We start from the raw sequence: 72,089 nt of genomic DNA on the forward strand, positions 1-72,089 counted from the left end.
ACAGAAACCTAGCTTTGCAACCAGTGTTAACTCACTTTATACTGGTTTAAAATAACTCTCCCTATAGATAAACAATGTACATATTTATCAATATATAATGCTCTGATAAGAGATTTCTGAAATAAAATACCTTCTTAAGTCTAGAAGCTTCCTGTGGGGATTAAAGGTACAAGGTCCTGGTTCTCTGACTTTAGTTTCCATTGTGTGGAGAGTGTTTATCCAACTGCAGCCTCTCAAAGGACCAGCTACAGCTCCCCAGTGCCTGTCCTTGTCTCTGTAAGTAAAAGCGGCATTCATCCCTTGGGCTCTATTTGTGGGCTAGGCCATCAGCATTCCTTCCTAAAAAAAAACTACATGGTAAAAGATCACAGCACACAGTCTCATGTTAAAATGAGAACTTTAATTGTAAAAATTTCTTTTGTAAATATAGTTATTATCAACCTCTGCACATAACTTGGTTCAGATATACACAGATATGATATACACAGGTGTTAACTTGTACCACAGAAAGAATCAATTCAAGAAACATTTACACTTAGCCTTGGGGTTAAGCCCAACTTCCTTCAGGTCTGTAAATAATACTCCGTTGAGGACACAGAAAGGATACATCGGTTTGCAGTAGTACCCAGAGCAAAACTTACCAATTATCCTTCTGACTCTGTCATGAGGTAAAGACTTGAAACAAAAATAGATTCGGTTTCTTTTATTGCTATACCTTTTAGAATGGGGTTATTTCTCAAAATAGTTTTTTATATTTAAGGCAACAGGGACACTATGTTTAAAAAAAAAAACTAGGAAAACATATTTCCTTGATTACCATGATTTCTTTTTTTTTCAGGAAGGATTATATTCCAGACTTATTGCAAAAATTTATCCAAGTTTTTGGGCAAATAAAGGAAGTTGATTTTGTTTACCCCGACCCAAAGCCTGGCAGCCACTTATGCGGGCAGTTCAAGAGGACAGAATTCCCCATTGCTCATGGCTGACATGCTCATGGCATTTCTGGTGGGCAAGGAAAATGAACTTTGGGTTTGCCTGATATATATATGTATATATATATATCCTTGCTTAATTTACCCAGATACAATGTCAATTACACCTATTTTCTTTTTATGGGTTTCACTTTGCAGCTCCATCTATGCACAGTTTATAAGGCCCTGCCCTGTCCCAGTGAGCCCAGCGTCATTAGGAAGCAAGGTAAACTCGGCAAACCAAACAGGCGCCGGCTGCAAATGAAAGCAAACCCCTGCTGTAGAGCTGTCAGAATCAAGTCAGCATGGTTCTGGGAGGCAGCGCCGTGCGGACATTCTAGAGTAAGCTCTAAAGGCTTTATTGATCCCATTCTCATTTCTCTATATAGCACCAAAAAAGTCCTATTCCTTTTCTAAATTTACAATATCATCCAACTTCCAGCCACTAAAATGAATTAAAGTGCCAGGTAGCAGACTACCGCCCATTCCCCTCTCTCTCCCTTGATCAAGAAGGAATAGTCATTGAAAGGCTATTTGCGCACTTCTGTTCCACAGATTTACCCAAGGTCACTGTCCCTCTCGTCTTGTCTGGCCAGTTGACTTTCTCTCCTGTAATGCTGCTGAAATAATACAGCAGAGTGTGTGCTCATGCTTCAAAACACTGTCACAGACAGTGACATGTCTAAGGCCTCCACTGCAATTAAACTACAAAAGCTGCCCATTGCTTTTTAGATGATAACTTTGCAATTCTTTTCCATTTCAACGCTTCAGTACTTAATTCACCATTCAGTAACACTGGTATAAAAATAAACTTCCATTTCTCATAGGAAAAGCATTACCTTAATTCACTGTCTTTTCCCCACCTTCTGTAGCTCCTGGGAACAGAGGTATATTAGCTATAAAGTGGCATAGTCAAAGCCTGTGACTTGGGTATAAAAGGAGTCCTTAACTCCTCCCCTTCCCCTACCTGACTGAAAGGGTTTTCCTAAAATGAGAAGGGATGAAACTGGGCTTGCTGAGGTAAGCTATGGACCTTCAGGAGCCTCACCATGGGTAGAACTATGCACTATGAGGGAGAGATGGGCTGCTGGACAGCTCTCAGAATCATAGCCGATTAGCCTGGAAACCTAAGGGGAAGACGTCCTATGGATGATGCTCTTGTCAGTTTTCAAACTCGTCTCATAATAAGGCATGATCACTGTGTGACCCGGCGTTATCTTACAGCTCTGTTCACCCATACCCCATATCCCTTCTTTACCTCTGCAAGGACTATCACACTGGACTTGGAGAAAGCATCTCAATCCACTCTCTGGCTGTGCAGTTTAGGGGAAAAGACAGTTCCCAAGTCTCTGCGTCTCTAGGAAGCTGACTTCTGCCACCGGGTAATTCACTAGCACTCTTAGAGAAGTCTCCCCAAAAGCTTCAGTGGAAGGATAAGTCCATCTTACCTTTCTGCACTGATATGCTTTCAGTGTCTCAAGACAGGAGGTTCTTCCCCCTTGCCTCCAGAGTGAAGGCAGCAATTAGCCACGGTTTAATTTACCTTTATCATCTAGCTAAAATATATTAGGTAATTGTGTAAGCGAACCTTCCCATGAAGCATCTGGCACTATTGTATCTGAGCGTCACTCTCACCTTTCCGTGGTTTCCAGCAAGGTAAGTTATAGTTTCAGGTTCTTATCCTAACTTCTATCCCAGCAATGAAACCAGATCATCTCCAGAAGCCAGAGTGGGTGTGAGGTGTGGGAGGCAAACGCCTCCTGTCACACTGTACTCCTAACTGATTGAACCATATGGGCCCCAGGTAGGACACCAACATTGGCCTGGATCCGCGCCCAGCACAGGGAAGGCTTCATGTTTAAAGCCAACACTAATACCAGGCAATGACTTGGCCTTCCTTTATAGACTGGTAGGAGATAAGCTCTGCTATTTTTACTGCTTCTGAGGAAAGAGACCTGAGCCAGGCAACAACTAGCTGGGTATTACCATCTGCTGACAAAAACATCCACTTTAAGAGGCTCTTGTTATACTCAGTATGTTGTACTTAACATGACTGTCTACATACCCCAAACCCCAATGTCAGGCCCCCTGAAGATTGTTACCATTGGAAATTTCTTCTACTTAAAAATGACTGAATAGCCAGCAATGCAAGTCAGCAAATGCTTCCAGGTTAACACATGGTTCCCAGCATGGTACAGGAGGGGATTAGTGCTACCCAGAAGGGCTCTGCCAGCTCAGAGCCACTAGCAGAATGGCAGGACCCACATCTGAGATTTTAACCTTCTTCCTAGAGGTCAGTGTTACGAAAAAAATGCCTGTCTCTGCCAATGGTCAGAAAGCTATGAAGGATGTGAACTAACTTCTTCCAAATAAAGCCAGATGGTTTTTCAGAAAGTATTTCAAGAGTGAAGGCAAGCACATCCTGTGGCTACTAGCTTCTGCCGTCACTATAAAGAGATTCCTATATAGTTCATACAAACTACTTCCCTTTATAGGAAACTCACAGCATATTATGCAGACTTGCATCTGCTCACTGCCATGGGGGGAGCAGTCTGGTATGACTTCATAGTGATGTGGACTGGGCTCACGTCTCAAGGCTCACTCTACAGATGATAAAAGGGAGCAAAGGGTACAAATGGCGTTGACATACACACTGTCAGCCACACAGACACCTGTGCCATGTGCTGGCCCTATGAAGAAACTGGCAAGGTAGGGAAGGACTGAAGGAGATGGTGAACAACAAGTTCTGCTCTGGGGGCTAGCAAGCCCAGAGCCTAAGACCTAACACAGCTGCTCAGTTAAAAAGAACCCATAAAGCCCAAGTTCACAACAGACAGCCTTTCTCACCTTTGCTACCTTTTCATCTGCAGTTCTCAGCTTGCTGCCTCAGCAGCACAGCAAACAGTGCTGGCCTACAGAAGGCTCTAGGGAGGTTCTCAGAAACGGGGTCTTCATTTGCATGAAGTCCAAAATATCCCAGCCCCAAAGAAGAAACAAATGCAGTCCCATCACAGACCAAAAGAGGCAAGCATGGTTGTTAGTCTGGGATTCCCAGCTATTCTCTTGGATGGGAGGCACTGTTATAGTTTCCCTGTCAAATCTGTTAGGTCCGTGGATCCAATTGTCTAGCCTCTCTTCAATGAATTCTGAAGAGAGTCTTCCAGTCCCTCAGAAGCTCTTATCTCTGGCTACCTACCCCTGACTTTGAGCTTTAGAGACCAAAGGAAGTGTTGCTCCGTCAGCATCGGGTGGTTCCCCCCTGCTCAGCCCTGGAGCAAGAGGGGAAGGTAGCCCTAAGGACAAAGCAGGAGAAACTTCAGCCACTGAGCACAGCTGTGTTTTCTTGTAAACATTGTGTTACTGGAATGATAGCTAAACCCACACTGCAGAGGAGAAAAATCAATTAGTTGGAACAGTTTATGTCAGTGCCTAAACTTATTTATATATTTACAGAAAAGATGTTACCCTGACTCATCAGTGTCTGTTGGCATTTTCACACACACCAACCTCTTCACTCTTGGACTTTTTAATCAAGGAGCTACAGTGAAAATACTTGAGCTAAGCAATAAGCCTCAAGAACCCAGAACGGATTTAAGAGGCATGGGCCCTCCCTTTGAAGTTCTCTGCTGTGGGCATCAACCTGACTGCTCTTTAGCTACAGACGTGGCTGTTTGATGGCTGGCTAGCTAGCTATTCACATGGCTTTCTGAATATGGTTAACAGTTGCCCTCCCAACATAGTGCATGAGTACAAAGTATCCCAGCCCCAAAGAACAAAGTGACCGCAGCTCCATCGCAGACAGAAAGAAGCAGGCATGGTTGTTAGTCTGGGATTTCCAGCTATTTGATGGGAGGCACTGTTATATTTTCCCTGTCAAATCTGTTAGGTTCGTTGCTTAGCCTAAGGAATGTTGTCTCTGCTTCAGAGATGTCTGTGGGAGTTTCAGATTGGTAAAGAGACCTGTTAACATCACATCGCAACCTGAGTTAACCAGCTTGGGCCCTGGCTGTATTTCAGAATTCATCAGAAGTATCTGCTGTAGGACTGTGTACCATCCCTCCACAGAGCTCTTAAAGAAACTGGAAATTTCTTCCCTTACCTATTTGAACCTGTTAGTTAGTTCAAGAGGATATTCAGCGCTTATGAGTCTATAAGCTCGGGGCCAGTACCAAGCACTGACCAAGAGGACCGGGATGTGGTGGGGAGGGTGGGTGGATGGGTGGATGCTCATCGCTTACTTTAGGAAGGATTTCAAGAATTCTTTCCCTGTCATTCTATTTTTCTCCTTCTTCGTGTTCTCTCCACTCCATCGAACAGAGGACATTCAGACTTGCCCTCTCACGACTAGGTGACCCTAACTTTACTCCTTGAACTTGGTGGAAAGGTCATCTGATTAGTTTCTGTCTTTAGGCAGATGAACATCTAAGGCCATACGGGGCCACATGGTTATCTTACTCTCATATGCAACAAAGGCAAACGAAGACATACAGGTTTTCTGAACAGTTCATCCCAGAGTTTGACTCCGACTCACAGAATTCCTAAGACTAAACCCAAAGAAGCAGCAGTGGAAGACAGTAGATTCCCATGTCCAACCAAAGGCCACGAGCCCAGGCAGCCTCACCCCAGCCCCAGGGCTGAGGCACAGAAAGAAAATGGCAAAAATTTCATGTGTTGGAAAGTATAAAGAGTCCTTTGTGTCAACTTAATTAAAACTGAAGCTGCTGAGGGCCTCGGGTGCACTCCAGGCTCCTGTCACCCCACACGAGAGTCTCACCACCAATCCTATCACGTTTCCTAAGGACAACAGGGGTTGTCAATGACCAGCATGACGTCGATGCCGTAGGCCTCCAGCAGGTCCATGAGAAAGCTCCTGTCTCCCTGGGGATCCAGTCCCATGCCTCGGGCATGCTCCGCTGTTAGAGTTTTATCTTGGCTGGCTGACACCTCCAACAGAGTCTGAAAAATCCGGTTGTTCTGCTCTAGGAAAAACCTGCATTTCCAAGACAGGAAAGGAAGACAAGATAAGAAGCTCATCTAGATAACCCAAACAAGCAGAGCCCCATCTGCGCCTTGGTAGTGTACTTTTACAAGCCTTCCAAACCTGTAACAATTTTTACAGAGGGTAAGAACTGCTATTAGTGTGGATGAGGTCAGCAAGGAAGACACACAGCAAGAACTGCAGTGTCTCTATGGATGAGGGCCCGACTGCTGTCTTCCTGTTTTAAACATAGCCCCTTGGAGAGGTTCCATAGACAATTTCGCTCCCTCTGAGTAACCTTCAGGAAAGTGAGTGAAGACACAGAACCTGATGATGCACTTGTGAGACTGACTTCCAGACCGAGACTAAATATGCACATTTTCCAAAGCCCTGACTGGACCACAGCAACTGACAGCCAACAAGCCTCACTGGAGAGCGCAGGGTTCTGCACCGACCTTGCAGCCATAGTCACTGATGCTGTACCTAGAAAGGGAGAACTCAGAGGGGCTGGAGCAGGCACAGCAGTTCTGAAGCCAGCAGTGTGGAAAGGGGAGGCAAGCCACACTGACTGAGAAGGGCACAGCTTACACGCTCTTCATGTTTGCTCTACTTGGGAGGGGCATCTGGAGGAAGAGGATACATAAAACAGGGTTCAGAGTCACAGCTTAGAAAGACATTAGTTCAGCCATGCTATCTGGGGGACCAAAGTGGCTTAACTAGACTGCGCGTCTGCCCATTCACACTGTGCATGCATTAGAAAGGAGCCTCAAGAACAGGATAAACCTCTGTAGAGATGCCCTCATCAAAACTAGGGCCTCTCCAGATTTGTTTCTACTTCAATTACAGTTCCGCTCTAATTCTGAAACAGTACTTCCAGTGGCCACTTGAGTATAACGTGTACTGGAAGGAGCTGGCCCTTTCCGTGGCCACCAGATCTGGGGAAGAGAGATTGCACTGCATGCAAAAGTTGGACTTTCAGATGATCTCATATTACTCAGCACAAAGAACTGGTCTTTTCAGAGGAGGCAGTGAGAGAGAGGGTGGAGAGATGGACAGCTATGTGGTGACATTCTGCATTTCTCCAGGGCCTGCCCTGTCTCTTCAGACACTCTGGTTTCATCCTGATGGCTTTGCAGGACTCAGGTTACCTCTAAGGACAGAGCACTGAGAGCCCGAGGATGATGACAGTCACCCACTGCAGTGGGATGCATGGGAGGGATGCAAGTTGTTTGCAGAAGTTGGTACTGAAAGCATTCCCAGAGCCCCACCGCTGACACCCAGGCTGACTCACAGCACAAAGAGGTCCTCTTCACATGGGCTGTAGTCTCCTTCAACTTCCTGGGAGTACAGCAGCATCTGCCTGTTGGAAGGGGGAACACCATCAGGTGGACACTACATCCAATTATGTAATTGGCAGCAACAAGCACCAACGATGGCTGTATCTCTCAGGAAGCAGCACCACACAGAGTTGTGCCAGGCCTGAAGTTGAGTAAACAAGGAATAGAACCTGGACTCAAACCCAGGATCTATGGCCATTTTGCTAATAGTCCCCCGCCCTGCCCCCATTAGTCATGGGACTGTTTTGTCCACTGCACTGACTGGGTATTATATGCTAACCCTTCACTTTGTAGGATAAACAGTTGAGAGTTACATGGAACAATGTACATACACAAGCTTCCTAATGGGTCCACACAGCGTAGATGCTCAGTAAATGGGTATTCCAAATGTACAGGCAAATCTAAGGTCTTTCGGGTGTTTCTGAAAGGTAGTGTGACTGGCTCCTTCACCAGAGTTTAGATTCTCAAGCCCATCAGGAACCCCTCATGTGTGTCTGCTACCCTGCAGTGAGGGCAAGATGGAGGAATGCCAGCCTCCTAAAGCACAGGAGATTAGGAAAGCCCAATGAAAGTGGTGGTAGAGTGGGCTTTTCGCAGATTCGCGGGACCATCCTGCTTATGGTGCTGCTGAGACTGGCCTGCAAGTCCCTTCTAGCACAGCACTGGCCTGGGCTGCACCCACTAGCACACAGGGCACGCATCTGGCAGATGAGCTGTCTCACCTCTGCTCGTTGAGCCGGCGGTACTTCTCCCTGTCTGCACTGTTGATCTTCAGCAGGGGTTGCAGGTGGTCATGGTGTGTCTTTACATTCTGGTTGTCCACGTACACATCGTACAGCTCACGCTTCTCTTCAAATATCTTCTCTGTGGTACCTTTGGAGCCCAGGATAAATGAGGTAAGAACCCCAAGGGAACACACACACACACACACACACACACACACACACACACACACACACACAAGCCAGTCCAATCTCACTACAGAATTAATCAAGAGTCTCTTTCTGAGAGAATGATCTGGACACAGGGAGAGGTGGGGAGGTCCCCATACTCACAGGCTACATAGGACACCTCAACTTCCAGGCTCTCAATGTCAGCCACGTTCACATAGAAGAAAGGCTTGGACTCAGGGATGGTGCCCCCAATGCCAGGCAGGGACACATTGGCCAGACAACAGCAACAGTACACTGTAAGATGGGGGCACGAGAGTGAGGACATTTCCCTCCTGTTCCCTCTCCTCCACCCAACACCGAGCAGGTCGATACCTCAGAACAGTTGTCACCCAACACCAAGCAGGTCGATACCTCAGAACAGTTGTCCTACATGAAGCTGCTATAAGTCTGTTGTTTGTTCTTGCCAAACCCCATATTGAGGCTTGGTCGCCAGTGTAATAATATTGGGAGGTTAGGGTCCCTAAGATGGAATTAGGTCACAGAGCTACTACCCTTATGAAAAGTTTAAGGTAGTCTGGAGACACTGAGTCAGTTATCTCGAAAGTGTTATAAAGTGAGTCTGCTCCCTCCCCAGTGCCCTCTTCCCTATATGATCTCTTCCACCATGAGGCCTCAAAAGCTGACCAAAGCCCAAAGCCAGGATCATTCTCTTGGACTCTGAGAGCCATGAGCCCAACAAACTTTTTATGACTACTCAGCCTTGAGGGTTTGGCTAGGCCAATGGGAAGTTGTCTCAGAAGCCAGGAAGGGCTCTGTTTGTGCTACCTATCATGTAACTGGGTAGTCTTGGAAAATCTTCAGGGTCCCACTGCAGAACCTGGTATCTTTTTTTATTATTAGATATTTTCTTTATTTACATTTCAAATGTTATCCCCTTTCCTAGTTTCCCCTCCGAAAATCCCCTATCCCCTCCCCCTGCTCCCCAACCCACCCACTCCCATTCCTGGTTCTGGCATTCCCCTCTTTTGGGGCGTAGAGCCTTCACAGGACCAAGGGCCTCTCTTCCCATTGATGACCAGCTAGGCCATCCTCTGCTACAAATATAGCTAGAGCCACAAGTTCCACCATGTGTTTTCTTTGATTGGTGGTATAGTTCCGAGGAGCTCTGAGGGTACTGGTTAGTTCATATTGATGTTCCTTCTATGGGGCTTCAGTCCCCTTCAGCTTCCTGGGTATTTCTCTGGCTACTTCATTGGGGACCTTGTGCACTGTCCAATGGACGACTGTGAGCATCCACTTCTCTATTTGCCAGGCACCGGCAAAGGCCCTCAGGAGACAGTTATATCATAACCTGATATATTAAAATTTTCATTGGTAATTTATCACCAAATAGATGCTGAATTTCTCTCACTGACCTGACTGGCCTTCTCCCTCCTCAAGGCTCTGGCTCACTAGAACCTTCCATCCTCTGAGCCTCCTTCTGATCCTCAGTCTCCTGCCCTTGGGCCACTATCGGCCAAACTCTTACACCTGGCACCTTCATTCTTCACTCTCCCCAGGTGATGTTGTCATTCCAAGGTTATTAGATGGGCTTATGTCACTCTCAACCCCAGCTACTCCCCAGAGATTCTAACCCAATCACACAAGTGCCTGATGTACATCTCCCTGGAAATGTCTCAAGTAGTGAACACCAATCATGTCCCAAGTTAGCCCACCACCGAACAACTCATTACTCCTTGTTCCCTCTGTTGGTATTCTGTCTAAACTCCATCCCCACAGTTCCTGACAGCAGCCAGATATGCTCCTCCTCACAGTTAACCTGGCAACAGCCAGGTAGGCATGGCACTATGAAAGGGGCTGCTTGGCCCCTCCTCTCCCTCGTATGCTCTTGCCTCTCTCTTACCTCTTGCCCCCTTGCTCCCCATTCCCTTCCCCCTTCTCTCCATGAAGCCATGGGCAGCCCCTACTTCTCTACTGCCTTTCTCTGCCTCTGCTACCCTCTTAACTCCCCTTCCCATGCCCTAAATTCTATTCTATACTATACTGGTGTGTGTCTGGTCCCTCAGGGGGAAGGGATGCCTTAGCATGGGCCTGCTGAGGCACCCTCTTCCCCCACACTGTACCAGAACATATTCTTACAGCTCTTTCTCTTTTTATGATCACAACACCCCCACTTTCGGTGCCTTCATGATCCTTATCATCCTAGACTCTTCTTCAACCATACCCCTGTATACTTCAGCTAACCTGATTCAGTTTAACTCTTACCCACAATCCACCATTCCAGCTTCAACCCAGAAACTTATTATCTCTTCCCAGATACTAAGGTAAGCCCCTCCCCATCCACCTTCATTGCCTCCAGACTCTACGCTCTAAATCCAATCAGAAGCCTTGATCCCATTGAAATGGCCCAAACTCTTCTAAAGTTGGTCAACAACTAAAGGATGAGGGCATATGTACTGGGCATTTAGGAAGAGGCCCTCACTTGGGCTACTGGTTACCTCTATAGCACACGACACCCACAGGTGGGGGAGAAAATATCAGAATGCGCTTTCGAAGTAAGGCAAACTTCCAAAGAATGAGGATCTGTTCTCCGAAGAACTTAATAAACTGAGACATACAGCCAGCAGGGTGTGTGATCTGGAAACATACAAGGACAGGTGGACAGCTTGTTAGAGGTTACCACTGTGAAACAGCCTGCTGTGAAAACTCCAAAGCACCAGCAAGCATGAAGAGATAGTTGCTTCCACACAAAACAGTCATCTCATGCTTTAATTTTTTTTTAAACTGGATTTCTCTAATGCATCAGCTCCCCTGACAGAATGAAGTTTGAAATTTAAGGACTATAAACACTTTACTCTGGATAGAAATGCAGAGGAAACAGCTGAATTTTATTAATTAAGCTGGGGGCACCCACTCAGAGGAGAAGAAGGGGGTTGGGGGGAGGATTGTAGGAGGAGGTGGGCAGTGAGCAGGATATAAAGTGGAAAAATATATATATATAAAAAATATAAAATATATGTGTGTGTATATATATATATATATATATATATATATATGTATATGACAACTAAACCAAAAAAAAAAAAAAAAGATAGCTTAAGTGATTCAGTGTACTTACTGTACAATCATGAAAACATGAGTTCAGATTACAGCACCCATGCAACAGGCATCCCACAAACACCCGCAGCTCCTGACCCAGGGGATCCAAGCTTGTGTGTCAAAGACACAGGTGCATAGATACATATAAACTACTCTTGAAGTTACAGTGGGCCTTCAATACAAAAACACTGAGTATTGTACATGATACAGCAATGAGTGAACAGTTTGAAGTTGGGTTTCAAAGTATGCAGGGACCAGGGGACTACCTTGCACAGCAAGGTATCTGCAGCAGTTACAGCCAGGGAGGGTACAAGGGCCCCAAGACTCCCTCTGGTAAACTTCACTCTAACCAACTTCTTTGGAATGATAACTTCAGGGAGGCCCCCTTCCTGAGGGCTACGTTCTGGAAGGACGGTGCCAGGGACTTAGAGTGTAAGCTCAAGTAATTGCACTTTGCCTCTGAAATCTGCTGCCAGGGAAGCCTGGGGAAGTGACCCGATGGTTCCAGTCTGCTTTCTTAGTCTGTGTAATGAGAGCAGACCATGGGTTACCTCACCCAGCTTAAGGACAGCCTGAGCCAAGACATGAGTGACTTCTTACAGCTAGAACAGCCAACGCATAGAAAACACCAGTGTCACTGGCAGAATAGAGGCTTCAAATCAGAGGCCTGTGAGTACTTCAGAAAGCGACTTTGATGCTTAGCTGTTGGCATTAAGAGTGTTCATCTGCCATAAGAAGGGGGGGGCAGCCAAGTTCTGAAGGCAGGCAGCTCTCTAAAGTACACACTGAGTTTAATAGGCTGAGAGATGTGTGGAGCACTCAAGTACTAAGCCAGCCCTGGGGCAGCCCCTGCACTCTGCCTCCACTGGCTGTCCTCCATCTCCAAAGCTTCGACTAGACTACTTGGTGGAGGAATTTTCTTTCCAAAGCAACCTCCACCCTCTATCCTGACACCTGATTCACCAGACCCATGATGCATACACAGCCACCCTCCCCCTCCCAAGCATGTCCACTGTGACTCTTGGCCTATTTCTTCTATATGTCATTCAGTCACCAGGAGAGAAGACCCAAGTTGAGCAAGACTAGTGAGACAAACAGCAGACAGACAAGAAGGCGGCCAGAGCACAACCTGCTCCTCCCTACTTCTGCCATCTTTGGGCCTTTGGAATTCATCAGGCACAGGTCTGATGGGGCTTGGGCAAGTGTATCCAAGAATAAATTATTTATCCCAAACTCTCATCCATGTTCATCGATACACATATCCATTAACAAGAACTATCTCCTAAGTGAATACTTTGTGCCAAAGCACTATGTATTCTAGTTTCAACAGTGAATAAAGACACTCAGGCCCTGACTTCCGCAGTTAACTGGAGGGCAGCGCAAGTCAAAAAGCAACTAGAATATAGCCTGGGGAGACAGCGTGGTGGGGAAGGACAGCAGCCATTGGGGGCAAATGAGAGAGCTTGATTGCATTCTGGAAGATGGTGAAGGCTTCCTGAAGGAAGTGACATCTAAGCATCAACATGATGAGTCGGGAGGGCACAGTCTTGGCAGAAGGAAGTGTGTATATAACTTTGCCTGGAGATGAGGGAATGCTAGTGCCTCATGACCCATATGTAAGCCTGTGCCAAGAAGTGCTGGGATAGCCACAACAGGGTGTCCTCCTCTCTCCTGAAGATTAGTCACAGATCTCATACCCTCTGCACCGTATCCTGCTCAGAGCACGGTGAGACCAGTGTTTCACTTTGTTTACATGTCTCTATTTTCTGAGCCTGTTTTTCTCGGGCTTTTACAAAGAACAATAAAAATTTCCCACTGTGAACATGTACATGATCTTCCATAAAAAGCAAATGCACTCATGTCCTATGTGCTCCGTCTCCATGGAGGCCTGCTTCCTAAGACCCACTCCCCAGACACCAAAACCTGTGGATACTTGGTCTCTTGTATAAAATGATAAGAGTACTAGCATGTAACATGCACAGTTCTTCCCGTATACTTTAAATCACCTCTAGATTATTAATATACCTAACTCTATAAATGCTAAGTAAATCACTGTGTAGCACTTTTAGCAGAATAATGAGAACAAAGCCTGTTTGTGTTCAGTGCAGATGTGTTGTTTGACTCTGTGGATACAGAATTATGAATACAGGGATGGCCATATACAACTTCTAGTGTTGTCATTTTTGCCCAAGCCCGTCCTGCATTACACACAGAAGCAATGCCCTCCCCACTCCCCATGCTTCACCTCGCCCTTCGGCCATACATGCATTAAGGACTACATGTTCACTCATATTGTTCTGTCTTCACAGATGATATGTGTATGTATATTCATAGAAAATACTAGCATGTAATGCTACAGCTCTTCCCATATACTTTAAATCACCTCTAGGTTACTGATATATCTAATATCTTATAAATGCTACGTGATTCAGTGTAAGCACTGTTTGTAGAATAATGAGAAAAAAAATCCTGTATGGATTCAGGACAGATATGTTGCCTGTAGTTGGATCTCTGAGTGAAGTACTGTGCCTCCTAGAAAATACATAATATGTATATTATGGTTTTGCTGGAGACGGTGATGGTTCAACAAAGTGTGGTTATAGTAGGTATAGTTTTCTGCCCTTGCTAAAAACCAGACCTAGTAGGACTTTTCTATTGTTGTCTTATGCTCGATTTATTATTCATAATGGCTGTTTACTATATGAATATTCTGGTTCTCTACTGCTTGAACACTTCGAAATTCTATACACTCACACACACACACACACACAATTCTGGTGTTTTCAAATCTAAATTAGTGCGGCTGCTGAAACAAAAGAAGCATTTATTTTTAATTTTAATTGCTGGCATGCTGTTTTCTGATAAAGGCTGTGGCACTGTGGCACATTTGTCTCTTTAGCCTATATAAGTATCTTTCTCCCACATCTGTGAGTCTGACAGGTCTGTTAATAAGTTGTCTTTAATTGGGGCAAAGCCAAGTACAGGTATCTTTTCTCTTTTTTTCCCCTTTGCCGATGGGATGAGGAAGCTAGGAACATTCAGGTCAAATGTTGGCCACCGTCCCCTGGATTTGGTGGTAACAGCGTAACTTCATTCAGAAGAAAAGGGGCTGACGGTGTCCCAATCAATACATTCTCCAAATCCTTCTGATCAGTGTATGCCCCTTGCCTCTCATCCCCATCACAGGAGCAGGAAGTCTGCACGCTCCATCCCCTGGACTCCCAGGCCACCTAGGCTCTTGTTAAGTTCTGCATATGGGGAGCCATGAATTCAGGCTGAAGACGGGAGGAAAGGCAGACGTCCTTCATTTTACAGCTTCTGTTAGTACTTCTCCAGCAGCAGGAAGCACTTCTCACACTAGCTGCCAGCCTCTCTCAGCACAAGTCGGACCATATATTTAAAAAGTACCAGCTCAGTGGCACAGAGCGTCCCTCTGAGATCCAAGCACAGACAACGCAAGGCCCTCCTTCCTGCTCCTGGGCTCGGAGCCTGATGTCACTCCTCCTTGTGCCCTGGCCCTAAATATGGCAAGCAGCATCCAAGGTAGGCCTGTGGCCCTGGTATTTACAGCCTTGTGCAATCCCCTCTTCCTCTTGAGGAACTTGCTTCTAACAAAGAGACCTTTCACTTCTACGATTAGGTTACAGAGTTCTGACTTTATTGTGCTAGCACTCTCTTTTTGCCGACTTGATGAAGTAAACTGCCAAGCTAGAGAGTCAACATGGTTGAGAGCTGAGGGCAAACACTAACAGAGGCCTTCACGAATAGCATCCCTTAAGAAACTTGCTCCTGTAGGTGCTCATACGAGCTTAGAAAAACAGGTTCTTGCTCAGTTGGACCTTGTGCAGAGACGCCAACCCTGGCTGGAGCCCTGAAATCTCTCACAGCAGACCCAAAATTTTGGATTCAGATAAGCCACGACTGGAGTCCTCTCCACAGAAACTATGGGATCATACGCATGCACTTCTAGAAGCTTTTAATCTTGGGTGATCTGGTAGGCAGCAATAGCTTGCCAATGCAGGGTAGCATCTATTGTCTGAGATTCCTAATGCATAGGGTTTCTCTGTTCTCTGACTGTTCCTTTAGCCTCTTGAATTAGTTTTAAATACCTAACATACTCTTGTTTTGCTGATAAAATCTTACTATTACTTCTTTTTTTCTTTATGGCCAAATGACATAAAAAAAAAAAAATCAGTCTCATTTAAGTAATTTGCTCTTGACCCATGAGCATGTCTGTGTCCTCTTGTCCACATCTTAAGTAGGACAGGGAGTGAATACTGGCTTTGCCACAGTCCTGGGTTTAGATTCTGCCTGTCTCCCAAAGCAAGTCACTAAACCATTTATTGATAAGCTTCAATTGCTTTAACTAGAAAACAAAGATTAACAAAACAACCTTCTCTTGTTAATCTTACTTTAAAAGAGTGTTGCAACAGGTATTGATACATTAGCATAATGTCTAACTCATAGGCTATGCTAAGAAAGCAGGATCATGCCCCACCTCCAGGCAACAGGTCTGGAATTAGCACCCCTTCTTTTCTACATAGCCAAATGCTTTAGTGACCATCTCCTGTCCTGGGACAGTTTGAATGAAAACAATCGCCACAGGCAATATTGGAAGCCTTGATGGATGAAGTTTCACTGAGGTGGGCTTTGAGGTTTCAGACGCTCAAGTGTCTCTTCAGGTCCAGTGTCTCTCGATCTTCCAGATGCCTGCTGATCCAGATGTAGAATTCTTGGCTCTTTCTCCAGCACCATGGCTGCCTGTGCGCTGCCTTACTTCCTGCCATGATGATAATGGACTAAACCTCTGAACTCTAAGTCAGCCCCAATTAAATGTTTCCTTTTATAAGGAAACTGTGGTCATGGTGTCTCTTCACTGCAATAAAACCCTAAGAAAGGTCCCAAGGCACCTTCTTCTATAGACTCATGCACTATTTCTTTACAAAGGGAGCCCTAAGCTTCACTGAAATATCTTGTGCCCAGCCACAGAACAGGGAAAAGGAAGAAAAAGTAGATTCGTATTCTTAAACCCTTTTATATCTTCTGACTACCTACTGTGTGGCCAGATTTCTTGTTGATACTAAACAGACATGCTAGTATAAATGCAAAGGATGCTATAAAAATTCCAAATAAAACGTCCGAAATGACATAGCTAAGAAATACCACGTCTATTCTTCAAACTCTGCATCTCTATGCTTGGCTTTACATTAGCAGAAGCAAGCAACACAGTGAAAAGCATCCTGCTTCCTCAGAGTCCAGCGTGAGCGGCCCCACATATGTGGCTCTGCGCCATGGCTACAGAAGGCATAGTCTTTAAGATCATTTACCTTATGTTTTAAATGAACCCAAAATGCTTATATTAAACCCGATTCTATCAAAGGCAGACTTCTACATGAGGCTGAAGCATAATTTCTTTATCATTTAAAAAGGAACCCATTATGACCGTTCCCAGACACATGAGAGAATAGCCAGCCTCACCTTCATCTCAGGATACATATAGCGGTGAATGGAAGGCAGCCAGTAGACGGGTGGCAAGCTGCCACCCCTCCCGGGGCCAGCGTGGAGCACCCCTTTCTTGTCTTCATAGAATGCAGCCAGATGAGAGTAATGTCCCGGCATCTCCAGCTGGTGTCTGTGTAACACACATGCACAGTGAGCAGCTCTGCCCAGCATAACTACGTAGCTCTACCAAAAGGGCTAAAGGCCCGGATGCACTCAGAACACCTGCACCTGGAGGTGACCTTCAAGTCCCCATTACTGTTAGAGAACATCTTTATGCAAAGCTCAAGCTCAAGGCCTGAAATTCAACAGCACCATGTGATACACATTTAGAAGGAACAGGCCATGTCTACTGTCAAATTCTTGAGCAATCTATGCTGCAGATCACATGTAACGTCTCAAAGCACTGTTTATATTGTGAGAAGAGGTAACTCAGAAGACCACACACTCCATGCTGACAGTTGCTTTGCTTTATGTAGAATGCGAGCATACATGTTCTGTTACAAAAGAACAGAGAGAACCTAAGTCCTCAATGACCCAAAGGGAAGAGAGGGGCAGTTATGACTGAAGGCCACTGAGGGCTCATACTTCCACATCAGCTAAATGAATCTGAATCTCCTCTCTCAGGCCCCACCCCTGTCTCAGCCTCTGCTCAGGTTGAAATTCTTGTCAACCAACCCTCAGATCAAGACAATGACACTGAGGTCTCCTAGGCCACTTGGACGATGCAGAATGATGCCTCCAGGTCAACGCTTTATGTTGAATGGGAATATTAGAGGTTGATTTTGTTCCTTCCCCAAAGATGCTGGAATCTTGGTACCAAAGAAGATGGCTTTATTTGGATGGATCTTAGGACTCGCGATTAGGTTAAAGAAAGGTCTTTTGAAGGAACCTGGATTCTATGTGACTTGAAAAGGGAAAATTACACATGCACACACAAAGGCGTGGGGTAGACACATGAGGATGACTGCAGACACTGAGATGATGCAGAGGCCAGGAGCCCAGAGATAGCCAGCAAAGCAGAGCCAGCAGAGATGGGGGAAGCGGCCCTGCTGACACTGACATCTTAAGTCTCTAGAACTATGAGACAGTAAGTTTCTTTTGTCTAAATAGAGACACTGCTACCCAGACCCAGCAGGGTAATATAAGGATGAATAAAAAACTCCAATCTTCAAGTATAGCTTTCAGGAAATTGTATAAAAGAAAAAGAAGGTGAACAAGAAAGACAGACAAAAACAAACAAGGGAGCTAACTAATGATGGACAATAGAACAATAGAATAGGGCTGGTGAGATGGCTCAGCGGGTAAGAGCACCGACTGCTCTTCCAAAGGTCCCGAGTTCAAATCCCAGCAACCATATGGTGGCTCACAACCATCCGTAACAAGATCTGATGCCCTCTTCTGGAGTGTCTGAAGTCAGCTACAGTGTACTTACATATAATAAATAAATAAATCTTTAAAAAAAAAAAAGAACAATAGAATAGGTTTCCTCTTATTTTTTTCCCAATTTTTTATTAGGTATTTACTTCATTTACATTTCAAAAGCTATCCCGAAAGCTATACTCGAAAGTGTAGCTTTCACTTCTCATGGAAAAAGAAGTAGGGGAGAAAAAGTCCTGTTCGAGGACAAACATCTGGATGAGAATATAAGAAAAATCAGAGAACCCAGAGCACTGATAAAATGCCTAGCCTAGATCCAGGCCTAGTTCTCCTACTCCGATGGGCTCCCAACTCTGGGTCCTTTCCCATTCAAAGGAGAGATATCAGCCTGTTCCAATAAAATATTTTTACTTTTGCTCTCTAAAAAATAAAAATAAAAATAAAAAGCTCCAATCCCTTCGGAACCCTGTTGTATTTTTCTCAGAGCCTTCCAGTGACCACCAAACAATGAAAAAGAAGCTTCGGAGGGAAAGAGGACATCCGTAACTGTGGCTGAAACAACACTGATAAGTAATACCCCCGTTCCTCCCTTCCACCAACAGGCCATGAATCCTACTCCAAGTTGGAACGCAAGCTGCTCAGAGTCAGGATTTCCACTGAAAAGGTAGTGGTGGCTGTTTCCAGTCGCTGCCAGCCCAGAGTGGCTTCCAGCACCCACAACAGGATGATGGCAAGAGACTATGCGGACAAATATGTATTAAAAGCTGAAACACAACATCATCACTGTACTTAAAAAGATATTATCAGCTGTGTGTATGTGACAGTGCACACCTATAATCCAAGCACTTGGGAGGCTGAGGCAGGAGAATCATAAAGTCAAGGTCAGCATGGACTACACATGGGACGCTGCCTCTACCCCAAGAAAACTCCAGAAAATAACTACTAAAAATAAGTGCCTCTATCTAATTTTAGGGGTCTGAAAAGATCTGATTCAGGAGGCATGTGTTGGTACTGATAAACAAGCCTTCAAGTGCTTAGAGCAACTGCCGGTACTCTCAGAAATGCTGCTGGGCTGGACAAAAAGCCTGGTGGCTATGGTCTGGCTGGCTGTTCTGAGAAGGCAGTGGGTTGCAGGTACTCTTGAGAGAAATGTGTCAAGCTCGATACATAGGTGAAGTTCAAAGGTGTCTGAGTTAGGATCCATTTCCCCTTAAAAGCCCACTGAGAATTTCTACATCGTCTTTAAAAAGGTAACTTAAATAACCCACCTTCATTTTCTGTTTGCTGATCTATTCAGTTGGGGGCCTTTACTTTTTGACTACACTCAACACCATATCTGGATGAAGATTCTACATAAAAAGTCAGTACTATGAGTCTTTTAGACAAAAAGCTAGAGACAGAGCTGGCTTTTCCACTGACAACCCGAGTTTGATCCCTGATCCCACTCCCACTCACAGAGGATAAATATGTGATATAAAAAGAAAACAACTAATTCAGAACTCTGTGCTTTGAGTCACTGCTTGATAGGACAGAATGACAGTAACACAGTGCAGAAGAGAACATGAACTCGGAGGCATAAATAGAAATTCACAGTTCAGCCATGACTGTTACCCAACTGTTGAGGGAGCCTGGGTTTAAACACATGGTAGATTTTGTAACAGATGAAGCCACACCACCAAGAAAAACCAAAGGGTCTGAGGGCAACAGAAGACAAGATGTTTTTCAGAGATGGCTATGATGAGGTTATCAGTAAGGGTGAGTAAATTCAAACACCACTCCACTAACGTGCTTCGCAAGCCACCCATGTCAACTGAGCAATGGTCCAGTGGGGATAAATGACTCAGTGAATGCTGCAGATGTGAAGCCTTCACTGTGTGAGCCAGCCCAGGATGTCTCCTGTGGGGCCAGCCACTCTGGGGTTCTCTTGAAGCCCACAGCCCCCTGCACTGATCTGCCTACAGAATGTGTGCAGAAGTAATGTGTTTAAGTTGAGGTTTCCACTTTCATCTCTCTCCTTACTGGTTGCAATGTCATATGATGGAGGTGAGTCACCGTCCACCATCATGCTGGGTGATGGGTGACAAGGAGGGCCCTTGCTCCAGTTACCACCCACACTGGAACGCTTCTCTCCATCTGGTCTCAAACCCTGTGCTAGAAAGCTGGAGTTCTGACCTGTTCCAACCTCTGTACTTTGGGGTCTCATCTCTGTTACAGGAACTTAGCTTCTAGTTTAGCTAAAGCAGACACTGGTATCCAGAAAATGAGTTACTGTGGAATCAAAAACCACAGTGTTGAGGTGTTGGCTTAGAAGCTGAAAAAAATAAAAGACTAAGGAAAATGAAAAGTGGGGGGGGGGGGGAACTAGTCATTTCTGTTACAATCCACTAATTTAGATCTCACGAGGCTGGGAAAGCTAACTTCTCTCTACCCAAAAGCAGTTAAGACCCTTGCTCACTCCAAAGTATTCTTGGGTAGACAGGGAGTCAAAATGTATGAGTAAAATGTAAGATACAGAGAGTTACCCTGAGAATGAAGGAAAGAAGGATGGGCAAAGGCTATGGACCAGATTAGATCCCATCAGCTTAAACCAGGTGGCTAGAGAGGTGGCTCGGTACTTAAGAGGAATCACTGTACAATCAATCACGAGGACTGCAGCCTACATCCCATTAGCCACATAAAAAATTTGGCATCCACACAATTGCAAATTAAAAGGCAAGTCTGGGCTACAAAGCAAGACAGTAACTCAAAATGAATGAATGAATGAATGAATGATGCATAGGATTTATATATAGTATCAGTGCCAAGTACCTACACACACATACACACACACACACACACACACACTTATATATGTTGTATGTGTGACATATAAGGTCTTACTATATTGCTACTAATATAAGCTAAAAGCTTTTCATTTCCTGGGCTAAAGCACCACCATGCCCAGTTGTCAAGGATATTTTATCAAAACACACAAATATATGTATCAGAAAACAGACTAAAATTTTAACAGTGCTTCCAGGACTAGAGAAAAAAATTCCTCAACACGGTTTGAAAGTTTAATTAGGTTATCTGCATAATGCAATATATATGTAAATATAAAAAGTAACAATTTTTCTACTTCTATTACATATTCTCCCACTACTCCAAAAATAAATGATATGAATAAAACAATTTTTAAAGTCTGCCTGCCTACCTGGGGGGGAGGGGAGAACATAAGGATAGCAGCCAGCTGAGTGCAAACAAAGATGTTCATGTCTGATTAAAATGTATTTGATTAAAAATTGATGAGAGTATTAATAAAAACTGAAAGTAAATATCTTCCCCAGCCTTCATTATAGGATGAAGAACTATTTGCTGAAAGAAAGGAGGGTCACCTGAGGCTTGACCCAGAGCCACCGATGCTGTGGCCCTGGCCCACAGTCCCCATCTCCAGGGACTCACAGCACAGGCACCAGGTAACAAATTCCGCTGCTGCCTGCAACATATAGAAGCCACTCACAGACGCCACTTACCGAACCTGATTCTCCAAAAAGTGCATGTAGCGGTAGAGCAGGGTGTAGGACGGAGAGAGGATGCCCACAGACTTCATCCGAGCGCCTCGCTCCAGCTCGCTCTCCACAGGCATGTTGGCAAAGCAGGCCAGGCCAAAGAAGGGACCCTTCCGAAAATAGCTGAAATAGACCAAATATGCACTGTGGCTCTAATTTAGGGAAGACAACTTCTTTTGCTTTTTTCCTTTGCAATGTAATCTCATCCCAAACAACTATGTTCAGAGCTCCAAATAAAGCTGGGCCGTAAGAAGCCGTTCAGTTTCCCAAGGTGTGGCTCCAAGACTCTAGAACTTGCCATCCCAGAGGGAAAGGGCAGAGTTAGCCTAAGGTCTCTACCGCTCAAATGCCTACATCCAGAGACCGTGGCATCCTCTCTGGCACAGCTAACAGCTTCAATGGGAGAACCAGAACCAGGGTTGACCTTCTGGCTCCTTTGGGACTCAGTCTGTTTTCTCTCACAAACCCTGATTCTCTCAGTTCCTTGGCTTCTGACAGCTCCAATGCAGCTGACATTTCACTTCCTTCCCCCTTTCACGCTTCAATCAGCCATGGTTTCAGCCCAATGCAGAGATTAAAGCTACAAATTATTCTCAAAGCATGTCCATTGGCTTCTTACAAAATTCAGCACACACCATTTACAGGTCACTAAAACTGGCCTGTTTAAAGCTAGTATTTAACCCACACTAAGACCAAACCTCCCTGAGGGTCACACATTTGCTCAGTAATAGCTCAGTTATATGAGCATGGAGGAATATTGGGACCCCACTGAGAACTCCAGAGCTGGAGCCCTTCTTGCTGGGAAGCTGGATAAACACACAGAAGATTTACATATACTATCTGAAGACACCTCTTGATAACATGCTCTGGAGAACACAGGAGAGATGGGATTGAGTAGCACAAGATAGGTTCAGAAGTACTCACATGAAATCAGACTGAACTTTATGGGACCCGCTGGCCATAGACTTGAACTCAACACCTTCAAGGTCAATATCTTGAGGTAAGCACCATTCTACCATGTTTCCTGTAGGAACAGGGAGGTCAAGTTAACAGAAACAAAAACCACTCAGAGAGAAGAGCGCAGCACAGCATACATCAGTACTCAGAGATACGCTGCTTCCTCACACTGATCCAGAACCAGAGATGCTCAGATGAACTACACCCAGAGTACCAGGAGGAGGGAGTAAAGGGACCGCATCCCAGCTTCAGATTGAGTATCCTTTGAGCAGCTCCCTTCTGGTCACCCCCAAATCTTCCTCTCATGGTTTCATCTAAGTATAGGTAGATTTATTTATTTATTTATTTATTTATTAAAACCTTAGGCTCCCATTTCTTCATCCTATATTGTTACCTCAATCTCATGAGATTCTATTTTTAATCTTACCATCCAAATAGCCACTGTCTGACCATATATATAGATAGATAGATAGATAGATAGAGATATAGATATATAGATATAGATATATTTTCTCTTTTTCCTCATTCTCACTGACCTCTTTCTGTTGTTTGCTAATTCCTCAAAATTCCTCTTTCCCTTGATTTCCTTGAGAGCCAATTCTGGCTCTTCTCCTACTTCTCTGAGCAGTGTAGCCCATCCTTCATCCCTTCTCATCTCTCCCCACATGTGGCCATCTTCAAGAACCAACTATCAGTCTTTACCTCAGGACTTCTGGGACTCATTCCCCCCTAACTGATTTCTGGGTTTCTAAACTTGGTGTTGGAAACATGACCAGAGGGAGATGAGTCTAAAGCTAACAGGGTGACAGAGATGAAGACCAGCAGTTGCAGCTCAGTAAGGTGACTGCTATGACAGAAGGTAGGAGAGGCTATAGAACCATCAACAATGAGCATGCCTGAGACTGAGGGGAGGAGAGCAGTGCACAGTTAGCTATAGGTGGGCCCAATATCATAGAAATCTTTTCTGTTTTGTGCAGATCCAAATGTTTCCAAAGTGAAAGACTACGTAACTTGTAAGATTTCATTTTTGAGCAAATTTATTAGCACACCAAGTCTCAGTTTTCTAGGCATTAAAACCATCAACAACTATCTTAGCCACCACCACTTTCAAATCATTGATTGGGTCACCAGAGAAAACATGGTCCAGTCTTATGTCACTGCAGACAGTGAAGAGGATCACCCGGTCCCACACTCAACAACCTAAGGCTTTCAAGTAATCTATTTTGGAGAAAAAAAAGAATCACAAATCTAACTAACTAATGAATTCACTGAAACAAACAAAAAACATGAAAAGAAATTAAAAGTTCCATAAAACAAAAAGGCTAAAATGACATTTTGTTACTTTGGTTAAAGATAAGAAAACATGTTCACAAAGAGTGTGAGAGTAAACTAAGTTTCCTATACATCAAATCCCCCATTCCTACATTTTCTCCCTTGATATGCATGTACATCCATCTAAAATTCAAGGGATCTAACCTATAGGCTGGTGCACACTAGACACAGCTGAGCTACATCCATCCTAGGCTCTATCCCCCACTCCTTATGCATTCACCTAACTCTAACTCCTAGCCACTTATACCTTGAGGAAATTTAACTTACCCAAACTTCGTACTGAAGCCTAGCATTAAGTATAAATTATACAACACAGTCAGTTTTCCCAGAGAGCATTCCTGTATAGGAAGCAAAGGAAGGTCAAGAGGCAGAACCTATATTACACACACATACGAGAACCTCCTGAGAGACCCATAAACTCATCCTCTGATGAGTAATTGTGGCCCTGAAGAAGTTTGGTCTTTTTGACATTTTATAAAAGCAAGGCTGTCTCTGCTTATTATTATGTGTATGGTTCACCTACAGTGTTAATGATGGGTCCGTGTGTCACTTCTATCATTTAGATGTAGCACGATATCTACTTTGTTACTGGTGACCATTTAGATCAGTGCTCACTAAAAGCTATGGCAACTAGCATTGCGGTAAGCAATTTGTTATCCGTCATCTGGTAAGTGTCTGGGCTGAGTTTTGATAGCCCTTCCCTGAGTAGGCTGAACTGCACTGCTCAGAATTCCCTTCCATGCATGTTTCCAATCAAAAGCTGAAGGTGGCTGTGAAGGGATAACATCTGGAAGGTTGGTGTTGGAGCATCAGGCACTGTTGCTATCCTCACCTTCTGAGATGAGAACAGCAGCCCAGCCTTTCATCACAATTGCATTGAGCTTTGTAAGTTAGGTGTTTTCTCTTCCATAAAAAACATCAACTTCTCTTATGGGACACCCACACCACCAACACTGGAGACCAACTGACCAAGTATGGTGGGTGGTCCATGCCTTTTAACTTAGCACTTGGGAGCCAAAGGCAGGCAAGTTTGAGTTTGAGGCCAAGCTTCAGGCCAAGCAGGGCTACATAGTGAGACACACCATCTCAGAAGAAAACAACAAAACAAACCTGGGAACAGTCACACTCACCCAGGTCCCTATCCACTCCCAGGAGTCCCCTCTGCCTCCTTCTTCCCAAGATCACTGTTCCCCCTTTACATCCATCTACCCATGGATTCCAAGCTCCATGGACTGGCTAAGTAGTCCTCACAGCACGTTACATAAGTTCTATATAGTGTAATATATACATATATACATATACATACACACACACACACACACACACACACATTGTAGGACTTCACGGAGCCTTTAGTATGCCACATTACAATAATGAATCTCAGGTAGATCAATAGTGTTTTCCAATCATTTTGACACTGCCTCTGGGTTTTGTTGTTGTCTGTTTGGGGGACTGTGATACAGGGTCTTATACTCTAGCTTAAGCTGACCAGACACTCACTGCCCAATCCTTCCCTACCTCGGCCCAAGAGCTGGAGTTACAGGAATGGGTCACTATGCCTGGTGCAGTAGTTCTATTTTTGAGGAGCATTTTCACAGAGCAGTTTTGGAGAAAGCCTCATTAGTGTTTTTAGACACAATGGTATAACAGATACTGCAAGCTGCCCCTCAATATCCATTCCTAAAACCTGCTCTTTTTAGCTTGGTACATGAACTCCCAATGACGGCTGTTTCTCCATCCTTCCTGCATGTAGGTGTGAGATCCAGACAGACATGAGGCACATAGCTTCCAAAATGGACCTGAAAGGGACACACTGCATTTTTCTCCGTCATGCTGCCTAACACTGGACGGGGGTGATGTCATGATCTGAGGAACAACGACGCTATAAACCAACATGACCCCAGGTCTCTGATGGCCCCACTGATCTGAGCTCATATTTGTCTTTGGCAAGCTATTGCACACAAGAAAAGGGAAGGGCTTCTATCTTGATTATACTGTAGCTACTGGATACCTGGTGTTTATGACCAAGTTCATGGTCTACTTACTACAGCTGAAATAGAGGATAAAGTCCCCATTCCTCAGCCTGGTTCTCAAAACCCTCCTCACTGTAGCTCTGTGCCTCGCCAATGCTCATCGCTCATAAGGACACTGAAAGAAGGAGAGGGCATCCTGTCTGCTGCACCCTTTCCTTTTAGGAGGCAAGCCCTTCTGGGTTCAGAGCAAGGCACCTCAGAGCAGGTGGGTGAGTCATAGACAGGACTGGGGCTTCAGAACACCCTGCGGGGTGAAGTTCATTTTCTGCTGACACCCTCCTTGGAGAAAAGCCAGGCATAGGCTCCACAGACTATCATGCTTTAGGTGCCTGCCCCCCACCCCCAGGACTCTGTAAGTCTCTGAACAATGGGAGAGGGGGACTTTTGCTTGATTTTTTTTTCTCACGTCCCAAAACAGCTTGGTGCCTAGGACAAGAGAGGAAGGGCAATAAAACCAGAACAAACTGGACAATCGTTTTTATTAGGAACAAGCATGTCTTTATTCAGCTAATTGATGAATCAGTGGTAGTTACCCGAGGAGTGGTAATGACATTGGGCTTATACAGGAAAGCTGCCTTACTCTGAGGAAGCACATTCTTAATTATTTAGGAGTGAGATTCAAACATCATTGCAACTTATTTTCAAATAGTTCAGGGGGGCTTGGCGGGGGGAGAGGTATATCTAAATCCATATGAAATCAACGCCATTTACAATGTCTGTTTAGTGAGGGCCAAGGCAGCTGATTAGGTAACAGTCTAGACATGGATATTTGTATATTTTCTATTACAGATTCAATGAAATCCCAATTTTTAAAAAAACAACCCAGCTTGTCATTTAATAAATAATGGCAAATTAATTCTAAAGTTGGGAAGACCAGGATGGCTCAGTGGATAAAGGGGCTTAACCCACATCTCTGAAACTATGAATGAAGTCCAATCTCACTTAAGTTGCGTGTGCCAGATATTTTACTATGGTGATCAAAAGTACCGAGTAACTTGATTATCAGAGAATTTCACATCAATTTTCACATAATGTCGACCATGAGAAATGCCAGACAATGCAGAACCTTCGGAACTCAAGCCATGAAGAAATATAGTGTTCATTCTTCAGCCTCCGTCTCTTGTGTGGAGCTGCCGCTGGCCCCTGCCGCTATTACAACTTCCCCTCAGATCTCATGTAGTTCTTGGCCTAGTTCACCAGAGCCCACCAGCTCAGACCACCACCACTTACCTCCTTAGGCAACCTGCGAGGAGGGTGACATCCTTACTTAGCATTTCTGTATTTCTTACCCACCTCACAGCCTGACGACTGTCCTGCTCTTCCTGCTGGCCTCTTCCCTCCTTCCCTCCCCCCTCTCTCACTGTGTTGCTGACATTTCTGAGGGGTGTGTCCACCTCTCACTTTTCTCATGAAATTAATTTGCACTGCATGATATTTCCTAGCAGAAGTTTCTGGAACATGTCATTTCATATTACAGAGGAATTGACTGTATGAGGATGAAGCCAATATGACAAAATGTCAACAGATGGGGACTCTACAGGAAGGATAAACAAGTTCTCCTTCTGTGATTCTCTCATTTCTCGCCCCCTTCCCCAAGGTTTAACCAATCTCATTACAAATCAAGGAAACAAATGAAATGCTTGAGATTTGCATATATATATAAGTGTATTGTATAAATAGATGTGTATGTATATAATATATTAACATATGAGAGAAGCATAAAGGACTTTGTAAAAACCTCCAGTAATTGAGAAAAGGAACCATACCTGAGGTGGGACAGGGGACTATTAGGATTTGAGGTCATCTTTTTATAAAAGTAAGGACCAACTTCTATATGGCGTTTTTAGTTTAAAGAAAAAAGATTCTGTATAAATAGAAATCCTTAAGGGAAATTATTTAATGCCAGAAAAACTTGACATGTAGTACTCCTACCTATCCCAGGCTTGGAATACATACCCCGCTCTCAAATTCACCAAACATCTTTCCTCTATTGAAAAAAGAACAGTCTGGCAGCCTGGAAGGAATCCAGCAAGAAGGGACCTGATAAAAGAGCTTCATCACTGGCACATGCCTTTCCCTTCAGCTTGGTTTCCTTCCAGCTCTGTATCCTCCCAGCTCTTAGGCCACACCTTGGGTCTATCACAGGGCCCTAAAGGTCCTGCCTGGCCCCTCCTGCATAGACAGCTTAGGAGAAGGATTTCATATGGTCACCTAAGGAACAAATGAGTTGATCTGAAATGTGTACATTCAGCTGGTCTGGTCATTCAGTAAATATTGGTAGAGTCTAACTTGGCAGCACAATGCCCTGTGCTGAGCTCATGCAAAGGTAAACATACTCCTATTCAAGGGAACTGGACTGACAAATAATTGGGCTAGCAGCTTATGTTCCTAGGGAAAGCGCATAGGCCTGTGGATGGAGACACTGGTCTGAACTCTGCCATCCCCCTGACTGTAAGGTGAGCCCAGGGGCTCTTGTGAGAGCCTCCCAAGCTGATGTTTTTTTGAAACTCTCGAGCGAGAGTTTCTATCCCAGGCTAAGGATACTTAATAGTATCCTATGGTAGCAAGTACAGTAGAGTACTTGCTTAGCCCATGTGAAGCCTTAGGTTCAATTCCAAGTACCATGAAAATAAGCAAAGCCTGTAAGACAGGTTCTCCCATTTATATAGGGCTACCTGTCCCAACTACTCTGCTTAAATGTGAAATAACCTTACCCAGTATATACTGGAGTCTACAGAGCACAGTCCACATCCACACCAAACTGGCTAGCTCCTCTCAAAGCCTTTGAAGTAGAGAAAATAACAATCCTGACCCCCAGCCTCTTATAAGTTAGAAATTTGGTTCCCCCTTCTTTTGGGTGGCTCCTGTCAAGTACTTCCTCTTGAGGCTTCCTGTACTGGATATTGAGTAGCATCCTCTTAGCAAGACTCGAAGGGCGGGTGGGGCTATAAACATCCCCTGAGACTTGTCCATTGGTTTTATATCTTTTCCCTCTGCTACCTCCTGTTAGTACTTACACTTGGACTCTAGCTTCAGTTAGGAGATAACAGGGAATTCTGACTCGGGTAGGCACTGGATGTAGTGGCTCATACCTGTAATCCCAGCACTCAAGAGGCCAAGGTAGGAATCTGAGACCAGCCTGGGTTATACAGTGAGTTCCAGGTCATCCTGAGTTAGAGCGACAGATCCTGCCTCAAAATAACGCACAAAAACCAAACAAACGACAACAACCCAATAATAAAGGCAAGAAGCAGGAACAACTGCTGGTCCCAACAACACATTACTTGAATATAATCTTTTTTTAAAAAAAAAAAACAAGCCACTACACTCAAGGGATAGAAGAACCGTCAAAGAGTGTTTTGGTCCAGTCCCTGTTCAGCCATTATCAATCGACTTCGGGTCTTCAGTATTTTGATGTAATCTTACATAGCCCTAAATGAGAACACAACCAAAGGGAGAGGCAGAATGGAGAACACAACCAAATGAGGCAGAGGCAGAATGGAGAGTTCTGAATCAGGAAGAAATTGATCCTGGTAACTTCAGGGCAGCCATATGTCAGCCCATGGCTGAATGCCAGTGCAACAATTTTACATAGGAAGGAAAAGAAACAAACTTCTGGTTAGCAGGCCACTCTTACACACACACACACTCTGATGCACTCCACGTCTGCTTTTCTCTTGTGTAGACTGTTGCAGGGGTATTCTCCTTAACCCCACGGTACAGTTCCTGAGACCCCAGAAGCACACAGTAAGTAGGTAGGCAATGTGACCACCACCCTTACTTTCCTCTCTGTAGATTTTCAAGAGAAGAAACTAAATTTCCAACAGATGGCCACATACTTGTAGCCTGAAACCACAAAGCAGGTGAATCACCAGCAGCCCAGGAAAGATCCTGCCAGTGTGGCATTAATCAATAACCACAACTGTGTTCTAATCAACCACTGACAGGTGATGCAAAACACCGAAAGGACAGCAAGTGTTAACCCTCCTGAGACTTCCCTGTTACTATCAGAACTGGCTTTCCCTTTCCCCGCTCGGTGAGCTGGTGACTCCTGGGTCTACTGTCTATTTCCAGTTTCCCTTTGCTTTCCACTGTCAAGCCCCTCCCATTTCTGAAAGGAGTCAGATGAGCCGGGCAGCACTCCAAGTTATGATTGGGCGCCAGACCTAGCCCTAATCTCATTATACCTTTCCACCTGCTCTGCTTGTATTTCCATGACAGACAGGGAGTCTATAAAGTTTAGAATGAAAACTGGTATGAGGGATTTTACTTATTTATTTATTTATTTATTTATTTATTTATTTATTTATTTATTATTTTTGAGCTAGGTTGCAATGCAGCCCAGCATAGCCTTGAACTCTAGGATTGTTGTGCACGGGCCACTCCTGGCTGTGTGTGTGACTGATTGCAAATATTCCCATTTGACAGATGCATCATTCACACAGGTGAAGAGGTATTTGCATAATGTGGGCAAGAGCTACAGGCTGCCAGAGAGCAGGTGATTTAACAGTAGTCTGCAAAGAAACATCTGGAAAACCCCACCAGGTGATGCCCTGCCACCATCTCTTTCCCCTTCTGAACAACCCCAGGGCAAACACACACACAGCTCGGGGAAATGCTCCCAAATGCCCACAAAATAACAGCTGCATAGAGTAAATCTCATAAAGAGATGGTCTAAAGCAGGCAGATTCACAGGATGCCAGGCAGGAATTGAGGGGTAAAATGTCATCAGCATCTATTATTCTGGGGTGACAGTCCTGTCAGCCCAAGTGTGAGCATACCTTTCTCCTAACGAAGCTGAAAAAAGGAAATTGTACTAGAAAGTCTAAGAACAGATTTAAAGTCAGGTCTGAAATCATAGAACAGAGAGAGAGAGAGAGAGAGAGAGAGAGAGAGAGAGAGAGAGAGAGAGGATGATAGATATATTCTGGCTGCCAACCTCTTCTACCCAGTGTGCCAACTTAGCATCTGTGACTGGTTTCAATAGCAGCTTTGTAGCCCAGATGGCCAGCACCACCACCCTACAGCTAGTTCTCGGCTCCAGATAAAGACCGTGTGTGTGTGTGTGTGTGTGTGTGTGTGTGTGTGTGTGTATTTGTGTGTGCCTTACCTTGAACCTAACGCCCTTGATCTTTATGCCATTTGTAGGTCAACCAACCAACCATAACTTTTCAGCAAGAAGTCAGCAATTCAGAGAAAATGATCATGCCTGTCCTTTCCTGTCTGATTTTTCAGATGCCCAAAAAAGCTTCCCAACAAATATGTTTTAAAGTGTGAACGAATTCCTCTCCTCCTTCCCGCCCTGAAACACGAACTCTCATTCTCCCAGAGATCCGCTCCACTCTCCTATTCCTTCTGTGATGGTTAATTTTGTCTCTTAGCATCACTGGATTTCCAGTCATCTAAGAAACACAGCCCTGGGGGTGGGGTGTCTTTCGGGGTGTTCCTGCAAAGGTTTGACTGAGGAGGGGAAGCCCACCCAGAAGGGGGGCCATCACCCCATGAGCTGGAGTTCTGGACTGAGTAAGAAGGGAAAAGCAGGCAGAGTGTCAGCACTCATCTTTGTCTGTTTCCTGTGTGTGTGATGTCACTATCACCCCATGCTCTCATCAGCATGTCTTCCCTGTCACATCTGACTGCATCTCCTCAAACCACAAGCCAAACCCTTCCTTCCGTGAGTTGCTCTTGCCAGACAGACAAGTCACAGCTATGGGTTCTCTCCTCCCATCCCGTGAGAGTGTGTGTGTAATGTCCCTACACACTGCCTTGTAGATATGCCCAAGGTAACCCATATTGGGTGAGAGGACACACGAAATCCACTGCCTGGGCAGTGACCGGGTTGACTTAGCTCCTAAAAATGAAAAGTGAGGACAGAGGACAGGAAGGACATGGGGAAGTGACGTCAGGGCAGAGGAAGAACCTGAAACAAAGCCCTCACACCTATGAAGTTAAGGTGATGTGTTCTGACTTGTGTACAACAGCCTTATCTACTTGACTACTTCTGGTAATGCAGGCTAAGGAACTTCCCTGGGTGGCCAGTATTAATTAGGAGCATGTGGCAGATAGGACTCAGGGAAGTAGAGAAGACCTAGATTAAAATGAGAAGACACAATACTGGTCACGGTGATGGAGCCAGTGCGTCTCACGATCCTCTCTCAACAGGCTGTCCTCAACCACCATACACAGGGACATGGCAGTCCTCTTTCCATCACACACACATTCCTCTGCTACTTCTAAGAGATGTGCTATAAAACTTTATTTTACACAGGAACTCCCAGTATATTTCACAAGATGAGAGGAGCCATATAGAAGGCTGGCACAGCTTAGAGGAAAAGAGGTGGGCAGGAAACAGCTGCTTTCTCCACCAAAACTAAACCAAGTTAACAATGCTCACCCAAGTGCACACACCTTCCTCTCTGCAGACCCCAAGGGAAGTGACCAGGCAATGTGAGGGCCAAGGTTCAGGTAGTGGAGAGCACTAGAAAGATATTGGTTAAGCTGGTTCGTTAATTCCAAAATATGTACCCATCCTTGGTGCCTTTCCTCATGAGCAAACTCGGTATAAAATAATCAGCAAATTGCAGAGAGGTTAGAATTAAATCAGAGTAAAATGCTTGCACAAATGTCACAGTATTAGTGACAGCTCTTGCCTTTTCACAGTTACCTTAGTCCAAAAACCAACCCCCCTCCCATCTCTGTCTCTGTCATCTGTGTCTGTCAGTCGGTCTGTCTGTGTCAGTTTTTGCCCACCCCACCCCCCTCAGATAAACCAGAAAGCCAGTCACCAGCTGTGAATGAAAAGATATGGGAGTCCCTACAAGAGCCTCAATCTCCGTAATCAATGACAGTAATGGATCGATAATCCATTTTTATCAGCTCCACTTGTGACTAGTGTGAGGTTTCCTTTCCCCTCCTTTCCCTAGACTCTATCACCAGACAGCTACCATTATGCAGTCAGAAAGCCATTAATGTCTCCTTCCCAGTTCTTAACCTCGAGTGACTCTCAAGCTTGCCTCGATTTACCTGAGCATAAGTCCTGACTGTATGAGTCAGGCAGTATGTGTGATGACCGTTAATAAGTACGGAGGGGGGCCAATACCGAGTTTCCTACCAGGAAACTCGGGCTTCCCTTAGTTTGAATGTTCTGGTTGTGATGCAAATTTAATTCGATATGACAGGTTAAAGTCAGAAAAGTTTGAAAGACAGCGGGATGAGGCAACAAGTAGACGGGATGGGGGTGGGGGTTGAGTCCTTCCCACAAGTCCTGTGGCTAGGAATAGGGCATTCGCCTTTGTAAGGACCACATGCCTGTTTGCTGGCTCAGAATCGTTGACCATGGTTAAGCCACCCACCCTAGAAGACACCAGCATCCATCATATTTGAAATACCTTGCACATAATCCTAATTTCTTCTTCCTATCCCATCCACACTCTCAGGGTTGGAAGACTGGTTGGGAACTTCCAGAAGGAAGAAAACCATCCTTCCCTCACAAACACCAGCTCCTCACGCTGGCAGCTCAAAGGAGAAATCGAGGGAGAAGCATCTAAGCTTTTCTCTTCCTCATTGCAGCTGGAGGATTCCAAAGCCCTAAACTGGAGCCCACAGCCATTCGTTCACTTTTATCCCCTCGCGGAACCGCCTACTGTTGCAACGCACTCCCCACCCCGGAGTGGGTGGGTAGGGTAAAGACGGTGTGACACAACCAGTGAGTCTTCCCAGAAAGGCAGCCTGCCAGCGAAGGCTTCTCCAGCCCCATCCCCTAACGCCCTCACGTTAATTCCTAAAAATTAACCTTCGGAGAAAGTGAACTAGGCGGCTGGGAAAGTTACGGCGCAGGGAGCAATCCGGAGCAAGGGCAGGCGCAGAGCAGGGTCGTTCTGAACCCGCGTGGGAGGCGACGACGTACGCGGGAGTGGGGGGGGGCGTCTATAAGAACCTTCCAGCCCAGCAGGAAAACAGAGAAAACAAAAGCCAATGTGCCCGCAGCCGCAAACCAATCCTCCCGCACTGAAGCGGAGCAAATAGGAGAGCGCCGACTAGGCGGCGGAGCGGAGCTGAGAGCGGCGGCGGGACAGAGCAGGGGGCGGAACAAAGCCCCCGGGATCCCTTGGCTCCAGTCTGGAGACACAGCGCCCCCGTGCCCCGGGACCCCCGGGCAGGGAGGGATGCAGGTGTGTGGGTGCGAGTGCGTGCGCAGCGAGTCCCTCCCCCGCGCCCCCGAAACCCAGTGTGCAGTCTCCCCCACCGCTCCCCCACCCCATTCCTTCCATCCCTAAGCGGCTCTCACCGGAGCGAGGATCGAAGGTGACCACGAACACGGCCACCACCTGGTCCTCCTCTACGTCGCCTAGCTCCAGGCGCCCCGGCTGCAGCAGCACTTCGGGGGGAGCTGGCTCGTCGGGTTCCCGCCTTCGGGGCGCCTCCGCGGCCAGTCGGCCGTCCCCACTGCCGCCCCGGACCCATCCTCCAGCTTGCAGCGCGGGGTCCTGCGGCACAGAGACCGCGGGGCCCTCGGCCCAGCGCAGCAGCGGCGCCGCGTCTCCCTGCTCCACCATGGCGAGGCGAGGCGGAGCCGGGGCGCGAGGGGCGGGGCAGGCTGCGGGCACTCCCCTCCGGGCCTGCCCGCCCTGCCGCTTTCTGCGGTGCGTTGGCTCTCTGGGTGCCCGCTAGGCTTGGCCACACCTGCCCCTGCTCGGACACCAGCGCACTTGCTTGGTCCTGGAGTTCTGGAAGGTGGCCCGCACGGGTTCAGCGCCCCTTGGCCTGGTCCGGGCTTCAGCTCTACATCTCTGTATGTGGGTGCTCTTGATCCATAGTGTAGGGTGCAGGACGAGCATCCCTTAGTCTGTCACCTGCGCGTGGGTTGAAGAGCCTTCCCAACTAGGATTCCACTGTGAATTTTTGAACGTCACCATTATGGAGCGGAGCACATATATTATATAATCCCGAGAGCTTAGTGAAAACTGCCTCCAAGTCAGGAAGTGAAGCAGAGAACGTCCCAAATGTTTCAAATACACACACAAATCAAGATCAAAAGGACTGTAAGGTTGCCATTGGGCATTTTATTTTATTTATATAACAGGCTGGTCGAGATAGTGATCATTAATTTATTTCCTTGAGTATAAGCAGTTTGGAGATATTAAGCTGGAGGGCTGGTGGAGGGGGACGTTCTACATTAAAATAAGCAGGGAAAGTGAGTAGGAAAGCAGCCCTTAAGTCTGTGGCTTTGGTTAAGTAAGGATTGCCTATGAACTCCCTTTGAATATTTACAAATAAAAATTTGAATGTCTCAACTCTTGGGAGGGGGTAAATCTGGTGACTAACTCAGAGGTATGCATAAGAAATAGCCATTAAAATTATGAGAAAAAATAAGATAGCAAGAGACAATTATTTTTACATACAATTCACCTCGTGTTTCTGACAAGGACTTGGTAGATTTTTGTGTTACCTGTTAACTCCAGGGACTTTGTGAAGCCCAGGTCTCCCTGCTTTGAGCCTGTTCCCAAGAGGATCATCAATGACTGCCTACCCACAGCTGCTACTGGCTCCAAATATGTGACTCATGCCTTAACAATAAAACGTTTTACCAAAAAGTAGCGATTGCTGTCATCATCATTAGTTTCTTCACCCTAACCCCCATCCCCTAAAGACATGTTAAGTGACTATCTCACTCAATTAATGGAGTAATTACTGAAACGAGAGTCTGGGGCATGTACAATCCAAGCCAGGGCTAGGGCACAATCCAGTTTAAATTCACGGGCACATCTGCTTGAGTTATGCACAAACTCTGAAGGCCAGACAACAAGGCCCACAACTTCAGAAACTGAGGCACAGCCAAAGCTGAACTTGAGAAGTACAAGATTCTATTTTTAGATACAAAACTCGGTTGGTAGATAATCCTTAACTACTGTCCAAAGTCACCAGTTTTAGGACAAAGGGGTTGGTCAGTTCTTTTCTTTCATTTTTTTCTTCTCTTTCTTCCTTCCTTCCTTTCTCTCTCTTTTAAAATAGTTGTGTTGTTTGTTTTTGGTGTTTTTCTTCCTGTTTTTGTTTTGTTTTGTTTGAGGCACTTTCTCTATGTAGCCCTGACTGTCCTGGGACTCACTCTATAGAATAGGCTGGCCTGGAACTCAGAGATCCTCTGCCTCTGCCTCCCAGATGCTGGGATTAAAGGCGTGGGCACCATCACCGTCCCGCTGGTATTTTTCCTTCTAGAGAAAAATACTTTCCTGGTCTTTTTTTTTAGCAATGTCTACCTCTCCCACCACCCCCTAATTTAATGTCCTACATATATACCCATAAATCAACTTGTAATGTTCATACCAACCACCTCTCTGTACATAAAAGCAGTTTTCAAACTGACAGCCATGTTCTGTCTTCAGCACATTCTAGTTCATCAACCATGGAGCCTAATAATATATTCCTGTGCTGTGCATAATATTGCTCAACAGGTATCTGTCAGCTCAGGAAGTGGAAGCAGAGATTTATACACCAATACTGCAGGCCCCCTTGCCAGGCTTTATCTAGTATTGTGCCCATGGTAGGTGCTCAAAACTGTTTGTGAGGGCGATAACACTCTTTTAGCACACACACATTCACAATCTGAAAGAGGCCTTTATACCTGACCACCAGATTAACCTTTGTATCTACTGAATTGTCACATGATGATTGAGACATTGAGTCTGGCTGTTAGAATACCTGTGCTTGGGAACAAGTGTTTGAGAAGAGATGGGAGAAAGGTCACTTATTTTCAAAGATACTCAGCTGGCAGAGTATTTCAAAATGTGTTCACTTAGAACACCATGTCTACATTTTAAATAAAATCTTTTAGTTTCCCAAATACTAAATATATCTCCATCACATAAAATACAGAATATTTTTAGTCTACCACATCATCACATAGATGTAAAGTCTTACATTGTCTTAGCTCATCAGTTCTAGAGCACAGAACGCAACTGTGTATAGGCATGCTGTGGTGGCTTACAGTTGTCCCTGAGGTCTGGTTGTCACAGAAGAGATTCCTGGTTGCATTGTCAGCCATGGAAAGGAACCACCGACCCAAACCGGGACTAAGCTGAGTAAAATCCATGCTTGAAGTTCCCGGGAAGCTGCTGGTGCTGTGACTTCAAAGAGAAAGCCATCCGAATCAGCAGCCTGCAGTCCAAAGTCTTAGCTAGTGACAAATTCCAAACAAGAAATTTCCTTATGTAGCTCTCTCTGTAGGAGGCTGCTTTACTGCTTTATATGGGGCTATACCAGCATGTCTTAGACAGATATTTGTTGGATAGTTTCTTTCTGTGTTTGTTTGTTTAGAGTATGCTCCATGTTAGATTTGTTTTCTTTTCTCCCTTACATCAGATCATGAACATCTTGGTATCCTATCCCAGAAAACTACATGAATTATTTTTGTGGCTAGTGTTATGTGAGAGTCGGATCATTTATATCACCATCTGTCATTGTTGGAAAGTAAAGCTCTTCCCCTTCTGTTGTGTCTAAAGTTTTTCCCGAATTTCACTCTTACTGTAAAGCTCTGTAACCTTCAGCCCTGAGCACATAATGGGAAGAGATATAAAAAAGACAGATGTGTCTCGTCTCTCAAACTCATAACCCAGCAGGAAACGCAGACAATACATAAAACATGGGGTAAGGGAGGGCGATCAGCCATTCTGGTTGCTGACTTGATAACTGCTGGACATGGCCAACTGGGTTAAAGTGCATTCTTCTTTCTTATTAGGTTCTTGATGTGTGTTTATGTTTTATGATTGAATTTCATTTTTTTTCAAAATACATGCTAGAAATTTGTCTTTCCTCTTTAGACCATGCCTGTCCATTAAATGTCTTAATCTTACCCAGTCTTGCTACGATGTGATACTTAACATTTTCTCACTGACCGGCTAATATCTGTGTGCGCTTATAGAATTATTCCTTTAATTCCTCTGAGTTGTAACCCGCTTACAGCACAATGTTAGATTACTGTGTTTGCTGATCATGCATTTTGGCTGTTGTCTATTTTTACACGACAACCATACTGATGGGAGACTTTGGAAGGTCTGGGTATAAGAATATCATGATCTTACTTACTCTGTAGAGAGAGCCCATTAGCTGCTGGATACAGATACCTGTTATGAGCCTGGGGTCTTTAGGGATGGACATTCGATTTCAGAGAAAGTGAGTCGTTCTCATTCATGTCTTTACTGAGATGTGACAACAACGCAGGAGGAGGATGTGAGGGGGAGGCTTGCGACATGTGAAACAGGAGCCTCTTCAGTAGGCAGAGTGAGCTGCAATAAGACCAATGACAATCTGAAGTTCGGGAAGGAGGACTGTGGTATACTTGTAAATCCCAAGGCTGTAGATAGCATCTTCAGCAATGACACTCTAGGGAAGTGAAGTCAGATCAAAGTGCAGGGGACTGAGCCTAGGGAACGCCATGTTTTATAGAGGCTAGGACTGGAGAGAAGTCATTCCAGCACTTTATGGATCAGATTTTAAGAGACATGTATTTATTTATACATTTGATTATAGGTAGCTTATTTTAAACATTACTTAAACATTATTTTAAACACTGTAATAAGTAGATATTAATGACAAAAGATTAATCAGTTGGGAGATAGCTTCTAAGCCTGCACTTGATTTCTAGAATGTGCATTTAAGAAGCCAAGCATGGTGGCACGGCACCACAATCCCTGCTGCATTGAACAAGCAGAGAGAGAGAGAGAGAGAGAGAGAGAGAAGAGCTGATTCTGCCATTGCTGTGGAGACCAGCAAGAGACTCTGTCTCCAAAACAAAACAAAGAGAGGAAAAGGAAGTCAAATGATGCCTGACAGATACAATCAAGGTGTCCTCTGTCTTCTACAGGCATTCCCCACCCCCAGCACATGGACCTGCACACACAAGAATACACACATACACAAGAGCAAGCATAGCAACGGGCATGTAGTAAGCAGTGAGGTCTAACTCCCACTCCCACACTCTCCTCAGACAAAACTGCTTCCCAAAGCTTCTGAGTTCCCAGTTTCTGGTGACCCCCTGGGGGGGGTGTTTGTCTGTCTTGGTGTATGCAAAGATGTGTACATCCATCGATAAAGTGAGGGAGGGGTACTGAGTTCCCAGTTTCTGGTGGACCCCCTGGGGAGGTGTTTGTGTGTCTTGGTGTATGCGAAGATGTGTACATCCATCAATAAAGTGAGGGAGGGGTACTGAGTTCTCGCCTCCAACTGCTAGCTGAGGTGTCCGTGACCTGGGCGAGCCATTACCTGCTGTAATTTTTGGGAAACTGAAAATGCTCACACCTAAGGGAAATGACCAAGGGAGTGACTCCAAGGAAAGATTTTAAAATATCTGCTCTGTGGAGTACGGGCAGCATATGATGGATGCCTAAATCATTGTCAAAATAATTGTGCGCCAGTTTGGAAGTTTGTCCCTGCTCCAGGAGTGCTGTCTGTAATGTCTGTGGCTTGGAAAACATCATTCTTTCTACCTCAACACTTATTTTAATGAACAGCTTCTCATTCTAGCCAAGGGGAAACTGTGGCAAGAGAAGCAATATATCACCGTCTGTTAAATACTAGTTAAATTTCAGGAGATTTCAAAATGATGGATTAACCTAGAAGTTTTCATTTTTGGCACTGAAGTCTTCAGGGGTGAGATGGCATGAAATCATTGGTTTGCTTACATACATACCCAAGCATCCCTCCCCCTCAAAAAAACAAAAACAAAAATAAAAAACAAACAAAAAACAAAAACAAAAGAAACTGAAGATGACAATGGTAACTAGATTAAAAGCTGTTATAATGTTTGGAGCTAGGTTATAACGCAGTCAGGGTATCCTGTCTTGTTTAATCATGTTCATTAAAACAAATTTTTAAATAGGGGTAGAGAGTCAGGCGGTTCAGTGGTTAGAGTGTGTGTGGCTCTTGCAGAGGACCCAGGTTTGTCTCCCAGTTCCCATATGGTGGCTTATGAGCATCTGTAATTGCAGTTCCATGAGATCTGATGCCCTCTTTTGACCTTCTTGGGCACCACACATGTGAACATGTTACATATACATACATGCAGGCAAAGCACTCATGTGTACAAAATAAAATAAATCTAAAAAAGAAAAATGTAAAAAACTTATTACTGAGAAGTCAGACTTTCCAGTGGTTTCCAGTGGGGTAGTCTCATTAAATATAGGATAATCTAACATAACAATTTGCGTTTTCTGACAGGCTTAATTCAGTTTTAAATAAAGTGGTAGAATTTGTGTAAAGGTATTTTTTTGCAATTCTCTCTCTTGACTGAGGGACCTCCAACCTATATGACCTTCCCTTGAGTGACAGGCGACTTCTTTCATCTTCCAGACTGTAACTCTATACCTTTACAAAAGAGGAGCCTGCCCTGGTGGTGAATGCAGGTGTCACACCTTACACAATCAGTTTCACTGCAGATCTTCCTGCTTCTGCTTCTCCCATCAGTGTTTCTAAGGCCCTGGAACAGAGTGGATTCTCCTTATCACTTGGGCCTATGCTTACAAGAGACAAACTCCCCTTAAGCAAGAGGCTTGGGGATTTGAATGCAAGGCAAGGCCAGATTCCTTGCTACACATCTTACTTTTGTGATCTTTGGATTTTTTTCTGGGCAGCAACACAGTTTTGTTTTTGTTTTGTCATTGTTGTTTTTTGTTTTTCAAAGTGAAATTTTTGACTATTTTAAACAGAACCAAGATATATGATTTCCCCCAAATCTATCCAAAAACAATGGACAGAACATCTATTGTGTGTCCGGTATTAAGGGAAAGACCCCCTTTTGTTCCTACTGATAGATCCCATTAACAAATTACCCTGGTTATTGAGGGATGTGTGGGATGGATGCACTGAAGCAGAGCTGGACTTCTCCATAGCATGAGGAGGCAAAGAATGGAGAGCAAAGTATAACTGACCCTGGAAGTGGTGAGGCCCCAGGCAGAGGCAAGACTCGAAACTCCAGGGCGCTCCTTTGGTCACCGGGAATCAGCGGCTGTCCAGTTCTCATGCATTTCTTCCCCCAGAATACCATGGAACTGACAAGTGGTGGAGAAGAATGTAGAGTTAGATTCTAATAGAATTGCCATTGGCAACACAAGATCTCAACACAGTCCCTCCCCAGGCACACAATGTAGCCATAAGTCACTTATATTTGTAATTAAGTCTAACAGGGAGAGAGGGAAGGCAGAGCACAGTGGTAAGCAATGATCACCTGATTTACCTGGGACGCACCCACCCAATCAGCGCTAGCTATGCCCCGCCTCCGGGTCCAGGATACACTTGGTATTTTATGTCAGGCTCTATTCTGTTGGGAGCAAGGCCAACAACCAGCTGGCCTGAAGAAGAAGTGGCAAGTGATGTGACATGAGGAAGGGAGAACTGACCTACTCGGAGGCTGTGGGGGAAGGATCAGATCACCTGGTTCGCTGACCTGTAACCAAGAACCTGCTCCTGGGCTCAGAATTTCAGCGGATGGTGACTTCTTTGCAGTAACCTGTGCCTTCCTTTCCCTTGGATGGTTCTTTATGGCCATCTGTGGAATGCTGAGCCTCTGATAAAGGTGGGCACTGAGTTTTCACATTCGGAGAGGGCTGTCCCACTGCCTGTTCAAGTCCCTGGAACAGTGTGAGGGGGTGGGGTGAGGAAGACAAAGGAAAGGTCATTAGTGGGCCGCCTGCCAAAGCTCTGCCTCAGGAGGAAGCCTTTAACTGAGGGTAGGATTTCTCACTCCTTGGTTTTCATTTAGGTTGCTCTCTCCATGAGGTTCTGCTAGAGATGGGAAGAGGTGGGAATGAAGGGACCAGTGAGGAGAGGGAGAATGGGAGAGGAAGGGGAAGCCGTTGTAAACCTACAACTCAGTAAGCACTGCTAAATCCTACTGGCTTGCTGCATATGCGCAGCAGATGTGAAAGGATAGACAATAATTTCCTACTGATAATGAACTTGCTCCCCAATTGGCTAATGGACACTTTTCGTAAATTAAAGGAAGCCAACCATCTTATTAGTGTTTCTCAGCGACTGGCCACTGGGAGACCCTGTGGGACATCAGGAGAGTTCTTACAGGGCCTGGATGTAATTGCTTGGAGAGTTGCTGGAGATTTCCTTAATCAGAATGAAAATAAGGATATGCTGAGGCCTTAGAAGTGTGGTACTTAAGGGAAAAATCCACAGGCTGTCTCACAGCTGATGGTGGGTAGAGGGAAGGGCAAGCTGACATTGTACAACTGGTTGAGTTTTTTTTCTTCTCCTTACCTCTGTAGATTTATAGTGTTTTCTGCTCCGAGACCTCCTTGTCTGCACTGAGATGGCTGATGCAGAGACTGACCAGGGGCTCAACAAGAAATTAAACTTCTCCTTTTGTGAAGAAGATACTGAGAGTGAAGGGCAGATGACCGCACAAGACATCGGAGGGACTCGGAGCCAAAAGCCTGGGAGGGATGAAAGTGAGGAGGTGGAGGGTCCCATGCCCGCTGCCAGAGATGAACTTTATACTTCTCCGAGCAGAGACAAGGAAAGTCCAGACCCTGATCTTTGGACGTCAGTTTCAGGCCTTCCCAAATGCCCAGAAACACCAGTATTATACAGGAAGAACAAGCTGCCAGTCCCTACCAACTTCTCCACTCCCAAAGTGAGTAAACCCTGGAGAGGCGGGACCAGGCTTCTGGGATCTGTTCCTCTGTGGGCCCGCTGATGGGAGAAGAGGGTTTTGTCATTTACATATATGCAATGAACTTGCCTTACAGACTAGACATATCTTCAGATCCCTGTTTCTTAGTGGAAATGAAGGCTAGTTTAAAGTCACGATAAAACAGAATGAAGTGTCTACCTGCTTGTTTCCCCCAACCAGTAACTATTTGGTATTGGCTGTACATATATCTTAGTTGAAAAGATCTTAAAGAATATTGGAACTTCAAGAGATGCAGAGGTCCAGGCATCCTGTGTACTTTGCATATAAGAAAATCAGTTCCCAAGAGAGGAGCTATCTGACCTCAGCCACTGTTAGAGAAAAGACTGGATACCTTATCTTCTTGATTCAGTCTACGTTCCTTTCCATTACGCCAGGTGGCTGAATTTCTGGGTAATTGTTTAATATTAATATTAATTTAATATTTTCTAATAGAGGAATGTTCATGTTCACCATCAGCACACACTCATATCTGCTGTTGCTGTTCTCCCCAGCAGAGTCCCCTCTGTTTTTGGTCAAGTGTAGTACTGGTACCTCTAATATACTTAAACAAAGCAGTACTTTTTTTTTCTTGATGTATTTTTTTATTAGGTATTTTCTTTATTTACATTTCAAATGTTATCCCCTTTCCTAGTTTCCCCTCCAAAAATCCCCTATCCCCTTCCCCTCCCTCTGCTCCCCAGCCCACCCACTCCCATTCCTGGTCCTGGCATTCCCCTATATTGGGGCATAGAACCTTCACAGGACCAAGGGCCTCTCCTCCGATTGATGACCAGCTAGGCCATCCTCTGCTATATTTGTATAGCACAAGTTCCACCATGTGTTTTCTTTGATTGGTGGTATAGTTCCGAGGAGCTCTGAGGGTACTGGTTAGTTCATATTGATGTTCCTTCTATGGGGCTTCAGTCCCCTTCAGCTCCCTGGGTATTTCTCTGGTTACTTCATTGGGGACCGTGTGCACCATCCAATGGATGATTGTGAGCATCCACTTGTGTATTTGCCAGGCACAGGCAGAGCATCAGAGGAGAAGGCTATATCAGGCTCCTGTCAGCAGGCTTTTGTTGGCATCTGCCTAGTGTCTGGGTTTGGTGCTTGTTTATGGTGTGGATCCCTAAGTGGGGCAGTCTCTGGATGGTCATTCCTTCAGGCTCTGCTCCGAACTTTGTCTCTGTAACTTTGTCTTTGTCATGGGTATTTTGTTCCCCATTCTAAGAAGGAACGAAGTATCCACACTTTGGTCTTCCTTCTTGAGTTTCATGTGTTTTGCAAATAGTATCTTGGGTATTCTAAATTTCTGGGCTAATATCCACTTATAAGTGAGCGCATGTCATGTTTGTTCTTTTGTGATTGGGTTACCTCACTCAGGATGATATCCTCCAGATACATCCATTTGCCTAAGAATTTCATAATTTCATTGTTTTTAATAGCTAAGTAGTACTCTATTGTGTAAATGTACCATAGTTTCTGTATCCACTCCTCAGTTGAGGGACATCTAGGTCTTTCCAGCTTCTGGCAAAGCAGCACTCTTTAAGAATTTAAAGTGGGGCTGGAGAGACAGTGGTTAAGAGCACTGACTGCTCTTCCAGAAGTCCTGAGTTCAAATCCCAGCAACCACATGGTGGCTCACAACCATCTGTAATGAGAGCTGATGCCCTCTTCTGGTGTGTCTAAAGACAGCTACAGTGTACTTATATATAATAAACAAACAAATCTTTTTTAAAAAGAACTTAAAGTGTCAGCAATTAAGCACTGATTGCTTATAGTTCACACATTACTTTACTTACGCTGCATTGCATTGCTCGCTTATTAAGGCCCAGGCTTGGGGATGGCTCGGTGTAGCAGATTCTGATGCCATGGTGTATGGTCCCCTAGGGTGAATAGTAGCTGACTCTCTGCCAGCTCAGCTTGAGGTGCTTAAGATCATTATAATATGTGTGGTCCTGCCAGCAGACAGTCTCTGTCAGCAGGGCTCTGGAGTGCCTGCTGAGAGCCATATTATGTCTGACAGGAAATACTAGGTTTCCTGTCTGAACTGTAGACAAAGGTTCTGGTGTCCATCAGAAGGTGTTTCAGCATTCTAATACCAACCAAATGATTAACCACCTCCTCCTTCCTCCTTCTCTTCCTCCTCCTCTTCCTCTTCTTTCTCTTCCCCCTCCTCATCCTCCTTGAGAATCCACTGTGGGTTATTAACACAGGACACAATCTCTGTTTCCAACCAGTTTACAGTTTATCAGGAGAAGAGCAGGGTGGTATTTGAGAGTTCTCTGTGTAGACTGACTCAGTGGGATGATGAGGAAAGATGGAAATGTGAAGGAGCCAGTGAATAGCGATGAGAGTTAGTGTAATGTAGATAGATGATGGAGAATGGGCTTTGAGTGGAAGTATGCGGGCAAGACATGTGATAGGCTTGCATATGCATTTCATTCATAACATCATCCACAACATGCTCAGTGTTAGAAGACCCTCTGCTAGAAGACATCATGTAATTTCTTCATCAAGTGCCCCCACTTAGAAAGCAACCAAAGCAGTAATAAACGCTCAGATAATGTGATGTGAAAGGATAGCAGAGTATGGGGAACAGTAACTGGGAATTAAATTTCACAACATCGGGGAAGGTTTGTTAAAGGAAGTACTAGCTGATTATTTATAATATCCAGAAGCTGGAAAGAACCCAGATGTCCCTCAATAGAGGAATGGATACAGAAACTGTGGTACATTTACACAATGGAGAACTACTCAGCTATTAAAAACAATGAATTTATGAAATTCTTGGGCAAATGGATGTATCTGGAGGATATCATCCTTAGTGAGGTAACCCAATCACAAAAGAAGTCACTAGATATGTACTCACTGATAAGTGGATATTAGCCCAGAAACTTAGAATACTGAAGATACATTATGCAAAACAGAAGAAAACCAAGAAGGACGACCATTGTGTGGATACTTCATTCCTCCTTAGAATAAGGAACAAAATACTCATGAATGGATATAGGTACAGAGACAAAATTTAGAGCTAAGATGAAAGGATGGACTATCCAGAGACTACCCCATTCAGGAATCCATCCCATCATCAGCCACCAAACCTAGATACTAATGCTCATGCCAGCAAGATTCTGCTGAAGGGTCCCTGATATAGTGGCCTCTTGTGAGGCCATGCCAGTGCCTGCCAAACACCGAAGTGGATGCTCACAGCCAGCTATTGGATGGAACACAGGGTCCCCAATGGAGGAGCTAGAGAAAGTACCCAAGGACCTTAAGGGGGCTGCAACCCTGTAGGTGGAACAACAATATGAACTAACCAGTACCCCCTAAGCTTGTGTCTCTAGCTGCATACGTAGCAGAAGATGGCCTAATCGGCCCTCATTGGGAATAGAGGCCCCTTGGTCTTGCAAACTTTATATGACCCAGCACAGGGGAAGGCCTGGGCCAAGTAGTGGGAGTGGGTGGGTAGGGGAGCAGGGGNGGGGGGGGGGGGGGGGNTATAGAGAACTTTCGGGATAGCATTTGAAATGTAAATAAAGAAAATAATAATAATTAAAAAAAAAGAAAAAAGAAAAAAAAAAGGAAGTACTAGCTGAGAAAATACTTAAGTATGAACTGGAGTTAGCCACGTAAAGAAGGGAAGGAGACCCTCATAGGACAAGACACCCATTAAAGGAAACTGTGTTATATTCAGTGGAGCAGGAGTCTCTGTAAAGGAGAGGCAGGGTAGGCAAGAAAGAGAACCTTCTAGTCTGAAAGTGGTGAATTAACCATTCAATGGCTTTGAGTAGGGATATTTTTAAAAAGCCAGGGTTTCATGTAGAGTGGACTAGACCAAAAAAAAGTTTTGATATGGAGAAGTATTCAGAAGGATTTTCTTGGGAGCAGAAAAAGGCCTGAATGAGGAGAGGAGCGAACAGGCCTCAGGTTGAGAGATGTTTGGGTACTAGCAATAACTTGATGGAGGTGTTGCAGAGAAAAGAGAGATCTAAGATGATGGTGAGCCTTCTTGCTTGATTGAATAGGTGGAATCTTGAATTAAGATAGGAAACACAGAGGATATACAAGTTTGGTGGAATAAGTCGAATAAATAATTGGCTAAGTAGGACAAAGGGAAAACACTGAAGCCAGGGATCCCTTTTTGACCATCTGTGGCATTTAGGAAACCAGTGAAGCCATCGGTGGGGATTGGGTCACGTATTTCGAGTACTGGTATGAGAGGAGAGATGCTATAGTTAGAGATCTTCAGTTATGCCAAGTGAAGAACAGGTAGAGATGAGAGCCTGGAGAGCTGGGTGGAAATACAACAGGGAAAAATCCCTACTCCACAATGATACATTTGAGCCAGGATGAGAGCAGATCATGGTGACAGATCAGGGTGGCAACTAGTGGAGCTTTGCTGAAGCCCCTGCTGCTGATGCACAGGAAAGGAAAGTGGGCTTCTTTCAGCTTTTCCCAAGAGGTACAAGCAAACATTGTGTGGTACTAACCTCCTTCTTCATAAGGGATTCTTAGCAGAATCACTGAATAATAGAAAAGCAGCTTTAGACAGTAGTAAGGTTGCTACAGCTAACCGCATTAAACACTAGCTGTGACTCTATTGCAACATTATAGATTCTAGATTCCAACACTTATTTGACCTCTGAGTTAGCAAGGCTGCCTTCTCACCATCTTCAGAAGTCAAGGAGCTGCCCCCACATCTCCCTTAGTCATAAATCCAGAGTCGTCACTAGGCATTCATCTACACTCCTTTCCACTGCTTTGTAGTCTGCTGTACTTCCAAGCAAAGCTTTCTTTTATTACAGATGTTAACAGTATTTTTCACTATATCACAAGAGGAGATTGGCCAAATCCCATTGCCCGACATCTGCCATGATATGAAATTTCCCATGTTTTTATCTGAAAGTTTCATAGGCTCTTTTTATTTTTTTCTTAAAATATGGCAAAAGAATTCTTTGCAGCACTACAGATATGCAGAACTACACCCTCCAGGTCATATGTGAAGGATTCATTGTACTTGGCATTAGAAAACAACATTTCTTGGTCTAATGGTCAAGTATAACCCTGAGTTTTTTTTCCAAAATCATACTGGTAATGGAGACACATCATTATGTACTATAGTTTTGCCTATTTTAAAACCCCAGTCCCTTTCTATGATAAACTCACCAGAAAACAATAACTTTGTCACTGTGGGTTTTGAACACAGTCCTGGGATTATTCACTCTGAACTCTTAAGAGAAATGCCAGACCCCTATATAAAGTCCTTGACTATGCTAGTAGCATATTTTCTTCACCTACAAATCATATGCTAATTTGTATGCTCCCCAGCATTTTCCGTATCTGCTCATCCCAATCATTTAGTAAACATTAAGCCTAACAGTCTTTGAAGACTCACGTTATTTAATGAGTCAGATGACGGCTTGGCTTCTGATTTTACAGTGAAAAGTCATGGGCAGAGCCCATCAAAATGCTAGGATTCCTTCATAGCAACACAAGCGCAATGGACATACTGTAATGTTCCATCTCGACCACATGTATGCTACTGTGTGCTTCTCCAGATCCCGACGCTTAGATCTAAGGGTATCCTGTTCTTTCAGGATACTTTGTCTTTGAACTTGGCAGTTGGTTAAACTCTGGTTAAGTCAAGATTCAGTTGGGTTAGCAAGTCTTCATTGTACCATATACTGGTAGCTGGTTATAGTCACATCAAAGCCCTGAAATCTTACATGATTATTTTAGATTATATCATTTTTAGAGCTAAGGTTGTTTAATGACAATCCACTCAGCATAGTGTAAAACAGTTTTGGAGGGCTTTATCATCTGCATGAGTACATGGAGTGGTTTTCTTCTATTTCCTGGCATATTTACTCATCCTTGGAGCTAATATACTTGAACTCCTCTACTGAGCTGAACCACCCTAGAATATGTAGTCTAAGGGACGAGAGACCTTGTGCTTTTAAACATCTACAACTATGTCTGCCACTCATGATACACAGACATGATCGTTTATATTAAGTTATAGCTCTGTAAAATGCTGATGGTTGGGATCCATTTAGTTAAAAATCTTTGTAATTCTTCTGCTCTTTCATTTCTACTTCTACACTTTGTTTGCTGGGGCCACTGTTTTAATAGAGAATGACCTATTTCTTTCTTCATTTTTATAATCATTTTTCTTTAATTAAAAATTTAACATGGTTACATTGTTTCCCTTTCCCATACCTCCACCCCCCACCTCTGAACCACCCTCCCCTGCCCCTTGCTCTTTCTCAAATTAATGGTCGCTGACCCCTTTTTCCTTACCCTAGGCAAAGAACTACAGGCAACTAAAAGATGCTGAAAAGATATGGTGTTCCCCAGGGAATACCAAGTGGTCAACCCTAAAATCATATACTACATACTATTAACATTATAGGACTGGGCATGTTGTATTTATATATTTAGGAATGTATATATGTAGACTATTATTTTTAAATCTTTATTTCACTTCATGGGGTTCTTCTCATTTTATGTGTTGCTTTGAGTAAACTTGAGAACTCCAATTTTCATGTTTAGAAAGTCTATGAAATATATCTCTTACAAAGTTATTCAAACACACTGATGAACTGATTAATAAGTGGTGTGTTCATTAAGAGCCAGAATGTATCCGTTGTACCCATCAGTATCTAATCAAGCACCTGTCATTGCGTAGGTACAAACAAACACTGGGATTACTATCTGAGACAGAGAGAGAACAGGAGAAAGGGACATCTGTAGAATCATTTTTGTCCACCTAAATGCAATGTCCTCATTTTTGAGAACTAAAGCTAGAACTTAGAATTGGTTTCACAATTGGGAAAACTGCTTGAAAGACGGGGTGGAGCTTAACAAAAACACTGATTCTTGTGTGGATTCAAGAAACGAGTCTAGAATTCTGTATGCGTAAAACAAGAGCACCAGGTACGGTACAACTAGTTCTCACAGAGCCACACAGCCTTTTAGCAATGGCATCTGTTGGTCCACATATGAACGAGATAGTTGATATGAAACTTCCTTTTACTTCTTAAAGCCCTATTCTGACTTGCTGTTTGTCATCCTCACCTAGAATTCGATTGGTCAGCCAGAGATTTCTCTGCTAGAGAAACTCTCTGCCCGAAGCTCTAGACATATGAGGCTCACACCTGCTTCCCTCATGGATGAGAAGACGTCTTTGTCTCTGGTCAATATTAACCCATTCACTCCGGAGACCTATAGAAAATTACTCCTTCAATCAAAGGGCAAGAGGAAGACCAGAGACTATCTGTAAGTGTACAGTTCTCTCAATTTCTGAGAACTTTGGACAAGTGCTAGATTAAGAGTAAGGTTAGGAGTAAGAACTCTACTTGAATGAAGCTGAAGTACATGTCCCTCATCCCCATAACAGTGTGTGGACAGAGACTCTGGCACCTTTCTGTTCTGATGTGCACTGCAAGGAGCTTTTGGATAAGAGTTTGGCAGAGCAAGCAATAGATCTGACTTCCAGTAGACAGCTGAATGTACTAGAGACGAAAGTCCATGGATTTCTTTTAGTTACAATGAGGCTAGCAAAGGCATTCGTATTTTAAACAGTATATTGCTGCTTTGAATTTAGCCTGTGATACCTGGCGATACTGGGTGATGGGAGCTATAGGATGGTGTTTTGAACTTTTCTGTAGGTGATAGAAAACAGAATGAAGAGGGGGCAAAGATAGTGCTGCTTGCTTTCAAAGGCACTTAAGAAGGAAGGAAGGAAGGAAAGAAAGAAAGAAAGAAAGAAAAGTCAAAGCAACCTATTTCCCCCAATTGCCACAGAATGGTAAAAGTCACCTTAATAAGGATTGCTTGTGTTACTTGGTGGCATTAACTACCATTGTCATATTTCTCCCTCCATATCCCTCTTTACTGTGTTCCTCGTTTGTGTGTATGTGTAAATGCACAGTCCCTGGCACATGACTGGAGGTTAGGGGACAACTTAGGTGACCGTTCCTATTCGTCCACCATGTGGATCCCAGGGCTTGAACCCAGGTCCACAGGCTTGTTGGCAAGTACCTTGACCTACTGAGTCATCTAACTTCTCTGTCCCAATTTATGGGTTATTTCTTTACCAGTTTTCTTTCATATTTTGTTTTACACAATGGAAACAGTTCTAAAATAGGGAAGCCACTTGTGTTCATACATACTCAGCAAAATAAATGCACAACTCACTATCTGAGCTTTGAAGATCATCTAATGTACTGTGCTGTTTCTTTGGAATTTGTGGCTTTGTACTATAAAACCTTATGGCCAGATGCAGTTTTGCTCCATATAAGCATTCAGTACCTAAACACAAGCCTATCCAGTCTACTTTCGCTACTAAGAATCCATTGGCGTTTCACTTGTTAGGCATCTTTATAAACCTTTGCAATATTACTACCCACTCAACTCAGTGGAGATAGCAGGAAAAGACAGATAATTTGGATTAATGAAGAGATACTGCAGTGGCACCATTTAATGCTCAGGACAGGATAACCTTCTCCCATCTTCAATGTATTGTCACTTTAAGAAGTATCAGGGTATAGTATTAAGTCACACATGCTATCACAAGATCTCATGAATATAGTGTTACTTTCTCAGAGTTTCTCCCCTGTACTCCTCTAAAAGAAAACTGTCTGCTGTGTCCACTGAAATCTTGCCTGAAGACCCAGAAAATGACTCACACAAAGGAGAATGTTTGTCAATCATTTCTTATTATAAAATAATTGAACACCTCTTAGGCAAATTTATTTCTGCTATACTCAATGTCTATCTGTGTCCTGAATTCAAAGCTGGGTTCTAGGGAGGCCAGTGTTAGCAGGAGAGCATAGTGTGGCTATAAATCAAAAAAATGCCTTGAGATCAGACTTGGTTACAAATCCAAGTTCTGCCATTTGTGAATTGAGGAACACAGTATGGTTTAACATCTCAGCTTTGTCTGGCTCCTTTTGGGGGATAACAGCACCTACCTTCTCTTCTGTTTTCTCTCTTGTTTCCAGTTCTTAGCACAGGGGTTCTCAACTTGTGGGTCATGATCCCTTTGGGGTCAAATGACCCTTTCAAAGGGATCATGTAGCAGATATCTTGCATATCAGATATTTACATTATGATTCATGATACTATCAAAATTAAAGTTATGAAGTAGCAATTAAAATAATTTTATGAGGGCTGGAGAAATGGCTCCAAGATTAAGAGCACTTGTTGCCCTTGCAGAAGACCTGGGGTTCCATTCCCAGGGCCAGCATGGTAGCTCACAAAACCATAGTAACTTCAGTGTCAGGGTATCCAATACCCTCTTCTGGTCTAACGAACACCAGGAAGTCATGTGGTACACAAACATATTCAAGCAAAATATTCATACATATAAATAAAACAGTTTTTTTTTTTAAAGAAAATGATGTTATGGTTGGGGGTCACCACAGCATGAGGAACTGTGTTAAAGGGTCACAGCCTTAGGAAGGCTGAGAAACACTGTCTTAGTATGGGTCATCTTCTTGCCTAAAATCTCCATTTCTTTCCTCATTCAGTTCCCATTCCTTCTTTGGTCTTAGCTTACATATTGTCTTCTGGAGCCGTTTCCCCTCACAAGATACCCATTTACCTAGGTGCAGTTCACGGTGTCTCCTGATGCCCTTTTTTTATTCTGTCCTAGGCTCTTGTAATAAATTTGTGCGTTATTTCTATTCCCTAATGTAAAGTGGAGAGGGAAGGAATTATTTGCTCACAACAGCAGAACTTATCACAGCAGCCCATGTCAATTATTCCCCAATCACCCTTGTTCTACCCTTTTTCCTTTTTAGTGAGGACACTGGAGAAGAGGAAAGCAAACCAGTACAGTGGCTGCCTGCTAAGGTGAGCGTGGTCTCTTGGTCCAGCAGTCACAACAGACATCTCATGCTATTCATTCTGCCTGCCTCTCTCTGCCTGTCTCTCTTGCTCTCTGTCTCTCTGCTTCCTACCCCTTTGCTCCCTCTTTTTCCTTCTTCTCCCTCCCCCTCATGCTTCCCCCTAATACCTCACTCCCCATCAGCTTCTTCCACTTCCCCCTCATCCTTCTTTTCCTTACTCCTTTCCTCTGCCCCTTAATCCTCGTCCACCCACCCTTCTCTACCCTCATCTTTCTCTGTTCACTCTACCTTTTCCTCTCTCCCTTTCTCTTATTCTTCTTTCACCTTCCATCATCCTTCCCACCACCCTTTTCTCTTTCCTTCCTCTGTCACACATATGTATCTTATAGCTTTAGAAGTTTACGTTGCAATTGAATTTACATAGACTGTAGTTAGTGCCAAGATAATCATTTGTTATGTTGCCAAGCAGTAGCTGGTATGTACATTGATAAGTTATTAGGTAATTTTTAAAGGTTTCTATTTCTGCTTTTAATCTGGGGAAACTTTATATCCTGGGGTAGAGAAGGAATGAGAAAATTAAGCTAGTTTTGTTCCCCCAAACTTGAAATAGAGAGCGGTGGTATTGGTCCAGAAATTTCTTTGTAAGACTGTAGCTGACAAATATATCCTTATTTGTTTGCTTTTATGATCTTCTCCATGTGGCATTCTAATTTATCAAAATAATACATTTGACTCTGAAATGTTGTTCACATCTGAATTGTAGTTGCTAAAAACTGTGGAGGGCAGTGAACACCCAAAAAATAGAAGAATAGCTAAGTTAAATACAAAGTCAACAGGATATTCAATTTCTATTAAGGTGTTCATAACACACATAAACATGTCTCTTATCAGTATTCAGTGTTCAAAACTCAAAAATGTCTATGATGGTCACACGCATCCCATGTCAATCTCGGAGTCAGACATCACAGTGGCTGCCGTTATTCTAATGCCTTTGAGTGGCAGAAACCACAGCTAGTTCTTACCTCGAATTCCTACACTTTTCTCGAGCAAATCTTTTCTGCACAAGCAAGTTAATGCTTTCCATGTTCTTTTCCTTCTGGTTTTACTTTCTCTCGTTTCCCCATCTCCCTCTCTTCTTTGGCATGGGGTTTCTCATAATTCACCTGGCCTAGAACTTATGATTCTCTGCTGTCTGCCTTCTGAGTGTGAGGATTGCTGCTCTGGGACTCTGTACCTAGATGGAGGGAGGGAGTGGTTCTCACTCTCAGCACAGCTATTGTACCGGCCACAGAGGAGGCGTGGCCACAGAGGAGGCGTGGCCACAGAGGAGGTGTGGCCACAGGCTTTAGCCTTTCATGCAAATGTTCCACTCTTGCCTTCACTGCTTCCTCCTTTGAATTTTATTCCTTATTTGTTTTATAAGTTGTTGACTGGTTTCTGATAAAACACCAAATATATTCATTAAATGAAGAAAATATATCTATATAAATATCTACATAAAAGTCACTGGCCAGGAGGAACACCTTTGAAATATCAAAACAATGTACACACAAATATAAGGCAAGAAGATATGTGAATCTGCATGTCCTTATGTGTGGTGAGTTGAATGTATGCATAGATTTAAGATCAACAAGGGTGGTAAACAATCCTTATAGAAAGAAAAATAGAACAGATATGTGTGTACAGATAATACTAGGCAAAGAAAAGAACTAGTGTATAATTCTCTAAAAACGGGGATGGGGTCTGGGTGAGAGGGTGGGTTGGGTTGGTGAGTGGCTGGAAGTGATGCGAATAGGGGGCTGGCATGTTTGAGCTAAAAAGAGGGTGGCCTGATCACTTAGTTGCTAAGAGGGCTTTGTGTCTGTTGTCAGAGAGTTTAACTCTCTCACAGCAAACAACTAGGGTTTTAATTCCGTGGAATCATTTTGCAAAAGTGTTATTACTAGAAGAGTTGGAAAGAGAGCTGGTAGTGGAGGCAAATCCCAATATGGAAGAATCGGAGATTAGGATTGCTTAAGGGCAAAGAAAATTACAGGTCTTGCTGATAAGGACTGATTGGAATTGCATGTAAAAATCATCTAGGAATAGCCGTGGGTTTTTCTTTCTTTTCTTTCTTACTTTTTTTAATTTGCTAAAGTTAGATGAAAATCATTCTTGGTAATTGGGACATTAAAAAAGATGACACTGGAGAGAGAAATCATCTTAAATTTAGATTCATGTATAGTTATAGATATTTTGATCATAATAATAGACTGTAAAATTCCCAAGTGTTGACATTATACTAAGATAACTGTGATATATGATATATGATATATATATAACATCTATCAGCATAAATAAGCACAAATACAATAATATGTTATAGAATGCTGTATATTATGACATATTAATGTACCTGAGGAGTCATTGCTATGATTTTCATGTTATAAACAGAAACTGGTGAGTTCAATGATTTCCCTGAGTTGATTTCCTAGCTGACATTACCAGCTGGCCACTAGGGGGAGGTATTTCTGAGCTCATGTGATGGATTAATTCATTCTACAATGTTGTTTCCCAGACTAAGATGCTGCATATGTGGCAGAAGATGGCCTACTCGGCCATCATTGGGAAGAGAGGCCCCTTGGTCTTGCAAACTTTATATACCCCAGTACAGGGGAATGCCAGGGCCAAGAAGTGGGAGTGGGTGGGTAGGGGAGCAGGGCGGGGGTAGGGGGGAGGGTGTAGGGAACTTTCGGGATAGCATTTGAAATGTAAATAAAGAAAATATCTAATTAAAAAAAGTTGACCAGGCTGTCCTCAAACTCCAGATCCTCCTGCCTCTGCCTCCTTCAGCAAATCCTACCAGCCTGCGCCACCAGAACCGGCTTTTTTTTTTTTTTTTCAAATTTATTTATTTATTATATGTAAGTACACTGTAGCTGCCTTCAGACACTCCAGAAGAGGGCGTCAGATCTTGTTACAGATGGTTATGAGAGCTAAGATGAAAGGATGGACTATCCAGAGACTACCCCATTCGGGAATCCATCCCATCATCAGCCACCAAACCTAGATACTAATGCTCATGCCAGCAAGATTCTGCTGAAGGGACCCTGATATTGCGGACTCTTGTGAGGCTATGCCAGTGCCTGGCAAACACAGAAGTGGATGCTCACAGCCAGCTATTGGATGGAACACAGGGTCCCCAATGGAGGAGCTAGAGAAAGTACCCAAGGACCTGAATGGGGCTGCAACCCTGTAGGTGGAACAACAATATGAACTAACCAGTACCCCCTGAGTTCGTGTCTCTAGCTGCATATGTAGCAGAAGATGGCCTAATCAGCCATCATTGGGAAGAGAGGCCCCTTGGTCTTGTAAACTTTATATGACCCAGCACAGGGCAAGGCCTGGGCCAAGTAGTGGGAGTGGGTGGGTAGGGGAGCAGAGGTGGGGGGAGGGGTATAGGAAACTTTTGGGATAGCATTTGAAATGTAAATAAAGAAAATAATAAAAAAAAAAGTTGAAAGAGAAAACAAATTGAAATAAGAAAATATACTCAACATGAGGTGAAAATACAACACTCAGGCCTTGGGAAAGGTAGAGATCCAAAAGGATTGTTTGATATTATTTGTGCTTGTTTGAAACACCCTTCACCCATTTCCTGTTAGTCCTCTAGCTGAGGACAGTAGCTCTGGGTTTCAGAAGCTGAGTTTCAGAAGCTGATGGGTCTCCCATCAGAACAGTCTGACCAGATGGAGGAAAGAACACTTCACACACACAAAAAAGTGATCAGGGGCAGCACTGACTTGTAAGTATGGCTACAAAGGACATAGGTATGGCCAGCCATTGGCAAACTCTTCCTGCTATGAACCCACTGCCTTTCCTCACATTTTAAAAAGCAATTTAGGACATGCAATATAGCTCTGTTTTATTGCTCACAGTATGTAGGAAGACTTATTCTCTCTCTCTTCTTTAAATATTTTAGAAAAGTGTTCTACAAGAAACTAATATGGCTTCCCGCTATGAAAAAGAATTCTTCGAGGTAGAAAAAATTGGGGTTGGAGAGTTTGGGACAGTCTACAAGTGCATTAAGAGGCTGGATGGGTGCATTTATGCAATCAAGCGCTCTGCAAAATCCTTTTCAGGATTATCAAATGAGTGAGTACCTTTGAAAAGTATTGGATGAACAGGCTTGGATTTGGTAATTTATTGATTCTCCAAATAGTTTTTAAAAGAACACCAATATCAATGAAAATACACCATTTGCTTGTTTTTAAGTGTATCCTTAACATTGGGTGTCATTTTCTATTCATAGTTTTGCCAAGTTGTCCAGAACACTAAGAGAATACTAAGGAATTTCCTAAGAGAGAACATGGTGATTTCAGATCATGTTGTTGTTTGTAATTATAGGGTCTCACCATGTAACTTTGGCTAACTGAGAACCCACTAGTAAAGCAGGTTGGCCTTGAACTCAGAGATCCGTTTGTCTCCACTGGCATTAAAAGCATGCACTACCCAACCAGCATGCTGCTGCTGTTTTGATTTCTTGGCTTTTCTGTCTACTGGTCTTACTGCCATTCTAATGAATTGAATTATGGAATGGCTTCCCGGTACCTATTTAATTTCATCTGAAATATTGTCAGCAGGAAATATTATCAGTGGTTTAACTCTTTTTTGTACCCTTTTAGCTTACTCTCTGCATCTGTGATAAAAAGCTACTTGAGGAGGAAAGGGCGTTTTTAATGTTTTGCTTCCTGGTCCCAGTCCATGGTGGAAAGGAAGTCAGGGCAGGAATTCAAATAGGAGCAGAGACAAAAACTGTAGAGGGCCACTGCTTACTGGATTGCTCCCTAGCTCATGCTGAGCCTGCTTCTTACACTTGTCTAAAGTTAGAACCTCTTACAATGGGCTGGGCACTCTCACACCAATTATCAAGCAAGACGATCTCTTGTAGACATGGCTATAGGCCCATCCGATTTACACATTTGACATTTCCTCTTCCTACATGGTTCCAGTTTGAATCAAGTTGACAATAAAACTAACCAGTACATGTGCTACTAATTAATTCATTAGTAAAGTTTGATACTGTATGCAAAGGAAAAGCTATTAGTAATGTTTATATTTAACACACAGAACTAATGTCCATTTCCCCCTTGATCATTAGGAAAACTATCATTTTCTGATTCAATCAATGCTCTTGTGAACTCCTTTCATTTATACTGACCGTGTGAAAGCCAGAAATTACAGTCTTTTTGTTTTTATATTAATATCAATCATGAACAGAATTTGCTTTTCTTTTGCACAATGTATCTCCTTCCCAAAAATTTCCCCATGACCTCATCTGATTGAGTTTAATAATACTGTAATGACTATGTAGCCTTTAGAGAGAATATAGACCCATACAAATATCCACAATCAAGTGTGTGATGGCTTTCTTATGCCTATTAAGGTTTTCCCACTGTTATACAGTGGAATAAGATCTAAAGCATATGTGCTATTGAGACAGTAAGCACACGAGGCACCTCTATATATGCTATGTTCAATGTGTAAAACACGGACTTTGGTACCAGGTTGACTAAGTTTCTGCTCTTAGAGCTACTATTACCAGTTTTACCTTGGACCAGTCACTTACTCTCACCATGTTTTCCAATGTATCTTACAAGAATTATAAAGACTGAATAGATAAAATACTAAGCATGCAACAGCCCTAGAAAAATATTTTATCTGTAATGCCTCTCATGTTTCCCTTTTAAGAAATCATTTTAATTTATATTATTTAAATTAATTTTTCCAAATGCTTTTCTGTCCCCTGGGAGTTTGGATTTGCATGAAGTTTATGCTCATGCAGTGCTTGGCCATCATCCCCATGTGGTACGCTACTATTCATCATGGGTAGAAGACGATCATGTGGTCATTCAAAATGAATACTGTAATGGTAAGTATGTGGACTAATACAAAGGGATGAAATTTTTAAATCTTCAGACATAAATGTGCCTCCTGACAGTTTAAGCTTTTACACATCAGTCATACTGAACATGTTTGTGCCTGGAAGCAGAGATTAAGAATGGAGTTGAAGAGTAGTTGAGTGTGTGTCTGAGTATGTGTGTGTGTTATGCAAAGCTAGTGTAGCTGATATAAAAATTTTATTAATCCTTTCATAGCTTATCTTATACTGAAAGAATAAAACTTACCATACTAGCTTAAATAATTCTGTTACCATATGTCAGGTACTTGGAAAGGTATAAACCATACCATTTGGGAATATTGGAATAAAGGTTCCTAGTTATAGTTGGTTCAGTAAAGTTAAAGTTGGTTCTGCCAATTCTGCCTGTTTTACTATGGACTTCTGAGTGAAGGGGTCCTTCATGTCTCTTGCTGTTTTAGACCTCTGAGCCTAATTGTTCTCACCACAGGTATGGGGTGGGTTTTGTTTTTGTTTTTGTTTTTAATAAATTGAGTAATATCTGCACTAATTTTAGGGGTAACAGTACATATTCTGATCGAAGAATATTTGAAAATCCTCCTCCCCACAGCCATCCTTACTGTCTCTAATAGTGTAGTCTACCTTCCAGTACTTTTTGTGCACACCCACAGGCCCTCATATAGTGGTCCAGCCTGGCTTTGGCGTATAGTGACCAGTGACAGAGCTTCTCCATTAGGGATGAACAAGTAGGCAGGTAACTAATGTCATGAAAGATGAGGGAATGGCATGCAACCTTATAAAACAGCACTATGGCACTTCTCTTACTGTTTCCTTGTAGATAACCTTTCCCTTTGGCATTAACCTGTATTTCTTTTTATCTTCCCTCTAAACTCACACCACCCCCTCCTTTTGCTCTAATAGTCCTCTGGGAGGTAGAGTCTTTCTTTGTGCTTATTATTGGGACCTTTCTTTTTTTTTTAAATTATTTTATTAGATATTTTCTTCATTTACATTTCAAACACCATCCCAAATGACTCCTATACCCTCCCCCCCTCGCTCCCCTGCACACTCACTCCCACTTCTTGGCCCTGGCATTCCCCTGTATGGGGCATATAAAGTTTGCAAGACCAAGGGGTCTCTCTTCCCAACAATGGCTGACTAGGCCATCCATCTTCTGCTATATATGCAGCTACAGACATGAGCTCTGGGGGTACTGATTAGTTCATATTGTTGTTCCACCTATAGGGTTGCAGACCCCTTCAGTTCCTTGGGTAATTTAGCTCCTCCATTGTGGTCTCTGTGTTCTATCCTATACATGGCTGTGGGCATCCACTTCTATAGATGCCAGGCACTGGCATAGCCTCACAAGAGATAGTTATATCAGTGTCCTTTCAGCAAGTTCTTGCTGGGATATGCAATAGAGTCTGCGTTTGGTGGCTGATTATGGGATGGACCCCCGGGTGGGGCAGTCTCTGGGTTGTCCATCCTTTCGTCTTAGCTCCAAGCTTTGTCTCTGCAACTTCTTTCATGGGTATTTTATTCCCTATTTTGGGGAGGAATGAAGTATCCATGTGTTGGTCTTCCTTCTTCTTGATTTTCTTGTGTTTTGGAGAGTGTATCTTGGATATTCTGGGCTAATGTCCACTTATCAGTGAGTGAATATCAAATGAGTTCCTTTGTGATTGGGTTACCTCACTCAGGACGATATCCTCCAGATACATACATTTGCCTAAGAATTTCATAAATTCATTGTTTTTAATAGCTGAGTAGTACTCCATTGTGTAAATGTACCACATTTTCTNTATCCATTCCTCTNTTGAGGGACATCTGGGTTCNTTCCAGCTTCTGGCTATTATANATANNGCNGCTNTGAACATAGTGGAGCNTGTGTCCTTATTACCAGTTGGAACATCTTCTGGGTATATACCTAGAAGAGGTATTGCTGGATCTGCTGGTAGCACTATGTCCAGTTTTCCGAGGAACCGCCAGACTGATTTCCAGAGTGGTTGTACAAGCTTGCAATCCCACCAGCAATGGAGGAGTGTTCCTCTTTCTCCATATCCTCTCCAACATCTGCTGTCCCCTGAATTTTTGATCTTAGTCATTCTGACTGGTGTGAGGTGAAAGATTTCTTAATCATCTTTTCTTTCCAACTCCTTTTTCTAGGAGGCAAATTGGTTTGACTTTCATGATTTATTTTTGCTACTAGAATAGAGTATGAAATAAATTAACTAACAAAGTAAAATGTTAATATGATGCAGAGCCAAATGAAAAGCTCTAAGAATTTCAAAACCAGAAAGACAACGAAATTGTTCTTATTATAATCATCCTTTACTTCATTTGGGCATCTGAATACCTCTCTACGGCTGATAGTCTACTAAACTCCAGCTAGAGAAATAGATGGATAAGTCCTTCAAAGTGCCTTGCTCCACTCTTCATAACAGAAATCTGATGCAAAGCTAACTGGTACAATCATAGATAAAGAAGCAGTCAGAGAAATATGATGGGGTACTCAAAGGGTCCTAGTTATTACAACTGGGAAGACCTGGCTTTATAGCCCACTCTGATGTTCACCAGCTATATAATTAATTACTCAAATATCACTCAAAATTAGTGCATAAATGGATGGTAGTATTTATTACAGAATTGATTTGGCAACTAACAATAGCACTTGACAAATATTAGCTATATGCTAGTAAAAATAGAGTAACCCCAAATTTCATAAAGAAGGCAATACTTGAATTAGATATTGCAGAAGAATTACTATAGTTCAGGAAATCAGAGGGGAGGCACCCGATTGTTAGAACATCAGGCAGGCTAAAGGCAAAGAACTGAGAGTGGTCTAACCTAACAAAGTAGGAAAACCACTATGAGCAATTCCAATAGTAGGAAATAATATCAGCAAAATAAAAGGTAGGGGAACTATCCAGGACTTTAAAGTCCAGTCAGTGTTGTTCAGATTAGATGTGGTAGGTTACAGGTTGCAGGGAATTCTTGATTCATCATACTGGCCCATTGGCCTCACAGAGTACTCACTCATTGATGTGTAACTGATTCCACAATTTAATTCTTACATGTGGAGCCTGTCTAAGTCCTCATTCTCCCTCCCTGCTCAGCTTCACCCCCAAAGTTTCCTTCTTTCTTATTTCCATCTTTTCATCCCATGGTTTCCCACACTCATCTCCTAGCCCACCAAAGCAGTCAGACTGGGGCCTGTACAGTTGTGATTATCATTTAGACAAGGTAGTAGGTGATTTAGAGTCTTACAAATGTATATTAGATGACTATTACTAGAGACCCACTGCCATATAATTTCCCCTGTTGTCCCTCTTAAGCCTGAACCAATCAGATGTCCTCTTTTTCCTGACCTTTGTCAAAATGCCTTGAAAGGCACTACTGGGTCAGTCTAGACAACTAAAAGGTCTCTAATAGATTCAACAGCCCCCCAGGAGTTCAACTGATTCTGGGTTAGACTATTTTTCTCTCTGTAATGACAATATTTGTATCCTTGGTATCTTCTGCCATTGAAATTCCATAAAGCCAACCCCTGATTCTACTTGTTTAAATAATAATAGGACACATCAGATGCATCAGGGTCAGCATGCACCGTGTGGAATCACATGAATGGCTTATTTCTTCATTAAAAAACTCGGCAACAAAGAACTACTGGCAGTTGAAAAATAAATCCATATCACTGACTGCATTATAAAGTGAGATTACAAGTATATGTATGTCTGGATGAAATATCCCATTGAGTTGTTCATCTGTTTTTTGCATTTTATTATTATTAGGTATTTGCTTTTTGTTTTGAGAGGAAAACAAGTGCCTTTTGGAGATGTTCTTTCTGTCAAGGGGCTAATGTGCTCTTAATTAAAATCACAAGGGCAAGCTACAATGAAAAGCATGGTCTTCTGCAGAGGCAGGTGAATAACTACAGCTGAAGTAAACTCACTCCTATCCTCTACACCTGGGAGGAGCACGAACACACCTTCCAAGAACAATTCTGTGTTTTGAAGAAACCGAGGTCACAAGACTTGTTTTCTGGGAGTTTTCTCCCAAGCACTCATAATTCTCACAGGACTCCAGCCTTGGAACGTGTTCTGACAAAGGCCCTTGCTTACTCATTTTCCCTGTTGCCAGGGTAAACATCCGATTCAGAAACCCACGGCCTATACTCTGGTCTTTCAGAAGAGAAGTGTGCATTAGATGTGGTTCTTGCTACTTAGGAATACCCAGGCTGGGTACAGCCTGTAGAGTTTTCCCGGGATGGCGCCCCCTCCTCTTTGTTGATATGTAGTAACTTCACCTACATATTCTGTTTCACACGCACTTCCCTTCTTTTTTTAAAAACAAAATTGAAAATGTTTGCTTTCCTTACAAGCAAGGGGAATTTTCGTACTGAATGTGCATATTTTAGCATGACAAACTGGCCTTTAAGGTTTGCAGGGCTACTTTTTTTGTTTTTTGTTTTTTTTTAAGTTCACACGCCCTTTAGACTTTATCGTTTTAGACTTTTTTTTTTTTTAGATTTATTTATTTATTATATGTAATTACACTGTAGCTGTCTTCAGACACTCCAGAAGAGGGTGACAGATCTTGTTAAGGATGGTTGTGAGCCACCATGTGGTTGCTGGGATTTGAACTCTGCACCTTTGGAAGAGCAGTTGGGTGCTCTTACCCGCTGAGCCATCTTACCAGCCCCCAAGACCTTTCTGTTATAGACAGGCACAGCTGTAAGTTTTATACCTGCTGATAGGTGTCAAGACTTGTCAGTGAACTTGAATTAAAAGAAGTGTTGAAAAACATTCTAACACCTGAGGGTGGGTGTTTAAGCCCAGGCATGGCATGAACTCAGAACTTCAGTTTTATTGATGACAAAGATAAATCAGGACAGTCTACAGCCAGTGTGAAAATAGAGGATTCAGGCATAATAAGAGCTTTTAAAATTTCTGAGTCAACCTTTACATTTCCAATTTTATGAGCTATCATTGATGAAATAAGGGTCACACTGAAGTTACTAATGTTCTATAATTATTAGTCTGACATTGACACAGGATTATGAACCTAATAACTACCCAAGTTGGCTTGATTGTCATATGGTTAATAATTAGGTAAAATTCTTAAAATGTTAGTAGTCACATACTTGAGGCAGTAGGGCCACATACCGAGAAACTAGAATCGTATTTTGCTTTCAAATTCATGAAATCAAAGCACCTATGGCTTCATTGTAGGGCTGATAGTGTATGCTCTGCACTGACCCTGAACTAATGGAGATGTGTTCAAGTCTCTGATAATCATTTCCTGTGCATTTTCACACTGGTTTTGTTTATTTACTGTGTATCTACAATTCCCTCCCCCCTCAGGTGGGAGCCTGCAAGCTGCTATATCTGAAAATGCTGCGTCCAATAATCACTTCCAAGAGCCCAAACTCAAAGACATCCTTCTACAAATTTCCTTGGGTCTTAAGTACATCCACAACTCTGGCATGGTACATCTGGACATCAAACCCAGTTAGTATTTTTTCCATCTATATTCCTGCCATATTTTGTCTTTTATAGACCATCCTGAAAATCTGCCCCTGTATACCTCCAATCTCAAAGACAGTACCATCTACAAGAATCACTTTCTTCCATTTCTTCTCATAACAAATTCAAGTATCTTTGTTTTCTCCTTGAGCTAGGGGATACAAGGAGGAAAAAAAGACAATTTCTCATGTAGAGCAAAGTATTAAACCAGACATTAAATTTACCACGTTGTCCATATTCTGATTGTGTTGTAACTAGTACTGTGTCTGTCTGTCTGTCTTTCTTTCTTTCTTTCTTTCTTTCTTTCTTTCTTTCTTTCTTTCTTTCTTTCTTTCCTTTTCTTCTTCTTCTTCTTCTTCTTCTTCTTCTTCTNCTTCTTCTTCTTCTTCTTCTTCTTCTTCTTCTTCTTCTTCTTCTTCTTCTTCTTCTTCTTCTTCTTCTTCTCCTCCTTCTCCTTCTCCTTCTCCTCCTCCTCCTCCTCCTCCTCCTCCTCCTCCTTCATCTTCATCTTCATCTTCATCTTCTTCTTTTCTTCTCCTTCTCCTTCTTCTTTTGGTTTTTCTGAATCAGAGTTTCTCTGTGTAGCCCTGGCTGTCCTGGAACTCACTTTGTAGACCAGGCTGGCCTCGAATTCAGAAATCCGCCTGTCTCTGCCTCCCAAATGCTGGGATTAAAGGCGTGTGCCACCACTGCCCGCTGTACTGTGTTTTTCTAAGTCATCCTTGAGCTGGGCGAACAGAATGAGTGTGTTTATCACTTGTGAAGCCTAAGGAGAAGTTATTATTTTGTGGGTTTTGTTTATTTTCAGACAGCATGTAACCATGCTCTTCAGAGGATGGGAACTGTATGAGGGCTGTTCATCTTAAACATTTGTTATCCTATTATTCACTGTTCTGATCCGATGTAAGAAATTACAGAGCTGGGGATTTGTGTCCAAGAGGCAGATGCAGAACAGTCTTTGTGTGTTCAAGATCATCTACATTATGAGTTTCAGGCTCCATTTTTGTGTCTTCAAGACCATCTATATTATGAGTTTCAGGATCCTCAGAATTACACAGTGAGACAAAGACAGAAGGGGGGGGAGGGCGGGAGGGAGAAAGGGAAGGAGGGAGACCATGTAGAAAACAAAATCCAAGGTTAGTAGTTATTCTGCAACCATACCAAAGGAGAGGAGCTAGCATGTCATGGCCATGAAAGGCTGCTTGTGGGGTGGGAGCCCAGAAATCATTACTTATGTCTACTCTGTATTTTTTTGAGGTAACATCTTCATTTGTCATAAGATGCAGAGTGACTCTCCTGTAGGCCCAGAAGAGGCTGAAAGTGAAGCTGACTGGTTTCTCAATGCCAGTGTGATGTATAAAATTGGTGAGTCTTCTTTTCTATTCCATGAGTATATCACTTTATCAATAAACTAACTACATTTACTCCATCTCCAAGAAAGACATATTCATAAAAACACCCTTTCTTTCTCCTTTAAAAGGTGACCTGGGCCACGCGACATCAATCAGCAAACCTAAAGTGGAAGAAGGAGATACTCGTTTCCTGGCTAATGAGATCTTGCAAGAGGTATAAATTAGGGAATCAGGGTGGGGGTGGGCTTACTTTTTTTTTCAACTTTTAATTTTTTGAGACAGAATCTTGCTGTGTCATTAAATACAGCTGCTGCAAACCTATCTTAGCTTCTCAAGTAGCTGGGAGTGTTCAATGAATTATATAATTAATTCAACTGTTTTTACTCTCAAATGAAGAGTATGTATTTGTAACTCAAACTGAAGTCTCATTTACATTCAGAATAGAGATCAAACACAGTAATGAAATTTCCCAATTGCATAGGAATGTTGTCTTTATCAGCAGTGAATCAGTATTTACATAGTTCTTTCTAAAGATCCCTCATTATTTCTAGTATTTCTTAGAATTCTTAGCCTTGTGGGTTGCATAGGAAAGAAACCATCTCTTCATGGTCATCTTTGTCTTTATCATGTTGTTATCCTCCTGATAGTCCACCAGCTCTTATCACTAAAACGGCCAGCCTGTGAAGTCTGACCAGCTAAACTACAACTTCTTTCTGGGTAATACTTAGGGAAAAAAGTATTTTCTTGAGATCAGCTAATTATATGTTCACACCTCCTAGAATCTGACAGAAAAAAATGATGCAGAGATTCTGCCATGGTCTCTTGGGGCACAGAAATATTGTTAAGGTTTGTTTGTTTCCTTTAGCTTCTTAGGCATAACCCAGCAACTATAGTAAATATAACTGTTGGCCTGGAAGCAGCTGAAAGTGAAGGGCTCATAAGATTCAAACCTCTGCCAATCACATTTTAGACTCACTATCTTTGGCAGACTAACTGGTCTTCTTGTCTTCTGTCTTGTAGAATTATCAATACCTTCCCAAAGCAGACATATTTGCCTTAGGATTAACAATTGCAGTGGCTGCAGGAGCAGAGTCATTACCCATCAATGGTGACATGTGGCATCATATCCGCAAAGGGAACTTTCCAGAGATTTTCCAAGAACTCTCAGATGACTTTTATGGTCTACTCAAGGTGAAACATCTTCTGAGATGAAATGCAGATGAAGTATCAGTGAAGACAGGCATGGTGGTGGGGGGAAGGGGTTAGGTAAATCTGAATGTGGTTGGGTTCGTTCATGAACAAGAGGGAGGAAGGATGTAGAAGTTCAGATAAGACAGAGTGAAATTTCTTCAGAAAACTTAACTTCCATAATACACTGATGTGAACACTTTATTTACTCTTCCTAATAACCCCATAGAATGGCAGGTGGCACATCTTTCTGCTGCACAGGATCTCTTGTTTTCAGTTAATAATTGGCCATTCTAAATCAAACCTTGGCTTTCCCCTCCAACTTCAGAGTCTGCCCTGTCGTCAATGACACTGTTTTCTGAAAGAATCACCTAAAGAGCATCTTTGAAAGTGTAAGCAACTTAGAATTAGAATAATGGTAGACTGCATTTACCCAAGAGTTTCCCATAGCTGAAAATGGTAGAGACTTGCAGAGTAGATGAACGGTTTTTCTCAAGTGATATTGAAGCATCAGAGAAAGTAGATGAAAGAGTATAGGTGATTATCTTCTACGAAATTAAAAGGTTGAAAGCCAAATGGCTCTTCAGGCAACACAGAGAGACTTTTAAGTATTTTATGGTCATTAAGAGACAAAAAAAAGAAAGAAAAAGAAAAAGAAAAAGGTACAATGTAGTGGAAATCCAAGTCGCAGGTACAGACAACCGGTGTTTTCAGACATGTTCCACTTTCTGTTCAAGGTAGAACAATGCTCCACTGAGGTCAAGCAGTTTTACAAAACCTAGTGGTAGATACTGAACTGAAGTTGCCTTGAATGGGGAGCTATTGCCAGTATCAACACTGTTTCCTTCCATGGTCCTAAATCTGTCTTCAGAACATGATCCACCCAGCTCCAAAGGAGAGACCTTCTGCAGCAGCTCTGGCCAGAAGTCGAATTCTCTGGCCCTTCCTGGAGAAGACCGATGAACTCCAGAAACAACTGAATTTGGAGAAATCCAAGACAGCCACACTAAAAAGGTACAGTTGGTTGTTGGAGTCAAAGAAGGATTTGTCTGAACCACTCCCAGTGGTCTGACTGGACTAATGTGTCTTTATAGAGTCAAGTTTATTGCTTATTCTACATCATCAGACGTAGGCTCTGCCCACAGGAAGCCTGGCAATGTGCTTCCTTTCTGGCATGAGACTCTGCAGCTCTGTGATTAGACAGTTTTGAAAGAATTCCAGGTAATGCAAAGGAAGCAAGAGGGAGGTATACAACACCAGCAATAAGTCCTTGGATTCTGAAAGACAGCAGATATCAAAGTAACTGGTGATCACCTAAGCCAGTCTTAGCTACGTAGAGATCTGTTTTAGGGTGCTTAGGTAAGGGGGCACCTACTTTAGAAAGCACCAAGTTGCAGAGACAGGAGGCAGACATTCTATCCTGCTAACATGTTTAGAGGATTATATGTTTTCCTGAGAAAAGGCAATCTCACCTCTGGTTGATGTAGGTTTGTATTCATTTGTGTATTTATTTCTTCATTAGACAAATGGGAATTAGTGTAGGTGTGGTTGGAAGAGGTCATTCAATGATTTTTTACATAAGCTTTTGAAGGAATTCTTAGTTTATTTTTGTATATGTGCACTATTGAAAATAAAAGGAAATAAAATACGGTCCTTGCTTGAAATTTGCTGAAATGTTTAATTTTGCTTAGCTACAAAGACCATCCTAGAAGGACTAGCTTGAAAACCTGAACAGTCACCAAACTCATGTTTTGATTTTGAGCTGCAGAGACTCTCAGCCTTTAGTGGGGTAATTGTCTATTCCCAATAAACCACTTCATATTCATTTGCTCTTTTTGAGTTTCTTTGTTTCGGGTAATAAATTACAACACACACACACACACACACACACACACACAAATATGGGTACATATATATTTATATATATTTATATATATGTACATATATATATATGTATTCATAGGAATGCAAATTGTCTGTGAAGATGTGTACATACTCTGTGAGACTAGGCTGGAGCCACAAGCGACTGTCATTGTTTAATACCAATGACAGTTGATGGGTACCCATCATATAGATGAGGCAGATGGCATCTTGAAATTGTCTAGATCAAGGGGTAGTAAACTTGTTCTATAAAGGACTAGATATTTATCATTTCATGATTTGAAGGATGTATGATTTCTGCTGAATTGATTCAACTCTGCCACTGGTGAATAAAAACAACCACTGAATATATAATATATTTGTAATATGTATGTATATAGCAGATACAAATGAGTAACTGTTTCAATAAGATCTGTAGTTTGTTGCCACACGGTTCTTATATTTTGCCTAAAGAGTTGTTCACCTAGAATTTTAAATTTAAAGGTGGTTTATGAACCATACATGTATCAGCCTTTTAAATGATAGTAAAGATCATAAGAACTGATGATGCCATTCTGCATACAGCTCAGCCTTGATCCTGTAAAACTGAAATTATCTATGACTATAAATACTCCCTCTCACTAGGGAAGCCTTTACCTATGCCTGTCTCCTTTGATTGCAGGGAACTGAAAAAGGCTCAGCATATCCAGACCCCTCAGAGAGACATCCACCATTGTTATTATCAGACCTACAAAGGCTCAAGAAGCACAAGACACCTCCTGGTGGGAGGAAGGAGGAAGGTGCCCTCAAGCTTCACCTGTGGGGCATCCTCTGTGTAGGAACTCACTTCTGGTCTTTTGCTACACAGCCTTTTGAAACTTTTACAGGATACAAAACTGAACCAGCTTGAATGTACAAAGATCTCAAAAGCCACCCTGATGTGGCATCTATAGGCAAGATCACAGAGCTTCCAGGGTTTTTCCTTAGCAACAGTCTTGTGTATCATAAGTACTGGAGTCTTCTTTTCCCTAATGATATATTTCTAGAGCCACTTACTAAGGACTCCCAATGAATAATCAGAAAAAGTGGCTCTGAACTGAAAGAAGCAGCAGAAATGTGCTACTTTGGCCTATGGATTAAGAAGCTGCCTTTATTTATTCTTCACTGGGGTCCAAAGAACTTTCTCTGTACATAGAAAGGGATACAATATGGCTTTAAGTGTCAGCTTCCAAGAGAATGTTGCCTGTATTTCAGAGTGCTTTCCAAGATCTGTCTGCTCCTGCAATCACCAGCTCCTTTGAGCAAGGAATTTGCCTACTAGACTTTCTGAATGGAAGCAATCTCTTTTCTGATTTTGCATTATTAAATAAAAGACTATCATTGTGTGAAACAACTAGAGTAAGACTATAATTTGGACATTCCCGAGGTGCTTATTAATTTGTAAATCACAATCAGCAGAGGCAGAGGACCCGGGAAGTTTGATGTACCTGTTCCCCGTGTGTTCCCCACATGTCTTAGGTCTCTGTGGAAGACTCCAATTGCTTTTCAGTTTTTGAACATCATATCATCATCTGGTTCTCTTGATTTTTTTTTTTTAACACCAGAACTCATCCTTTTGTTTTTTGTGTTTTTTTAACATATGTTAATCCAAATCATTGTAAATAAAGATTTTATCTTGTCCAAAGACAAACATGGGTAAAACATTCTTCTTTGTGATATGTACAAAGAATGTGAACTATATGCTAGAGCTTCTTGTAATTAAGAGGAAATGTAGGTCAGTAGTGGCATGTCTTTGTGTTAGCACCATAAACCCAATTGCACAGGTACATCTATAATGGCAATAAAATATTGGTCATAAATATATACTTTTTACAGTCTTAATGAAGGCATCCTGCTAAAATTTTAATTAAAAATTAAGAAAATATCCCTACTAACTACAAAGTATTTCTAAAGTTGCTTTCAAAAGCCCGTAAGCCCTTGGCATAGTAGAAGGACTTTAATCTCCTCACAGTCATTATGAGGCTTTATAAAAACGATTTGAAAGTAAGAACTTGAGTAGACAAGGTGGTGGTTTGAATATGCTTAGCCCAGGGAGTGTCACTATTAGGAGGTGTGGCCTTGTTGGAGGAAGTGTGTCATGGTAGGAGTGGGCAATGAGAGCCTCCTAACCACATAGGAGCCAGTCTTCTCCTAGAGGCCTTCAGATGAAGATGTAGAACTCAGCTCCTCCTGCATCATGCCTGCCTGGACGCTGCTATGCTCCCACCTTGATGATAATGGACTGAACTTCTGAACCTGAAAGGCAGCACTAGTTAAATATTCTAAATAAGAGCTGCCTTGGTCACTGTGTCTGTTTATAGCAGTAAAACTCGGAGACAGAATAGTCAAAGGTAGTAGTGCTGGTTGCTTGGGTTTGTTATCTATTTTACCAACTTTCTATTTTCAAAACTGTCTGTTTATGGTAAATTATTGCCATCCATAGCTGGAACTTTAATACAGAGGGAGAGAGAGAGAGAGAGAGAGAGAGCCAAAGGTAACAATGTACTTCGCACTCCTGGGTATAGATAGTAATATGGTTCTCCTTCTTCAGTCAGTTTGGAAAGGTTAAAATCTGTAGTTGTTGTGCCCAGATTGTAAAAACCCCACAGAGACCACCAGGAATCACAACCCCCTATAACCGCATGAGGGTCTTTATTCAAGCTCGAGCTTGGGCCATCAACCTTCTTGATGGAACAGGAAAGAGAGTGAACCCCCAGGTCTAAGTGAAGGGGGTTTATAAAGGAAAAAAAACCATAAGCAGGGTTTTCAAGCCTTGGCATTATAGGAGAGGGAAAAGGAATGCCATCCTTCAAACCTGATACCATTTGTTCAGACAGCGGGGCAGAACCGTGCAGCTGGAAAGGGACCTTTTGACCTGGGAGAAGTAACTTGTGCTATCAGAAGCTGGTGTACTTTTACAACTGGCCACAGCTAGGGTTTGCTGCTTTCCCTCTGTTCCCAAGGCTGGCATTTGCCCCCCCCCCCCCCAGGGAGATCATCAAGGGGAGGGAGTGCTAACTGCTCTGGCTCTGCGCAGGGTCAGGAGAGTGTAGGAAGTGATGTGCAGGGTGTCTCTTCATAGTCTACTACTATTAATAATTCAAGCTGAGCGAAGCTCCGGTGCCACAGCCTGTCATCACTTTTCACTGGGAAGGCTGTGGCCACAGGTGAACTACTTGATCAAATCAGTCTCCCCCCTCCTGCCATTCTCTCTCCTGCTCTGCCTTCGACACTGCTCTATTACTGGAGCGAGACAGCATGACCAAGGCCAACTCTTAACTTTTAAAAAACGAAAACAAAAACAAAAACATTTCCTTAAGGGCTTGCTTATAGTTTTAGAGGTTAGTCCGTTGTCACCACGGTGGGAAGCAGACAGGCATGGCTCTGGGAGCAGTAGCCGAGAGCTTCCTGATCTGAAGGCAGCACACAGGTAGACACTAGGCCTGTATAGGGTTTAAAACCTCAAAGCCCACTCCAAGTGACCCACTTCCTCCAAGAAAACCACATGTGTCCCAAAGAAGCCTGCATATCTCTGAATCCTTCTGACTCTTTCCAAACAGATCTACTCCCTGGTAAACATAAAACATCCAAATATGAGTCTTTGAGGGCCTTCTCATTCAAACCACTACATGCCGTGTCTTCCCCTTCCTTCTGTCTATGAAGAGGGTTC

At 43.2% G+C, this 72,089-nt stretch overlaps 2 protein-coding genes across 2 annotated transcripts; one reads left to right on the plus strand and one right to left on the minus strand.

The window, feature by feature from the left end:
- Positions 1-380: 380 nt before the first annotated feature.
- Dennd11 (DENN domain containing 11) lies at positions 381-34,607 on the minus strand. The gene is made up of 9 exons (XM_021190329.2): positions 34,315-34,607; positions 22,630-22,729; positions 21,670-21,828; positions 16,757-16,910; positions 10,678-10,816; positions 8,342-8,473; positions 8,009-8,159; positions 7,241-7,309; positions 381-5,961 (listed from the first exon to the last, which is right to left on the minus strand). The coding sequence occupies exons 1-9, from the start codon at positions 34,580-34,582 to the stop codon at positions 5,766-5,768; spliced, it is 1,368 nt and encodes a 455-aa protein (XP_021045988.1). The 5' UTR covers positions 34,583-34,607; the 3' UTR covers positions 381-5,765.
- Positions 34,608-41,270: 6,663 nt separating this feature from the next.
- Positions 41,271-70,066, plus strand: Wee2 (WEE1 homolog 2). The gene is made up of 12 exons (XM_021191315.1): positions 41,271-41,592; positions 42,293-42,660; positions 49,784-49,980; positions 52,509-52,560; positions 56,518-56,690; positions 58,349-58,467; positions 63,819-63,965; positions 65,238-65,345; positions 65,461-65,546; positions 66,353-66,523; positions 67,392-67,534; positions 69,063-70,066. Exons 2-12 carry the CDS (start codon positions 42,337-42,339, stop codon positions 69,217-69,219), a joined length of 1,677 nt encoding a protein of 558 aa, XP_021046974.1. The 5' UTR covers positions 41,271-41,592; positions 42,293-42,336; the 3' UTR covers positions 69,220-70,066.
- The last annotated feature ends 2,023 nt before the right edge of the window (positions 70,067-72,089 follow it).

This window comes from Mus pahari, chromosome 2 (assembly GCF_900095145.1).
Source record: "Mus pahari chromosome 2, PAHARI_EIJ_v1.1, whole genome shotgun sequence".
NCBI classification, from domain to species: Eukaryota; Metazoa; Chordata; class Mammalia; order Rodentia; family Muridae; genus Mus; species Mus pahari.

What these genes read in the sequence shown, in the direction of transcription:
- Dennd11 (XM_021190329.2), bottom strand. Translation starts at nt 34,582, where the DNA reads ATGGTGGAGCAGGGAGACGCGGCGCCGCTGCTGCGCTGGGCCGAGGGC. An exon ending in GGGTGTCGTGTGCTATAGAG is followed by an intron (nt 8,474 to 10,677) that starts GTAACCAGTAGC and finishes CCCATCTTACAG; the next exon opens with TGTACTGTTGCTGTTGTCTG. An exon ending in TGAGGTGTCCTATGTAGCCT is followed by an intron (nt 8,160 to 8,341) that starts GTGAGTATGGGG and finishes TGGGCTCCAAAG; the next exon opens with GTACCACAGAGAAGATATTT.
- Wee2 (XM_021191315.1), top strand. Translation starts at nt 42,337, where the DNA reads ATGGCTGATGCAGAGACTGACCAGGGGCTCAACAAGAAATTAAACTTC. An exon ending in CTAATGAGATCTTGCAAGAG is followed by an intron (nt 65,547 to 66,352) that starts GTATAAATTAGG and finishes TCTGTCTTGTAG; the next exon opens with AATTATCAATACCTTCCCAA. An exon ending in ACTTTTATGGTCTACTCAAG is followed by an intron (nt 66,524 to 67,391) that starts GTGAAACATCTT and finishes ATCTGTCTTCAG; the next exon opens with AACATGATCCACCCAGCTCC.